The sequence below is a fragment of the Apteryx mantelli genome, unplaced genomic scaffold, assembly GCF_036417845.1.
Source record: "Apteryx mantelli isolate bAptMan1 unplaced genomic scaffold, bAptMan1.hap1 HAP1_SCAFFOLD_91, whole genome shotgun sequence".
Lineage (NCBI taxonomy): Eukaryota > Metazoa > Chordata > Aves > Apterygiformes > Apterygidae > Apteryx > Apteryx mantelli.
This window is the reverse complement of record NW_027118813.1, coordinates 432649-499592: the sequence shown is the minus strand read 5'-3', so window position 1 is coordinate 499592 and position 66944 is coordinate 432649.

The following is a 66944-nucleotide window of genomic DNA, read 5'->3' as shown; positions in this document are numbered from 1 at the left end:
CGAAGGCACGCAGCGCTTCCTTCGTTTGCGAGGCAGCGAAGAGATGGAGCGCTTTGCTTGTTGGCCAGGCAGCGAACAGGCGCTGTGCTTTGCTTTCTGCCACTCAGCGAATACACGCAGCGCTCTGCTTTGGCGAGGCACTGAACAGATGCAGCGTTTAGTTTGCGAGGCGGCCAAGAGGCGCGGCGCTTTGCATGCTGGCGAGGCGGCGAGCAGATCGAGTGGTTTGCTTTTTGGCGAGGCACTGAACAGATGCAGCGTTTAGTTTGCGAGGCGGCCAAGAGACGCGGCGCTTTGCATGCTGGCGAGGCGGCGAGCAGATCGAGTGGTTTGCTTGTTGGCGAGGCAGCGAAGAGATTCAACAGTCTCCTTGTTTGTGACACAGCCAACATGCACAGTGCTTGCTCCTTGTGCGAGGCAGCGAAGAGATGCAGCACTTTGCTTGTGCACCAGGTGGCGCAGTGGCATCGCGGATGGCTTTTTGGCGTGGAGGCGAAGCGAGGCAGCACTTTGCTAGTTGGCGAGGCAGCGAAGAGACGCAGCAGGCTGCTTGTTTGTGAGACAGCCAACATTCCCAGTGGTTAGCTCTTGTGCGAGGCAGCGAATGACCGCCGAGCAAATGGCTTTGTGCGTTCGCCGCCTCGCTGCCTAGCAAAGCGTCGTCTGCCTTGGGCGCCTAGCAAAGCTGCGCGTGCCGTCGCCGTCAGGCAAAGCGCCGTGTTCCTTGGGCGCCTAGCAAGGAACTGCCTGCGTTCGGCGCCTCGCCGCATCGCAGCCTAGCAAAGCGCTGCGTGCCTTCGGCGGCTGGCAAAGCCGTGCGTGCCTTCGCCGCCTCACACAGCGCGGCGTGCCTTCGCCGCCTGGCAGAGCAGCGCGTGCCTTCGCCGCCTCGCCGCCTGAGAAAGCGCTGCGTGCCTTCTCGCCCTCGCCGCCTAGCAAAGCGCCGTGTCCCTTCACCGCCTCGCCGCCTAGCAAAGCTCCGCGTGCCGTCGCCGCCTAGCAAAGCGCCGTGTTCCTTCGGCGCCTAGCAAAGCAGCGCGTGCCTTCGCCGCCTCGCCGCCTAAGAAAGCGCTGCGTCCCTTTCGCCCTCGCCGCCCAACAAAGCGCCCTGTCCCTTCACCGCCTCCCCAATCGCTTCGGCCCTTCGCCGCCTCGCCGCCCAGCAAAGCGCTGCTTGCCTTCGCCGCCTCACACACCGCTGCGTCCCTTCGCCGCCTCGCCGCTTAGCAAACGCCGTAGTAGCGCCGAAGGTACACGGCGCTTTTGTAGGCGCCCAAGGCACGTGGCGCTTTGCTAAGCACCGAGGCAGCGAAGGCACGCAGCGATCTGATCGTGGTGGACGGGCTAGGGCGCCTTGCTAGGCGGCGAGGCGGCGAAGGCACGCAGCGCTTTGCCAGGCGCCCAAGGACGCAGCGCTGTGCGAGGCGGCGAGGGCACGCAGTGCTTTGGCAGGCGCCGAAGGCACTCAGCGCTTTGCCAGGCGCCGAAGGCACGCAGCGCTGTGCGAGGCGGTGAGGGCACACAGCGCTGTGCTAGGCGGCGAGCCGACGTGGAGCTTTGCTAGGCAGCGAAGGCTGAGGACGCTTTGCTAGGCGCTTTGCTAGGCGGCGAAGGCACGAGGCGATTGGGGAGGCGGCGAAGGCACACGGCGCTTTGCTAGGCGGCGAGGGCGAGAAGGCACGCAGCGCTCTCTTAGGCGGCGAGGCAGCGAAGGCACGCGCTGCTTTGCTAGGCGCCGAAGGCACGCAGCGCTTCCTTCGTTTGCGAGGCAGCGAAGAGATGGAGCGCTTTGCTTGTTGGCCAGGCAGCGAACAGGCGCTGTGCTTTGCTTTCTGCCACTCAGCGAATACACGCAGCGCTCTGCTTTTTGGCGAGGCACTGAACAGATGCAGCGTTTAGTTTGCGAGGCGGCCAAGAGACGCGGCGCTTTGCATGCTGGCGAGGCGGCGAGCAGATCGAGTGCTTTGCTTGTTGGTGAGGCAGCGAAGAGATGCAGCGGTTTGCTTGTTGGCGAGGCAGCGAAGAGATTCAGCAGTCTCCTTGTTTGTGAGACAGCCAACATGCACAGTGCTTGCTCCTTGTGCGAGGCAGCGAAGAGATGCAGCACTTTGCTTGTGCACCAGGTGGCGCAGTGGCATGGCGGATGGCTTTTTGGCGTGGAGGCGAAGCGAGGCAGCACTTTGCTAGTTGGCGAGGCAGCGAAGAGACGCAGCAGGCTGCTTGTTTGTGAGACAGCCAACATGCCCAGTGGTTAGCTCTTGTGCGAGGCAGCGAATGACCGCCGAGCAAATGGCTTTGTGCGTTCGCCGCCTCGCTGCCTAGCAAAGCGTCGTCTGCCTTGGGCGCCTAGCAAAGCTGCGCGTGCCGTCGCCGTCAGGCAAAGCGCCGTGTTCCTTGGGCGCCTAGCAAGGAACTGCCTGCGTTCGGCGCCTCGCCGCATCGCAGCCTAGCAAAGCGCTGCGTGCCTTCGGCGGCTGGCAAAGCCGTGCGTGCCTTCGCCGCCTCACACACCGCGGCGTGCCTTCGCCGCCTGGCAGAGCAGCGCGTGCCTTCGCCGCCTCGCCGCCTGAGAAAGCGCTGCGTGCCTTCTCGCCCTCGCCGCCTAGCAAAGCGCCGTGTCCCTTCACCGCCTCGCCGCCTAGCAAAGCAGCGCGTGCCTTCGCCGCCTCGCCGCCTAAGAAAGCGCCGTGTGCCTTCACCGCCTTGCCGCCTAGCAAAGCTCCGCGTGCCGTCGCCGCCTAGCAAAGCGCCGTGTTCCTTCGGCGCCTAGCAAAGCAGCGCGTGCCGTCGACGCCTCGCCGCCTAAGAAAGCGCTGCGTGCCTTTTCGCCCTCGCCGCCCAACAAAGCGCCCTGTCCCTTCACCGCCTCCCCAATCGCTTCGGCCCTTCGCCGCCTCGCCGCCCAGCAAAGCGCTGCTTGCCTTCGCCGCCTCACACACCGCTGCGTCCCTTCGCCGCCTCGCCGCTTAGCAAACGCCGTAGTAGCGCCGAAGGCACACGGCGCTTTTGTAGACGCCCAAGGCACGTGGCGCTTTGCTAAGCAGCGAGGCAGCGAAGGCACGCAGCGATCTGATCGTGGTGGACGGGCTAGGGCGCCTTGCTAGGCGGCGAGGCGGCGAAGGCACGCAGCGCTTTGCCAGGCGCCCAAGGACGCAGCGCTGTGCGAGGCGGCGAGGGCACGCAGTGCTTTGGCAGGCGCCGAAGGCACTCAGCGCTTTGCCAGGCGCCCAAGGACGCAGCGCTGTGCGAGGCGGTGAGGGCACACAGCGCTGTGCTAGGCGGCGAGCCGACGTGGAGCTTTGCTAGGCAGCGAAGGCTGAGGACGCTTTGCTAGGCGCTTTGCTAGGCGGCGAAGGCACGAGGCGATTGGGGAGGCGGCGAAGGCACACGGCGCTTTGCTAGGCGGCGAGGGCGAGAAGGCACGCAGCGCTCTCTTAGGCGGCGAGGCAGCGAAGGCACGCGCTGCTTTGCTAGGCGCCGAAGGCACGCAGCGCTTCCTTCGTTTGCGAGGCAGCGAAGAGATGGAGCGGTTTGCTTGTTGGCCAGGCAGCGAACAGGCGCTGTGCTTTGCTTTCTGCCACTCAGCGAATACACGCAGCGCTCTGCTTTTTGGCGAGGCAGTGAACAGATGCAGCGTTTAGTTTGCGAGGCGGCCAAGAGACGCGGCGCTTTGCATGCTGGCGAGGCGGCGAGCAGATCGAGTGCTTTGCTTGTTGGTGAGGCAGCGAAGAGATGCAGCGGTTTGCTTGTTGGCGAGGCAGCGAAGAGATTCAGCAGTCTCCTTGTTTGTGACACAGCCAACATGCACAGTGCTTGCTCCTTGTGTGAGGCAGCGAAGAGATGCAGCACTTTGCTTGTGCACCAGGTGGCGCAGTGGCATGGCGGATGGCTTTTTGGCGTGGAGGCGAAGCGAGGCAGCACTTTGCTAGTTGGCGAGGCAGCGAAGAGACGCAGCAGGCTGCTTGTTTGTGAGACAGCCAACATGCCCAGTGGTTAGCTCTTGTGCGAGGCAGCGAATGACCGCCGAGCAAATGGCTTTGTGCGTTCGCCGCCTCGCTGCCTAGCAAAGCGTCGTCTGCCTTGGGCGCCTAGCAAAGCTGCGCGTGCCGTCGCCGTCAGGCAAAGCGCCGTGTTCCTTGGGCGCCTAGCAAGGAACTGCCTGCGTTGGGCGCCTCGCCGCATCGCAGCCTAGCAAAGCGCTGCGTGCCTTCGGCGGCTGGCAAAGCCGTGCGTGCCTTCGCCGCCTCACACACCGCGGCGTGCCTTCGCCGCCTGGCAGAGCAGCGCGTGCCTTCGCCGCCTCGCCGCCTGAGAAAGCGCTGCGTGCCTTCTCGCCCTCGCCGCCTAGCAAAGCGCCGTGTCCCTTCACCGCCTCGCCGCCTAGCAAAGCTGCGCGTGCCGTCGCCGCCTAGCAAAGCGCCGTGTTCCTTCGGCGCCTAGCAAAGCAGCGCGTGCCTTCGCCGCCTAAGAAAGCGCTGCGTCCCTTTCGCCCTCGCCGCCCAACAAAGCGCCCTGTCCCTTCACCGCCTCCCCAATCGCTTCGGCCCTTCGCCGCCTCGCCGCCCAGCAAAGCGCTGCTTGCCTTCGCCGCCTCACACACCGCTGCGTCCCTTCGCCGCCTCGCCGCTTAGCAAACGCCGTAGTAGCGCCGAAGGCACACGGCGCTTTTGTAGGCGCCCAAGGCACGTGGCGCTTTGCTAAGCAGCGAGGCAGCGAAGGCACGCAGCGATCTGATCGTGGTGGACGGGCTAGGGCGCCTTGCTAGGCGGCGAGGCGGCGAAGGCACGCAGCGCTTTGCCAGGCGCCCAAGGACGCAGCGCTGTGCGAGGCGGCGAGGGCACGCAGTGCTTTGCCAGGCGCCGAAGGCACTCAGCGCTTTGCCAGGCGCCGAAGGCACTCAGCGCTGTGCGAGGTGGCGAGGGCACGCAGTGCTTTGGCAGGCGCCGAAGGCACTCAGCCCTGTGCGAGGTGGCGAGGGCACGCAGTGCTTTGGCAGGCGCCGAAGGCACTCAGCGCTTTGCCAGGCGCCGAAGGCACGCAGCGCTGTGCGAGGCGGTGAGGGCACACAGCGCTGTGCTAGGCGGCGAGCCGACGTGGAGCTTTGCTAGGCAGCGAAGGCTGAGGACGCTTTGCTAGGCGCTTTGCTAGGCGGCGAAGGCACGAGGCGATTGGGGAGGCGGCGAAGGCACACGGCGCTTTGCTAGGCGGCGAGGGCGAGAAGGCACGCAGCGCTCTCTTAGGCGGCGAGGCAGCGAAGGCACGCGCTGCTTTGCTAGGCGCCGAAGGCACGCAGCGCTTCCTTCGTTTGCGAGGCAGCGAAGAGATGGAGCGGTTTGCTTGTTGGCCAGGCAGCGAACAGGCGCTGTGCTTTGCTTTCTGCCACTCAGCGAATACACGCAGCGCTCTGCTTTTTGGCGAGGCACTGAACAGATGCAGCGTTTAGTTTGCGAGGCGGCCAAGAGGCGCGGCGCTTTGCATGCTGGCGAGGCGGCGAGCAGATCGAGTGGTTTGCTTTTTGGCGAGGCACTGAACAGATGCAGCGTTTAGTTTGCGAGGCGGCCAAGAGGCGCGGCGCTTTGCATGCTGGCGAGGCGGCGAGCAGATCGAGTGGTTTGCTTTTTGGCGAGGCACTGAACAGATGCAGCGTTTAGTTTGCGAGGCGGCCAAGAGACGCGGCGCTTTGCATGCTGGCGAGGCGGCGAGCAGATCGAGTGCTTTGCTTGTTGGTGAGGCAGCGAAGAGATGCAGCGGTTTGCTTGTTGGCGAGGCAGCGAAGAGATTCAGCAGTCTCCTTGTTTGTGAGACAGCCAACATGCACAGTGCTTGCTCCTTGTGCGAGGCAGCGAAGAGATGCAGCACTTTGCTTGTGCACCAGGTGGCGCAGTGGCATCGCGGATGGCTTTTTGGCGTGGAGGCGAAGCGAGGCAGCACTTTGCTAGTTGGCGAGGCAGCGAAGAGACGCAGCAGGCTGCTTGTTTGTGAGACAGCCAACATGCCCAGTGGTTAGCTCTTGTGCGAGGCAGCGAATGACCGCCGAGCAAATGGCTTTGTGCGTTCGCCGCCTCGCTGCCTAGCAAAGCGTCGTCTGCCTTGGGCGCCTAGCAAAGCTGCGCGTGCCGTCGCCGTCAGGCAAAGCGCCGTGTTCCTTGGGCGCCTAGCAAGGAACTGCCTGCGTTCGGCGCCTCGCCGCATCGCAGCCTAGCAAAGCGCTGCGTGCCTTCGGCGGCTGGCAAAGCCGTGCGTGCCTTCGCCGCCTCACACACCGCGGCGTGCCTTCGCCGCCTCGCCGCCTGAGAAAGCGCTGCGTGCCTTCTCGCCCTCGCCGCCTAGCAAAGCGCCGTGTCCCTTCACCGCCTCGCCGCCTAGCAAAGCTGCGCGTGCCGTCGCCGCCTAGCAAAGCGCCGTGTTCCTTCGGCGCCTAGCAAAGCAGCGCGTGCCTTCGCCGCCTCGCCGCCTAAGAAAGCGCTGCGTCCCTTTCGCCCTCGCCGCCCAACAAAGCGCCCTGTCCCTTCACCGCCTCCCCAATCGCTTCGGCCCTTCGCCGCCTCGCCGCCCAGCAAAGCGCTGCTTGCCTTCGCCGCCTCACACACCGCTGCGTCCCTTCGCCGCCTCGCCGCTTAGCAAACGCCGTAGTAGCGCCGAAGGCACACGGCGCTTTTGTAGGCGCCCAAGGCACGTGGCGCTTTGCTAAGCAGCGAGGCAGCGAAGGCACGCAGCGATCTGATCGTGGTGGACGGGCTAGGGCGCCTTGCTAGGCGGCGAGGCGGCGAAGGCACGCAGCGCTTTGCCAGGCGCCCAAGGACGCAGCGCTGTGCGAGGCGGCGAGGGCACGCAGTGCTTTGCCAGGCGCCGAAGGCACTCAGCGCTTTGGCAGGCGCCGAAGGCACTCAGCGCTGTGCGAGGTGGCGAGGGCACGCAGTGCTTTGGCAGGCGCCGAAGGCACTCAGCGCTTTGCCAGGCGCCCAAGGACGCAGCGCTGTGCGAGGCGGTGAGGGCACACAGCGCTGTGCTAGGCGGCGAGCCGACGTGGAGCTTTGCTAGGCAGCGAAGGGTGAGGACGCTTTGCTAGGCGCTTTGCTAGGCGGCGAAGGCACGAGGCGATTGGGGAGGCGGCGAAGGCACACGGCGCTTTGCTAGGCGGCGAGGGCGAGAAGGCACGCAGCGCTCTCTTAGGCGGCGAGGCAGCGAAGGCACGCGCTGCTTTGCTAGGCGCCGAAGGCACGCAGCGCTTCCTTCGTTTGCGAGGCAGCGAAGAGATGGAGCGCTTTGCTTGTTGGCCAGGCAGCGAACAGGCGCTGTGCTTTGCTTTCTGCCACTCAGCGAATACACGCAGCGCTCTGCTTTTTGGCGAGGCACTGAACAGATGCAGCGTTTAGTTTGCGAGGCGGCCAAGAGACGCGGCGCTTTGCATGCTGGCGAGGCGGCGAGCAGATCGAGTGCTTTGCTTGTTGGTGAGGCAGCGAAGAGATGCAGCGGTTTGCTTGTTGGCGAGGCAGCGAAGAGATTCAGCAGTCTCCTTGTTTGTGACACAGCCAACATGCACAGTGCTTGCTCCTTGTGTGAGGCAGCGAAGAGATGCAGCACTTTGCTTGTGCACCAGGTGGCGCAGTGGCATGGCGGATGGCTTTTTGGCGTGGAGGCGAAGCGAGGCAGCACTTTGCTAGTTGGCGAGGCAGCGAAGAGACGCAGCAGGCTGCTTGTTTGTGAGACAGCCAACATGCCCAGTGGTTAGCTCTTGTGCGAGGCAGCGAATGACCGCCGAGCAAATGGCTTTGTGCGTTCGCCGCCTCGCTGCCTAGCAAAGCGTCGTCTGCCTTGGGCGCCTAGCAAAGCTGCGCGTGCCGTCGCCGTCAGGCAAAGCGCCGTGTTCCTTGGGCGCCTAGCAAGGAACTGCCTGCGTTCGGCGCCTCGCCGCATCGCAGCCTAGCAAAGCGCTGCGTGCCTTCGGCGGCTGGCAAAGCCGTGCGTGCCTTCGCCGCCTCACACACCGCGGCGTGCCTTCGCCGCCTGGCAGAGCAGCGCGTGCCTTCGCCGCCTCGCCGCCTGAGAAAGCGCTGCGTGCCTTCTCGCCCTCGCCGCCTAGCAAAGCGCCGTGTCCCTTCACCGCCTCGCCGCCTAGCAAAGCTGCGCGTGCCGTCGCCGCCTAGCAAAGCGCCGTGTTCCTTCGGCGCCTAGCAAAGCAGCGCGTGCCTTCGCCGCCTAAGAAAGCGCTGCGTCCCTTTCGCCCTCGCCGCCCAACAAAGCGCCCTGTCCCTTCACCGCCTCCCCAATCGCTTCGGCCCTTCGCCGCCTCGCCGCCCAGCAAAGCGCTGCTTGCCTTCGCCGCCTCACACACCGCTGCGTCCCTTCGCCGCCTCGCCGCTTAGCAAACGCCGTAGTAGCGCCGAAGGCACACGGCGCTTTTGTAGGCGCCCAAGGCACGTGGCGCTTTGCTAAGCAGCGAGGCAGCGAAGGCACGCAGCGATCTGATCGTGGTGGACGGGCTAGGGCGCCTTGCTAGGCGGCGAGGCGGCGAAGGCACGCAGCGCTTTGCCAGGCGCCCAAGGACGCAGCGCTGTGCGAGGCGGCGAGGGCACGCAGTGCTTTGCCAGGCGCCGAAGGCACTCAGCGCTTTGCCAGGCGCCGAAGGCACTCAGCGCTGTGCGAGGTGGCGAGGGCACGCAGTGCTTTGGCAGGCGCCGAAGGCACTCAGCGCTGTGCGAGGTGGCGAGGGCACGCAGTGCTTTGGCAGGCGCCGAAGGCACTCAGCGCTTTGCCAGGCGCCGAAGGCACGCAGCGCTGTGCGAGGCGGTGAGGGCACACAGCGCTGTGCTAGGCGGCGAGCCGACGTGGAGCTTTGCTAGGCAGCGAAGGCTGAGGACGCTTTGCTAGGCGCTTTGCTAGGCGGCGAAGGCACGAGGCGATTGGGGAGGCGGCGAAGGCACACGGCGCTTTGCTAGGCGGCGAGGGCGAGAAGGCACGCAGCGCTCTCTTAGGCGGCGAGGCAGCGAAGGCACGCGCTGCTTTGCTAGGCGCCGAAGGCACGCAGCGCTTCCTTCGTTTGCGAGGCAGCGAAGAGATGGAGCGGTTTGCTTGTTGGCCAGGCAGCGAACAGGCGCTGTGCTTTGCTTTCTGCCACTCAGCGAATACACGCAGCGCTCTGCTTTTTGGCGAGGCACTGAACAGATGCAGCGTTTAGTTTGCGAGGCGGCCAAGAGGCGCGGCGCTTTGCATGCTGGCGAGGCGGCGAGCAGATCGAGTGGTTTGCTTTTTGGCGAGGCACTGAACAGATGCAGCGTTTAGTTTGCGAGGCGGCCAAGAGGCGCGGCGCTTTGCATGCTGGCGAGGCGGCGAGCAGATCGAGTGGTTTGCTTTTTGGCGAGGCACTGAACAGATGCAGCGTTTAGTTTGCGAGGCGGCCAAGAGACGCGGCGCTTTGCATGCTGGCGAGGCGGCGAGCAGATCGAGTGCTTTGCTTGTTGGTGAGGCAGCGAAGAGATGCAGCGGTTTGCTTGTTGGCGAGGCAGCGAAGAGATTCAGCAGTCTCCTTGTTTGTGAGACAGCCAACATGCACAGTGCTTGCTCCTTGTGCGAGGCAGCGAAGAGATGCAGCACTTTGCTTGTGCACCAGGTGGCGCAGTGGCATCGCGGATGGCTTTTTGGCGTGGAGGCGAAGCGAGGCAGCACTTTGCTAGTTGGCGAGGCAGCGAAGAGACGCAGCAGGCTGCTTGTTTGTGAGACAGCCAACATGCCCAGTGGTTAGCTCTTGTGCGAGGCAGCGAATGACCGCCGAGCAAATGGCTTTGTGCGTTCGCCGCCTCGCTGCCTAGCAAAGCGTCGTCTGCCTTGGGCGCCTAGCAAAGCTGCGCGTGCCGTCGCCGTCAGGCAAAGCGCCGTGTTCCTTGGGCGCCTAGCAAGGAACTGCCTGCGTTCGGCGCCTCGCCGCATCGCAGCCTAGCAAAGCGCTGCGTGCCTTCGGCGGCTGGCAAAGCCGTGCGTGCCTTCGCCGCCTCACACACCGCGGCGTGCCTTCGCCGCCTGGCAGAGCAGCGCGTGCCTTCGCCGCCTCGCCGCCTGAGAAAGCGCTGCGTGCCTTCTCGCCCTCGCCGCCTAGCAAAGCGCCGTGTCCCTTCACCGCCTCGCCGCCTAGCAAAGCTGCGCGTGCCGTCGCCGCCTAGCAAAGCGCCGTGTTCCTTCGGCGCCTAGCAAAGCAGCGCGTGCCTTCGCCGCCTCGCCGCCTAAGAAAGCGCTGCGTCCCTTTCGCCCTCGCCGCCCAACAAAGCGCCCTGTCCCTTCACCGCCTCCCCAATCGCTTCGGCCCTTCGCCGCCTCGCCGCCCAGCAAAGCGCTGCTTGCCTTCGCCGCCTCACACACCGCTGCGTCCCTTCGCCGCCTCGCCGCTTAGCAAACGCCGTAGTAGCGCCGAAGGCACACGGCGCTTTTGTAGGCGCCCAAGGCACGTGGCGCTTTGCTAAGCAGCGAGGCAGCGAAGGCACGCAGCGATCTGATCGTGGTGGACGGGCTAGGGCGCCTTGCTAGGCGGCGAGGCGGCGAAGGCACGCAGCGCTTTGCCAGGCGCCCAAGGACGCAGCGCTGTGCGAGGCGGCGAGGGCACGCAGTGCTTTGCCAGGCGCCGAAGGCACTCAGCGCTTTGGCAGGCGCCGAAGGCACTCAGCGCTGTGCGAGGTGGCGAGGGCACGCAGTGCTTTGGCAGGCGCCGAAGGCACTCAGCGCTTTGCCAGGCGCCCAAGGACGCAGCGCTGTGCGAGGCGGTGAGGGCACACAGCGCTGTGCTAGGCGGCGAGCCGACGTGGAGCTTTGCTAGGCAGCGAAGGCTGAGGACGCTTTGCTAGGCGCTTTGCTAGGCGGCGAAGGCACGAGGCGATTGGGGAGGCGGCGAAGGCACACGGCGCTTTGCTAGGCGGCGAGGGCGAGAAGGCACGCAGCGCTCTCTTAGGCGGCGAGGCAGCGAAGGCACGCGCTGCTTTGCTAGGCGCCGAAGGCACGCAGCGCTTCCTTCGTTTGCGAGGCAGCGAAGAGATGGAGCGGTTTGCTTGTTGGCCAGGCAGCGAACAGGCGCTGTGCTTTGCTTTCTGCCACTCAGCGAATACACGCAGCGCTCTGCTTTTTGGCGAGGCACTGAACAGATGCAGCGTTTAGTTTGTGAGGCGGCCAAGAGACGCGGCGCTTTGCATGCTGGCGAGGCGGCGAGCAGATCGAGTGCTTTGCTTGTTGGTGAGGCAGCGAAGAGATGCAGCGGTTTGCTTGTTGGCGAGGCAGCGAAGAGATTCAGCAGTCTCCTTGTTTGTGACACAGCCAACATGCACAGTGCTTGCTCCTTGTGTGAGGCAGCGAAGAGATGCAGCACTTTGCTTGTGCACCAGGTGGCGCAGTGGCATCGCGGATGGCTTTTTGGCGTGGAGGCGAAGCGAGGCAGCACTTTGCTAGTTGGCGAGGCAGCGAAGAGACGCAGCAGGCTGCTTGTTTGTGAGACAGCCAACATGCCCAGTGGTTAGCTATTGTGCGAGGCAGCGAATGACCGCCGAGCAAATGGCTTTGTGCGTTCGCCGCCTCGCTGCCTAGCAAAGCGTCGTCTGCCTTGGGCGCCTAGCAAAGCTGCGCGTGCCGTCGCCGTCAGGCAAAGCGCCGTGTTCCTTGGGCGCCTAGCAAGGAACTGCCTGCGTTCGGCGCCTCGCCGCATCGCAGCCTAGCAAAGCGCTGCGTGCCTTCGGCGGCTGGCAAAGCCGTGCGTGCCTTCGCCGCCTCACACACCGCGGCGTGCCTTCGCCGCCTGGCAGAGCAGCGCGTGCCTTCGCCGCCTCGCCGCCTGAGAAAGCGCTGCGTGCCTTCTCGCCCTCGCCGCCTAGCAAAGCGCCGTGTCCCTTCACCGCCTCGCCGCCTAGCAAAGCTGCGCGTGCCGTCGCCGCCTAGCAAAGCGCCGTGTTCCTTCGGCGCCTAGCAAAGCAGCGCGTGCCTTCGCCGCCTCGCCGCCTAAGAAAGCGCTGCGTCCCTTTCGCCCTCGCCGCCCAACAAAGCGCCCTGTCCCTTCACCGCCTCCCCAATCGCTTCGGCCCTTCGCCGCCTCGCCGCCCAGCAAAGCGCTGCTTGCCTTCGCCGCCTCACACACCGCTGCGTCCCTTCGCCGCCTCGCCGCTTAGCAAACGCCGTAGTAGCGCCGAAGGCACACGGCGCTTTTGTAGGCGCCCAAGGCACGTGGCGCTTTGCTAAGCAGCGAGGCAGCGAAGGCACGCAGCGATCTGATCGTGGTGGACGGGCTAGGGCGCCTTGCTAGGCGGCGAGGCGGCGAAGGCACGCAGCGCTTTGCCAGGCGCCCAAGGACGCAGCGCTGTGCGAGGCGGCGAGGGCACGCAGTGCTTTGCCAGGCGCCGAAGGCACTCAGCGCTTTGGCAGGCGCCGAAGGCACTCAGCGCTGTGCGAGGTGGCGAGGGCACGCAGTGCTTTGGCAGGCGCCGAAGGCACTCAGCGCTTTGCCAGGCGCCCAAGGACGCAGCGCTGTGCGAGGCGGTGAGGGCACACAGCGCTGTGCTAGGTGGCGAGCCGACGTGGAGCTTTGCTAGGCAGCGAAGGGTGAGGACGCTTTGCTAGGCGCTTTGCTAGGCGGCGAAGGCACGAGGCGATTGGGGAGGCGGCGAAGGCACACGGCGCTTTGCTAGGCGGCGAGGGCGAGAAGGCACGCAGCGCTCTCTTAGGCAGCGAGGCAGCGAAGGCACGCGCTGCTTTGCTAGGCGCCGAAGGCACGCAGCGCTTCCTTCGTTTGCGAGGCAGCGAAGAGATGGAGCGCTTTGCTTGTTGGCCAGGCAGCGAACAGGCGCTGTGCTTTGCTTTCTGCCACTCAGCGAATACACGCAGCGCTCTGCTTTTTGGCGAGGCACTGAACAGATGCAGCGTTTAGTTTGCGAGGCGGCCAAGAGACGCGGCGCTTTGCATGCTGGCGAGGCGGCGAGCAGATCGAGTGGTTTGCTTGTTGGTGAGGCAGCGAAGAGATGCAGCGGTTTGCTTGTTGGCGAGGCAGCGAAGAGATTCAGCAGTCTCCTTGTTTGTGACACAGCCAACATGCACAGTGCTTGCTCCTTGTGTGAGGCAGCGAAGAGATGCAGCACTTTGCTTGTGCACCAGGTGGCGCAGTGGCATCGCGGATGGCTTTTTGGCGTGGAGGCGAAGCGAGGCAGCACTTTGCTAGTTGGCGAGGCAGCGAAGAGACGCAGCAGGCTGCTTGTTTGTGAGACAGCCAACATGCCCAGTGGTTAGCTATTGTGCGAGGCAGCGAATGACCGCCGAGCAAATGGCTTTGTGCGTTCGCCGCCTCGCTGCCTAGCAAAGCGTCGTCTGCCTTGGGCGCCTAGCAAAGCTGCGCGTGCCGTCGCCGTCAGGCAAAGCGCCGTGTTCCTTGGGCGCCTAGCAAGGAACTGCCTGCGTTGGGCGCCTCGCCGCATCGCAGCCTAGCAAAGCGCTGCGTGCCTTCGGCGGCTGGCAAAGCCGTGCGTGCCTTCGCCGCCTCACACACCGCGGCGTGCCTTCGCCGCCTGGCAGAGCAGCGCGTGCCTTCGCCGCCTCGCCGCCTGAGAAAGCGCTGCGTGCCTTCTCGCCCTCGCCGCCTAGCAAAGCGCCGTGTCCCTTCACCGCCTCGCCGCCTAGCAAAGCTGCGCGTGCCGTCGCCGCCTAGCAAAGCGCCGTGTTCCTTCGGCGCCTAGCAAAGCAGCGCGTGCCTTCGCCGCCTCGCCGCCTAAGAAAGCGCTGCGTCCCTTTCGCCCTCGCCGCCCAACAAAGCGCCCTGTCCCTTCACCGCCTCCCCAATCGCTTCGGCCCTTCGCCGCCTCGCCGCCCAGCAAAGCGCTGCTTGCCTTCGCCGCCTCACACACCGCTGCGTCCCTTCGCCGCCTCGCCGCTTAGCAAACGCCGTAGTAGCGCCGAAGGCACACGGCGCTTTTGTAGGCGCCCAAGGCACGTGGCGCTTTGCTAAGCAGCGAGGCAGCGAAGGCACGCAGCGATCTGATCGTGGTGGACGGGCTAGGGCGCCTTGCTAGGCGGCGAGGCGGCGAAGGCACGCAGCGCTTTGCCAGGCGCCCAAGGACGCAGCGCTGTGCGAGGCGGCGAGGGCACGCAGTGCTTTGCCAGGCGCCGAAGGCACTCAGCGCTTTGGCAGGCGCCGAAGGCACTCAGCGCTGTGCGAGGTGGCGAGGGCACGCAGCGCTTTGCCAGGCGCCGAAGGCACTCAGTGCTTTGGCAGGCGCCGAAGGCACTCAGCGCTGTGCGAGGTGGCGAGGGCACGCAGTGCTTTGGCAGGCGCCGAAGGCACTCAGCGCTTTGCCAGGCGCCGAAGGCACGCAGCGCTGTGCGAGGCGGTGAGGGCACACAGCGCTGTGCTAGGCGGCGAGCCGACGTGGAGCTTTGCTAGGCAGCGAAGGGTGAGGACGCTTTGCTAGGCGCTTTGCTAGGCGGCGAAGGCACGAGGCGATTGGGGAGGCGGCGAAGGCACACGGCGCTTTGCTAGGCGGCGAGGGCGAGAAGGCACGCAGCGCTCTCTTAGGCGGCGAGGCAGCGAAGGCACGCGCTGCTTTGCTAGGCGCCGAAGGCACGCAGCGCTTCCTTCGTTTGCGAGGCAGCGAAGAGATGGAGCGGTTTGCTTGTTGGCCAGGCAGCGAACAGGCGCTGTGCTTTGCTTTCTGCCACTCAGCGAATACACGCAGCGCTCTGCTTTTTGGCGAGGCACTGAACAGATGCAGCGTTTAGTTTGCGAGGCGGCCAAGAGACGCGGCGCTTTGCATGCTGGCGAGGCGGCGAGCAGATCGAGTGGTTTGCTTGTTGGTGAGGCAGCGAAGAGATGCAGCGGTTTGCTTGTTGGCGAGGCAGCGAAGAGATTCAGCAGTCTCCTTGTTTGTGAGACAGCCAACATGCACAGTGCTTGCTCCTTGTGCGAGGCAGCGAAGAGATGCAGCACTTTGCTTGTGCACCAGGTGGCGCAGTGGCATCGCGGATGGCTTTTTGGCGTGGAGGCGAAGCGAGGCAGCACTTTGCTAGTTGGCGAGGCAGCGAAGAGACGCAGCAGGCTGCTTGTTTGTGAGACAGCCAACATGCCCAGTGGTTAGCTCTTGTGCGAGGCAGCGAATGACCGCCGAGCAAATGGCTTTGTGCGTTCGCCGCCTCGCTGCCTAGCAAAGCGTCGTCTGCCTTGGGCGCCTAGCAAAGCTGCGCGTGCCGTCGCCGTCAGGCAAAGCGCCGTGTTCCTTGGGCGCCTAGCAAGGAACTGCCTGCGTTCGGCGCCTCGCCGCATCGCAGCCTAGCAAAGCGCTGCGTGCCTTCGGCGGCTGGCAAAGCCGTGCGTGCCTTCGCCGCCTCACACACCGCGGCGTGCCTTCGCCGCCTGGCAGAGCAGCGCGTGCCTTCGCCGCCTCGCCGCCTGAGAAAGCGCTGCGTGCCTTCTCGCCCTCGCCGCCTAGCAAAGCGCCGTGTCCCTTCACCGCCTCGCCGCCTAGCAAAGCTGCGCGTGCCGTCGCCGCCTAGCAAAGCGCCGTGTTCCTTCGGCGCCTAGCAAAGCAGCGCGTGCCTTCGCCGCCTCGCCGCCTAAGAAAGCGCTGCGTCCCTTTCGCCCTCGCCGCCCAACAAAGCGCCCTGTCCCTTCACCGCCTCCCCAATCGCTTCGGCCCTTCGCCGCCTCGCCGCCCAGCAAAGCGCTGCTTGCCTTCGCCGCCTCACACAGCGCTGCGTCCCTTCGCCGCCTCGCCGCTTAGCAAACGCCGTAGTAGCGCCGAAGGCACACGGCGCTTTTGTAGGCGCCCAAGGCACGTGGCGCTTTGCTAAGCAGCGAGGCAGCGAAGGCACGCAGCGATCTGATCGTGGTGGACGGGCTAGGGCGCCTTGCTAGGCGGCGAGGCGGCGAAGGCACGCAGCGCTTTGCCAGGCGCCCAAGGACGCAGCGCTGTGCGAGGCGGCGAGGGCACGCAGTGCTTTGCCAGGCGCCGAAGGCACTCAGCGCTTTGGCAGGCGCCGAAGGCACTCAGCGCTGTGCGAGGTGGCGAGGGCACGCAGTGCTTTGGCAGGCGCCGAAGGCACTCAGCGCTGTGCGAGGTGGCGAGGGCACGCAGTGCTTTGGCAGGCGCCGAAGGCACTCAGCGCTTTGCCAGGCGCCGAAGGCACGCAGCGCTGTGCGAGGCGGTGAGGGCACACAGCGCTGTGCTAGGCGGCGAGCCGACGTGGAGCTTTGCTAGGCAGCGAAGGGTGAGGACGCTTTGCTAGGCGCTTTGCTAGGCGGCGAAGGCACGAGGCGATTGGGGAGGCGGCGAAGGCACACGGCGCTTTGCTAGGCGGCGAGGGCGAGAAGGCACGCAGCGCTCTCTTAGGCGGCGAGGCAGCGAAGGCACGCGCTGCTTTGCTAGGCGCCGAAGGCACGCAGCGCTTCCTTCGTTTGCGAGGCAGCGAAGAGATGGAGCGCTTTGCTTGTTGGCCAGGCAGCGAACAGGCGCTGTGCTTTGCTTTCTGCCACTCAGCGAATACACGCAGCGCTCTGCTTTTTGGCGAGGCACTGAACAGATGCAGCGTTTAGTTTGCGAGGCGGCCAAGAGACGCGGCGCTTTGCATGCTGGCGAGGCGGCGAGCAGATCGAGTGGTTTGCTTGTTGGTGAGGCAGCGAAGAGATGCAGCGGTTTGCTTGTTGGCGAGGCAGCGAAGAGATTCAGCAGTCTCCTTGTTTGTGAGACAGCCAACATGCACAGTGCTTGCTCCTTGTGCGAGGCAGCGAAGAGATGCAGCACTTTGCTTGTGCACCAGGTGGCGCAGTGGCATCGCGGATGGCTTTTTGGCGTGGAGGCGAAGCGAGGCAGCACTTTGCTAGTTGGCGAGGCAGCGAAGAGACGCAGCAGGCTGCTTGTTTGTGAGACAGCCAACATGCCCAGTGGTTAGCTCTTGTGCGAGGCAGCGAATGACCGCCGAGCAAATGGCTTTGTGCGTTCGCCGCCTCGCTGCCTAGCAAAGCGTCGTCTGCCTTGGGCGCCTAGCAAAGCTGCGCGTGCCGTCGCCGTCAGGCAAAGCGCCGTGTTCCTTGGGCGCCTAGCAAGGAACTGCCTGCGTTCGGCGCCTCGCCGCATCGCAGCCTAGCAAAGCGCTGCGTGCCTTCGGCGGCTGGCAAAGCCGTGCGTGCCTTCGCCGCCTCACACACCGCGGCGTGCCTTCGCCGCCTGGCAGAGCAGCGCGTGCCTTCGCCGCCTCGCCGCCTGAGAAAGCGCTGCGTGCCTTCTCGCCCTCGCCGCCTAGCAAAGCGCCGTGTCCCTTCACCGCCTCGCCGCCTAGCAAAGCTGCGCGTGCCGTCGCCGCCTAGCAAAGCGCCGTGTTCCTTCGGCGCCTAGCAAAGCAGCGCGTGCCTCGCCGCCTAAGAAAGCGCTGCGTCCCTTTCGCCCTCGCCGCCCAACAAAGCGCCCTGTCCCTTCACCGCCTCCCCAATCGCTTCGGCCCTTCGCCGCCTCGCCGCCCAGCAAAGCGCTGCTTGCCTTCGCCGCCTCACACACCGCTGCGTCCCTTCGCCGCCTCGCCGCTTAGCAAACGCCGTAGTAGCGCCGAAGGCACACGGCGCTTTTGTAGGCGCCCAAGGCACGTGGCGCTTTGCTAAGCACCGAGGCAGCGAAGGCACGCAGCGATCTGATCGTGGTGGACGGGCTAGGGCGCCTTGCTAGGCGGCGAGGCGGAGAAGGCACGCAGCGCTTTGCCAGGCGCCCAAGGACGCAGCGCTGTGCGAGGCGGCGAGGGCACGCAGTGCTTTGCCAGGCGCCGAAGGCACTCAGCGCTTTGGCAGGCGCCGAAGGCACTCAGCGCTGTGCGAGGTGGCGAGGGCACGCAGTGCTTTGGCAGGCGCCGAAGGCACTCAGCGCTGTGCGAGGTGGCGAGGGCACGCAGTGCTTTGGCAGGCGCCGAAGGCACTCAGCGCTTTGCCAGGCGCCCAAGGACGCAGCGCTGTGCGAGGCGGTGAGGGCACACAGCGCTGTGCTAGGCGGCGAGCCGACGTGGAGCTTTGCTAGGCAGCGAAGGCTGAGGACGCTTTGCTAGGCGCTTTGCTAGGCGGCGAAGGCACGAGGCGATTGGGGAGGCGGCGAAGGCACACGGCGCTTTGCTAGGCGGCGAGGGCGAGAAGGCACGCAGCGCTCTCTTAGGCGGCGAGGCAGCGAAGGCACGCGCTGCTTTGCTAGGCGCCGAAGGCACGCAGCGCTTCCTTCGTTTGCGAGGCAGCGAAGAGATGGAGCGGTTTGCTTGTTGGCCAGGCAGCGAACAGGCGCTGTGCTTTGCTTTCTGCCACTCAGCGAATACACGCAGCGCTCTGCTTTTTGGCGAGGCACTGAACAGATGCAGCGTTTAGTTTGCGAGGCGGCCAAGAGACGCGGCGCTTTGCATGCTGGCGAGGCGGCGAGCAGATCGAGTGGTTTGCTTGTTGGTGAGGCAGCGAAGAGATGCAGCGGTTTGCTTGTTGGCGAGGCAGCGAAGAGATTCAGCAGTCTCCTTGTTTGTGAGACAGCCAACATGCACAGTCCTTGCTCCCTGTGCGAGGCAGCGAAGAGATGCAGCACTTTGCTTGTGCACCAGGTGGCGCAGTGGCATCGCGGATGGCTTTTTGGCGTGGAGGCGAAGCGAGGCAGCACTTTGCTAGTTGGCGAGGCAGCGAAGAGACGCAGCAGTCTGCTTGTTTGTGAGACAGCCAACATGCCCAGTGGTTAGCTCTTGTGCGAGGCAGCGAATGACCGCCGAGCAAATGGCTTTGTGCGTTCGCCGCCTCGCTGCCTAGCAAAGCGTCGTCTGCCTTGGGCGCCTAGCAAAGCTGCGCGTGCCGTCGCCGTCAGGCAAAGCGCCGTGTTCCTTGGGCGCCTAGCAAGGAACTGCCTGCGTTCGGCGCCTCGCCGCATCGCAGCCTAGCAAAGCGCTGCGTGCCTTCGGCGGCTGGCAAAGCCGTGCGTGCCTTCGCCGCCTCACACACCGCGGCGTGCCTTCGCCGCCTGGCAGAGCAGCGCGTGCCTTCGCCGCCTCGCCGCCTGAGAAAGCGCTGCGTGCCTTCTCGCCCTCGCCGCCTAGCAAAGCGCCGTGTCCCTTCACCGCCTCGCCGCCTAGCAAAGCTGCGCGTGCCGTCGCCGCCTAGCAAAGCGCCGTGTTCCTTCGGCGCCTAGCAAAGCAGCGCGTGCCTTCGCCGCCTAAGAAAGCGCTGCGTCCCTTTCGCCCTCGCCGCCCAACAAAGCGCCCTGTCCCTTCACCGCCTCCCCAATCGCTTCGGCCCTTCGCCGCCTCGCCGCCCAGCAAAGCGCTGCTTGCCTTCGCCGCCTCACACACCGCTGCGTCCCTTCGCCGCCTCGCCGCTTAGCAAACGCCGTAGTAGCGCCGAAGGCACACGGCGCTTTTGTAGGCGCCCAAGGCACGTGGCGCTTTGCTGAGCACCGAGGCAGCGAAGGCACGCAGCGATCTGATCGTGGTGGACGGGCTAGGGCGCCTTGCTAGGCGGCGAGGCGGCGAAGGCACGCAGCGCTTTGCCAGGCGCCCAAGGACGCAGCGCTGTGCGAGGCGGCGAGGGCACGCAGTGCTTTGCCAGGCGCCGAAGGCACTCAGCGCTTTGGCAGGCGCCGAAGGCACTCAGCGCTGTGCGAGGTGGCGAGGGCACGCAGTGCTTTGGCAGGCGCCGAAGGCACTCAGCGCTGTGCGAGGTGGCGAGGGCACGCAGTGCTTTGGCAGGCGCCGAAGGCACTCAGCGCTTTGCCAGGCGCCGAAGGCACGCAGCGCTGTGCGAGGCGGTGAGGGCACACAGCGCTGTGCTAGGCGGCGAGCCGACGTGGAGCTTTGCTAGGCAGCGAAGGCTGAGGACGCTTTGCTAGGCGCTTTGCTAGGCGGCGAAGGCACGAGGCGATTGGGGAGGCGGCGAAGGCACACGGCGCTTTGCTAGGCGGCGAGGGCGAGAAGGCACGCAGCGCTCTCTTAGGCGGCGAGGCAGCGAAGGCACGCGCTGCTTTGCTAGGCGCCGAAGGCACGCAGCGCTTCCTTCGTTTGCGAGGCAGCGAAGAGATGGAGCGGTTTGCTTGTTGGCCAGGCAGCGAACAGGCGCTGTGCTTTGCTTTCTGCCACTCAGCGAATACACGCAGCGCTCTGCTTTTTGGCGAGGCACTGAACAGATGCAGCGTTTAGTTTGCGAGGCGGCCAAGAGACGCGGCGCTTTGCATGCTGGCGAGGCGGCGAGCAGATCGAGTGGTTTGCTTGTTGGTGAGGCAGCGAAGAGATGCAGCGGTTTGCTTGTTGGCGAGGCAGCGAAGAGATTCAGCAGTCTCCTTGTTTGTGAGACAGCCAACATGCACAGTGCTTGCTCCTTGTGCGAGGCAGCGAAGAGATGCAGCACTTTGCTTGTGCACCAGGTGGCGCAGTGGCATCGCGGATGGCTTTTTGGCGTGGAGGCGAAGCGAGGCAGCACTTTGCTAGTTGGCGAGGCAGCGAAGAGACGCAGCAGGCTGCTTGTTTGTGAGACAGCCAACATGCCCAGTGGTTAGCTATTGTGCGAGGCAGCGAATGACCGCAGAGCAAATGGCTTTGTGCGTTCGCCGCCTCGCTGCCTAGCAAAGCGTCGTCTGCCTTGGGCGCCTAGCAAAGCTGCACGTGCCGTCGCCGTCAGGCAAAGCGCCGTGTTCCTTGGGCGCCTAGCAAGGAACTGCCTGCGTTGGGCGCCTCGCCGCATCGCAGCCTAGCAAAGCGCTGCGTGCCTTCGGCGGCTGGCAAAGCCGTGCGTGCCTTCGCCGCCTCACACACCGCGGCGTGCCTTCGCCCCCTGGCAGAGCAGCGCGTGCCTTCGCCGCCTCGCCGCCTGAGAAAGCGCTGCGTGCCTTCTCGCCCTCGCCGCCTAGCAAAGCGCCGTGTCCCTTCACCGCCTCGCCGCCTAGCAAAGCTGCGCGTGCCGTCGCCGCCTAGCAAAGCGCCGTGTTCCTTCGGCGCCTAGCAAAGCAGCGCGTGCCTTCGCCGCCTCGCCGCCTAAGAAAGCGCTGCGTCCCTTTCGCCCTCGCCGCCCAACAAAGCGCCCTGTCCCTTCACCGCCTCCCCAATCGCTTCGGCCCTTCGCCGCCTCGCCGCCCAGCAAAGCGCTGCTTGCCTTCGCCACCTCACACACCGCTGCGTCCCTTCGCCGCCTCGCCGCTTAGCAAACGCCGTAGTAGCGCCGAAGGCACACGGCGCTTTTGTAGGCGCCGAAGGCACGTGGCGCTTTGCTAAGCACCGAGGCAGCGAAGGCACGCAGCGATCTGATCGTGGTGGACGGGCTAGGGCGCCTTGCTAGGCGGCGAGGCGGCGAAGGCACGCAGCGCTTTGCCAGGCGCCCAAGGACGCAGCGCTGTGCGAGGCGGCGAGGGCACGCAGTGCTTTGCCAGGCGCCGAAGGCACTCAGCGCTTTGCCACTCGCCGAAGGCACGCAGCGCTGTGCGAGGTGGCGAGGGCACGCAGTGCTTTGGCAGGCGCCGAAGGCACTCAGCGCTTTGCCAGGCGCCCAAGGATGCAGCACTGTGCGAGGTGGCGAGGGCACGCAGTGCTTTGCTAGGCGGCGAGCCGACGTGGAGCTTTGCTAGGCAGCGAAGGCTGAGGACGCTTTGCTAGGCGCTTTGCTAGGCGGCGAAGGCACGAGGCGATTGGGGAGGCGGCGAAGGCACACGGCGCTTTGCTAGGCGGCGAGGGCGAGAAGGCACGCAGCGCTCTCTTAGGCGGCGAGGCAGCGAAGGCACGCGCTGCTTTGCTAGGCGCCGAAGGCACGCAGCGCTTCCTTCGTTTGCGAGGCAGCGAAGAGATGGAGCGGTTTGCTTGTTGGCCAGGCAGCGAACAGGCGCTGTGCTTTGCTTTCTGCCACTCAGCGAATACACGCAGCGCTCTGCTTTTTGGCGAGGCACTGAACAGATGCAGCGTTTAGTTTGCGAGGCGGCCAAGAGACGCGGCGCTTTGCATGCTGGCGAGGCGGCGAGCAGATCGAGTGGTTTGCTTGTTGGCGAGGCAGCGAAGAGATGCAGCAGTCTCCTTGTTTGTGAGACAGCCAACATGCACAGTGCTTGCTCCTTGTGCGAGGCAGCGAAGAGATGCAGCACTTTGCTTGTGCACCAGGTGGCGCAGTGGCATCGCGGATGGCTTTTTGGCGTAGAGGCGAAGCGAGGCAGCACTTTGCTAGTTGGCGAGGCAGCGAAGAGACGCAGCAGTCTGCTTGTTTGTGAGACAGCCAACATGCCCAGTGGTTAGCTCTTGTGCGAGGCAGCGAATGACCGCAGAGCAAATGGCTTTGTGCGTTCGCCGCCTCGCTGCCTAGCAAAGCGTCGTCTGCCTTGGGCGCCTAGCAAAGCTGCGCGTGCCGTCGCCGTCAGGCAAAGCGCCGTGTTCCTTGGGCGCCTAGCAAGGAACTGCCTGCGTTGGGCGCCTCGCCGCATCGCAGCCTAGCAAAGCGCTGCGTGCCTTCGGCGGCTGGCAAAGCCGTGCGTGCCTTCGCCGCCTCACACACCGCGGCGTGCCTTCGCCGCCTCGCCGCCTGAGAAAGCGCTGCGTGCCTTCTCGCCCTCGCCGCCTAGCAAAGCGCCGTGTCCCTTCACCGCCTCGCCGCCTAGCAAAGCTGCGCGTGCCGTCGCCGCCTAGCAAAGCGCCGTGTTCCTTCGGCGCCTAGAAAAGCTGCGCGTGCCGTCGCCGCCTAGCAAAGCGCCGTGTTCCTTCGGCGCCTAGCAAAGCAGCGCGTGCCTTCGCCGCCTAAGAAAGCGCTGCGTCCCTTTCGCCCTCGCCGCCCAACAAAGCGCCCTGTCCCTTCACCGCCTCCCCAATCGCTTCGGCCCTTCGCCGCCTCGCCGCCCAGCAAAGCGCTGCTTGCCTTCGCCGCCTCACACACCGCTGCGTCCCTTCGCCGCCTCGCCGCTTAGCAAACGCCGTAGTAGCGCCGAAGGCACACGGCGCTTTTGTAGGCGCCCAAGGCACGTGGCGCTTTGCTAAGCAGCGAGGCAGCGAAGGCACGCAGCGATCTGATCGTGGTGGACGGGCTAGGGCGCCTTGCTAGGCGGCGAGGCGGCGAAGGCACGCAGCGCTTTGCCAGGCGCCCAAGGACGCAGCGCTGTGCGAGGCGGCGAGGGCACGCAGTGCTTTGCCAGGCGCCGAAGGCACTCAGCGCTTTGCCACTCGCCGAAGGCACGCAGCGCTGTGCGAGGTGGCGAGGGCACGCAGTGCTTTGGCAGGCGCCGAAGGCACTCAGCGCTGTGCGAGGTGGCGAGGGCACTCAGCGCATTGCCAGGCGCCGAAGGCACTCAGCGCTTTGCCAGGCGCCGAAGGCACGCAGCGCTGTGCGAGGCGGTGAGGGCACACAGCGGTGTGCTAGGCGGCGAGCCGACGTGGAGCTTTGCTAGGCAGCGAAGGCTGAGGACGCTTTGCTAGGCGCTTTGCTAGGCGGCGAAGGCACGAGGCGATTGGGGAGGCGGCGAAGGCACACGGCGCTTTGCTAGGCGGCGAGGGCGAGAAGGCACGCAGCGCTCTCTTAGGCGGCGAGGCAGCGAAGGCACGCGCTGCTTTGCTAGGCGCCGAAGGCACGCAGCGCTTCCTTCGTTTGCGAGGCAGCGAAGAGATGGAGCGGTTTGCTTGTTGGCCAGGCAGCGAACAGGCGCTGTGCTTTGCTTTCTGCCACTCAGCGAATACACGCAGCGCTCTGCTTTTTGGCGAGGCACTGAACAGATGCAGCGTTTAGTTTGCGAGGCGGCCAAGAGACGCGGCGCTTTGCATGCTGGCGAGGCGGCGAGCAGATCGAGTGGTTTGCTTGTTGGCGAGGCAGCGAAGAGATGCAGCAGTCTCCTTGTTTGTGAGACAGCCAACATGCACAGTGCTTGCTCCTTGTGCGAGGCAGCGAAGAGATGCAGCACTTTGCTTGTGCACCAGGTGGCGCAGTGGCATCGCGGATGGCTTTTTGGCGTAGAGGCGAAGCGAGGCAGCACTTTGCTAGTTGGCGAGGCAGCGAAGAGACGCAGCAGTCTGCTTGTTTGTGAGACAGCCAACATGCCCAGTGGTTAGCTCTTGTGCGAGGCAGCGAATGACCGCAGAGCAAATGGCTTTGTGCGTTCGCCGCCTCGCTGCCTAGCAAAGCGTCGTCTGCCTTGGGCGCCTAGCAAAGCTGCGCGTGCCGTCGCCGTCAGGCAAAGCGCCGTGTTCCTTGGGCGCCTAGCAAGGAACTGCCTGCGTTGGGCGCCTCGCCGCATCGCAGCCTAGCAAAGCGCTGCGTGCCTTCGGCGGCTGGCAAAGCCGTGCGTGCCTTCGCCGCCTCACACACCGCGGCGTGCCTTCGCCGCCTCGCCGCCTGAGAAAGCGCTGCGTGCCTTCTCGCCCTCGCCGCCTAGCAAAGCGTCGTGTCCCTTCACCGCCTCGCCGCCTAGCAAAGCTGCGCGTGCCGTCGCCGCCTAGCAAAGCGCCGTGTTCCTTCGGCGCCTAGAAAAGCTGCGCGTGCCGTCGCCGCCTAGCAAAGCGCCGTGTTCCTTCGGCGCCTAGCAAAGCAGCGCGTGCCTTCGCCGCCTCGCCGCCTAAGAAAGCGCTGCGTCCCTTTCGCCCTCGCCGCCCAACAAAGCGCCCTGTCCCTTCACCGCCTCCCCAATCGCTTCGGCCCTTCGCCGCCTCGCCGCCCAGCAAAGCGCTGCTTGCCTTCGCCGCCTCACACACCGCTGCGTCCCTTCGCCGCCTCGCCGCTTAGCAAACGCCGTAGTAGCGCCGAAGGCACACGGCGCTTTTGTAGGCGCCCAAGGCACGTGGCGCTTTGCTAAGCAGCGAGGCAGCGAAGGCACGCAGCGATCTGATCGTGGTGGACGGGCTAGGGCGCCTTGCTAGGCGGCGAGGCGGCGAAGGCACGCAGCGCTTTGCCAGGCGCCCAAGGACGCAGCGCTGTGCGAGGCGGCGAGGGCTCGCAGTGCTTTGCCAGGCGCCGAAGGCACTCAGCGCTTTGCCACTCGCCGAAGGCACGCAGCGCTGTGCGAGGTGGCGAGGGCACGCAGTGCTTTGCCAGGCGCCGAAGGCACTCAGCGCTTTGGCAGGCGCCGAAGGCACTCAGCGCTGTGCGAGGTGGCGAGGGCACGCAGTGCTTTGGCAGGCGCCGAAGGCACTCAGCGCTGTGCGAGGTGGCGAGGGCACGCAGTGCTTTGGCAGGCGCCGAAGGCACTCAGCGCTTTGCCAGGCGCCCAAGGACGCAGCGCTGTGCGAGGCGGTGAGGGCACACAGCGCTGTGCTAGGCGGCGAGCCGACGTGGAGCTTTGCTAGGCAGCGAAGGCTGAGGACGCTTTGCTAGGCGCTTTGCTAGGCGGCGAAGGCACGAGGCGATTGGGGAGGCGGCGAAGGCACACGGCGCTTTGCTAGGCGGCGAGGGCGAGAAGGCACGCAGCGCTCTCTTAGGCGGCGAGGCAGCGAAGGCACGCGCTGCTTTGCTAGGCGCCGAAGGCACGCAGCGCTTCCTTCGTTTGCGAGGCAGCGAAGAGATGGAGCGGTTTGCTTGTTGGCCAGGCAGCGAGCAGGCGCTGTGCTTTGCTTTCTGCCACTCAGCGAATACACGCAGCGCTCTGCTTTTTGGCGAGGCACTGAACAGATGCAGCGTTTAGTTTGCGAGGCGGCCAAGAGACGCGGCGCTTTGCATGCTGGCGAGGCGGCGAGCAGATCGAGTGGTTTGCTTGTTGGTGAGGCAGCGAAGAGATGCAGCGGTTTGCTTGTTGGCGAGGCAGCGAAGAGATTCAGCAGTCTCCTTGTTTGTGACACAGCCAACATGCACAGTGCTTGCTCCTTGTGCGAGGCAGCGAAGAGATGCAGCACTTTGCTTGTGCACCAGGTGGCGCAGTGGCATCGCGGATGGCTTTTTGGCGTGGAGGCGAAGCGAGGCAGCACTTTGCTAGTTGGCGAGGCAGCGAAGAGACGCAGCAGTCTGCTTGTTTGTGAGACAGCCAACATGCCCAGTGGTTAGCTCTTGTGCGAGGCAGCGAATGACCGCCGAGCAAATGGCTTTGTGCGTTCGCCGCCTCGCTGCCTAGCAAAGCGTCGTCTGCCTTGGGCGCCTAGCAAAGCTGCGCGTGCCGTCGCCGTCAGGCAAAGCGCCGTGTTCCTTGGGCGCCTAGCAAGGAACTGCCTGCGTTCGGCGCCTCGCCGCATCGCAGCCTAGCAAAGCGCTGCGTGCCTTCGGCAGCTGGCAAAGCCGTGCGTGCCTTCGCCGCCTCACACACCGCGGCGTGCCTTCGCCGCCTGGCAGAGCAGCGCGTGCCTTCGCCGCCTCGCCGCCTGAGAATTCGCTGCGTGCCTTCTCGCCCTCGCCGCCTAGCAAAGCGCCGTGTCCCTTCACCGCCTCGCCGCCTAGCAAAGCTGCGCGTGCCTTCGCCGCCTCGCCGCCTAAGAAAGCGCTGCGTCCCTTTCGCCCTCGCCGCCCAACAAAGCGCCCTGTCCCTTCACCGCCTCCCCAATCGCTTCGGCCCTTCGCCGCCTCGCCGCCCAGCAAAGCGCTGCTTGCCTTCGCCGCCTCACACACCGCTGCGTCCCTTCGCCGCCTCGCCGCTTAGCAAACGCCGTAGTAGCGCCGAAGGCACACGGCGCTTTTGTAGGCGCCCAAGGCACGTGGCGCTTTGCTGAGCACCGAGGCAGCGAAGGCACGCAGCGATCTGATCGTGGTGGACGGGCTAGGGCGCCTTGCTAGGCGGCGAGGCGGCGAAGGCACGCAGCGCTTTGCCAGGCGCCCAAGGACGCAGCGCTGTGCGAGGCGGCGAGGGCACGCAGTGCTTTGCCAGGCGCCGAAGGCACTCAGCGCTTTGGCAGGCGCCGAAGGCACTCAGCGCTGTGCGAGGTGGCGAGGGCACGCAGTGCTTTGGCAGGCGCCGAAGGCACTCAGCGCTGTGCGAGGTGGCGAGGGCACGCAGTGCTTTGGCAGGCGCCGAAGGCACTCAGCGCTTTGCCAGGCGCCGAAGGCACGCAGCGCTGTGCGAGGCGGTGAGGGCACACAGCGCTGTGCTAGGCGGCGAGCCGACGTGGAGCTTTGCTAGGCAGCGAAGGGTGAGGACGCTTTGCTAGGCGCTTTGCTAGGCGGCGAAGGCACGAGGCGATTGGGGAGGCGGCGAAGGCACACGGCGCTTTGCTAGGCGGCGAGGGCGAGAAGGCACGCAGCGCTCTCTTAGGCGGCGAGGCAGCGAAGGCACGCGCTGCTTTGCTAGGCGCCGAAGGCACGCAGCGCTTCCTTCGTTTGCGAGGCAGCGAAGAGATGGAGCGGTTTGCTTGTTGGCCAGGCAGCGAACAGGCGCTGTGCTTTGCTTTCTGCCACTCAGCGAATACACGCAGCGCTCTGCTTTTTGGCGAGGCACTGAACAGATGCAGCGTTTAGTTTGCGAGGCGGCCAAGAGACGCGGCGCTTTGCATGCTGGCGAGGCGGCGAGCAGATCGAGTGGTTTGCTTGTTGGTGAGGCAGCGAAGAGATGCAGCGGTTTGCTTGTTGGCGAGGCAGCGAAGAGATTCAGCAGTCTCCTTGTTTGTGAGACAGCCAACATGCACAGTGCTTGCTCCTTGTGCGAGGCAGCGAAGAGATGCAGCACTTTGCTTGTGCACCAGGTGGCGCAGTGGCATCGCGGATGGCTTTTTGGCGTGGAGGCGAAGCGAGGCAGCACTTTGCTAGTTGGCGAGGCAGCGAAGAGACGCAGCAGGCTGCTTGTTTGTGAGACAGCCAACATGCCCAGTGGTTAGCTATTGTGCGAGGCAGCGAATGACCGCAGAGCAAATGGCTTTGTGCGTTCGCCGCCTCGCTGCCTAGCAAAGCGTCGTCTGCCTTGGGCGCCTAGCAAAGCTGCACGTGCCGTCGCCGTCAGGCAAAGCGCCGTGTTCCTTGGGCGCCTAGCAAGGAACTGCCTGCGTTGGGCGCCTCGCCGCATCGCAGCCTAGCAAAGCGCTGCGTGCCTTCGGCGGCTGGCAAAGCCGTGCGTGCCTTCGCCGCCTCACACACCGCGGCGTGCCTTCGCCCCCTGGCAGAGCAGCGCGTGCCTTCGCCGCCTCGCCGCCTGAGAAAGCGCTGCGTGCCTTCTCGCCCTCGCCGCCTAGCAAAGCGCCGTGTCCCTTCACCGCCTCGCCGCCTAGCAAAGCTGCGCGTGCCGTCGCCGCCTAGCAAAGCGCCGTGTTCCTTCGGCGCCTAGCAAAGCAGCGCGTGCCTTCGCCGCCTCGCCGCCTAAGAAAGCGCTGCGTCCCTTTCGCCCTCGCCGCCCAACAAAGCGCCCTGTCCCTTCACCGCCTCCCCAATCGCTTCGGCCCTTCGCCGCCTCGCCGCCCAGCAAAGCGCTGCTTGCCTTCGCCACCTCACACACCGCTGCGTCCCTTCGCCGCCTCGCCGCTTAGCAAACGCCGTAGTAGCGCCGAAGGCACACGGCGCTTTTGTAGGCGCCGAAGGCACGTGGCGCTTTGCTAAGCAGCGAGGCAGCGAAGGCACGCAGCGATCTGATCGTGGTGGACGGGCTAGGGCGCCTTGCTAGGCGGCGAGGCGGCGAAGGCACGCAGCGCTTTGCCAGGCGCCCAAGGACGCAGCGCTGTGCGAGGCGGCGAGGGCACGCAGTGCTTTGCCAGGCGCCGAAGGCACTCAGCGCTTTGGCAGGCGCCGAAGGCACTCAGCGCTGTGCGAGGTGGCGAGGGCACGCAGTGCTTTGGCAGGCGCCGAAGGCACTCAGCGCTTTGCCAGGCGCCCAAGGATGCAGCACTGTGCGAGGTGGCGAGGGCACGCAGTGCTTTGCTAGGCGGCGAGCCGACGTGGAGCTTTGCTAGGCAGCGAAGGCTGAGGACGCTTTGCTAGGCGCTTTGCTAGGCGGCGAAGGCACGAGGCGATTGGGGAGGCGGCGAAGGCACACGGCGCTTTGCTAGGCGGCGAGGGCGAGAAGGCACGCAGCGCTCTCTTAGGCGGCGAGGCAGCGAAGGCACGCGCTGCTTTGCTAGGCGCCGAAGGCACGCAGCGCTTCCTTCGTTTGCGAGGCAGCGAAGAGATGGAGCGGTTTGCTTGTTGGCCAGGCAGCGAACAGGCGCTGTGCTTTGCTTTCTGCCACTCAGCGAATACACGCAGCGCTCTGCTTTTTGGCGAGGCACTGAACAGATGCAGCGTTTAGTTTGCGAGGCGGCCAAGAGACGCGGCGCTTTGCATGCTGGCGAGGCGGCGAGCAGATCGAGTGGTTTGCTTGTTGGCGAGGCAGCGAAGAGATGCAGCAGTCTCCTTGTTTGTGAGACAGCCAACATGCACAGTGCTTGCTCCTTGTGCGAGGCAGCGAAGAGATGCAGCACTTTGCTTGTTCACCAGGTGGCGCAGTGGCATCGCGGATGGCTTTTTGGCGTGGAGGCGAAGCGAGGCAGCACTTTGCTAGTTGGCGAGGCAGCGAAGAGACGCAGCAGTCTGCTTGTTTGTGAGACAGCCAACATGCCCAGTGGTTAGCTCTTGTGCGAGGCAGCGAATGACCGCAGAGCAAATGGCTTTGTGCGTTCGCCGCCTCGCTGCCTAGCAAAGCGTCGTCTGCCTTGGGCGCCTAGCAAAGCTGCGCGTGCCGTCGCCGTCAGGCAAAGCGCCGTGTTCCTTGGGCGCCTAGCAAGGAACTGCCTGCGTTGGGCGCCTCGCCGCATCGCAGCCTAGCAAAGCGCTGCGTGCCTTCGGCGGCTGGCAAAGCCGTGCGTGCCTTCGCCGCCTCACACACCGCGGCGTGCCTTCGCCGCCTGGCAGAGCAGCGCGTGCCTTCGCCGCCTCGCCGCCTGAGAAAGCGCTGCGTGCCTTCTCGCCCTCGCCGCCTAGCAAAGCGCCGTGTCCCTTCACCGCCTCGCCGCCTAGCAAAGCTGCGCGTGCCGTCGCCGCCTAGCAAAGCGCCGTGTTCCTTCGGCGCCTAGCAAAGCAGCGCGTGCCTTCGCCGCCTCGCCGCCTAAGAAAGCGCTGCGTCCCTTTCGCCCTCGCCGCCCAACAAAGCGCCCTGTCCCTTCACCGCCTCCCCAATCGCTTCGGCCCTTCGCCGCCTCGCCGCCCAGCAAAGCGCTGCTTGCCTTCGCCACCTCACACACCGCTGCGTCCCTTCGCCGCCTCGCCGCTTAGCAAACGCCGTAGTAGCGCCGAAGGCACACGGCGCTTTTGTAGGCGCCGAAGGCACGTGGCGCTTTGCTAAGCACCGAGGCAGCGAAGGCACGCAGCGATCTGATCGTGGTGGACGGGCTAGGGCGCCTTGCTAGGCGGCGAGGCGGCGAAGGCACGCAGCGCTTTGCCAGGCGCCCAAGGACGCAGCGCTGTGCGAGGCGGCGAGGGCACGCAGTGCTTTGCTAGGCGGCGAGCCGACGTGGAGCTTTGCTAGGCAGCGAAGGCTGAGGACGCTTTGCTAGGCGCTTTGCTAGGCGGCGAAGGCACGAGGCGATTGGGGAGGCGGCGAAGGCACACGGCGCTTTGCTAGGCGGCGAGGGCGAGAAGGCACGCAGCGCTCTCTTAGGCGGCGAGGCAGCGAAGGCACGCGCTGCTTTGCTAGGCGCCGAAGGCACGCAGCGCTTCCTTCGTTTGCGAGGCAGCGAAGAGATGGAGCGGTTTGCTTGTTGGCCAGGCAGCGAACAGGCGCTGTGCTTTGCTTTCTGCCACTCAGCGAATACACGCAGCGCTCTGCTTTTTGGCGAGGCACTGAACAGATGCAGCGTTTAGTTTGCGAGGCGGCCAAGAGACGCGGCGCTTTGCATGCTGGCGAGGCGGCGAGCAGATCGAGTGGTTTGCTTGTTGGCGAGGCAGCGAAGAGATGCAGCAGTCTCCTTGTTTGTGAGACAGCCAACATGCACAGTGCTTGCTCCTTGTGCGAGGCAGCGAAGAGATGCAGCACTTTGCTTGTGCACCAGGTGGCGCAGTGGCATCGCGGATGGCTTTTTGGCGTAGAGGCGAAGCGAGGCAGCACTTTGCTAGTTGGCGAGGCAGCGAAGAGACGCAGCAGTCTGCTTGTTTGTGAGACAGCCAACATGCCCAGTGGTTAGCTCTTGTGCGAGGCAGCGAATGACCGCAGAGCAAATGGCTTTGTGCGTTCGCCGCCTCGCTGCCTAGCAAAGCGTCGTCTGCCTTGGGCGCCTAGCAAAGCTGCGCGTGCCGTCGCCGTCAGGCAAAGCGCCGTGTTCCTTGGGCGCCTAGCAAGGAACTGCCTGCGTTGGGCGCCTCGCCGCATCGCAGCCTAGCAAAGCGCTGCGTGCCTTCGGCGGCTGGCAAAGCCGTGCGTGCCTTCGCCGCCTCACACACCGCGGCGTGCCTTCGCCGCCTCGCCGCCTGAGAAAGCGCTGCGTGCCTTCTCGCCCTCGCCGCCTAGCAAAGCGCCGTGTCCCTTCACCGCCTCGCCGCCTAGCAAAGCTGCGCGTGCCGTCGCCGCCTAGCAAAGCGCCGTGTTCCTTCGGCGCCTAGAAAAGCTGCGCGTGCCGTCGCCGCCTAGCAAAGCGCCGTGTTCCTTCGGCGCCTAGCAAAGCAGCGCGTGCCTTCGCCGCCTAAGAAAGCGCTGCGTCCCTTTCGCCCTCGCCGCCCAACAAAGCGCCCTGTCCCTTCACCGCCTCCCCAATCGCTTCGGCCCTTCGCCGCCTCGCCGCCCAGCAAAGCGCTGCTTGCCTTCGCCGCCTCACACACCGCTGCGTCCCTTCGCCGCCTCGCCGCTTAGCAAACGCCGTAGTAGCGCCGAAGGCACACGGCGCTTTTGTAGGCGCCCAAGGCACGTGGCGCTTTGCTGAGCACCGAGGCAGCGAAGGCACGCAGCGATCTGATCGTGGTGGACGGGCTAGGGCGCCTTGCTAGGCGGCGAGGCGGCGAAGGCACGCAGCGCTTTGCCAGGCGCCCAAGGACGCAGCGCTGTGCGAGGCGGCGAGGGCACGCAGTGCTTTGCCAGGCGCCGAAGGCACTCAGCGCTTTGGCAGGCGCCGAAGGCACTCAGCGCTGTGCGAGGTGGCGAGGGCACGCAGTGCTTTGGCAGGCGCCGAAGGCACTCAGCGCTGTGCGAGGTGGCGAGGGCACGCAGTGCTTTGGCAGGCGCCGAAGGCACTCAGCGCTTTGCCAGGCGCCGAAGGCACGCAGCGCTGTGCGAGGCGGTGAGGGCACACAGCGCTGTGCTAGGCGGCGAGCCGACGTGGAGCTTTGCTAGGCAGCGAAGGGTGAGGACGCTTTGCTAGGCGCTTTGCTAGGCGGCGAAGGCACGAGGCGATTGGGGAGGCGGCGAAGGCACACGGCGCTTTGCTAGGCGGCGAGGGCGAGAAGGCACGCAGCGCTCTCTTAGGCGGCGAGGCAGCGAAGGCACGCGCTGCTTTGCTAGGCGCCGAAGGCACGCAGCGCTTCCTTCGTTTGCGAGGCAGCGAAGAGATGGAGCGGTTTGCTTGTTGGCCAGGCAGCGAACAGGCGCTGTGCTTTGCTTTCTGCCACTCAGCGAATACACGCAGCGCTCTGCTTTTTGGCGAGGCACTGAACAGATGCAGCGTTTAGTTTGCGAGGCGGCCAAGAGACGCGGCGCTTTGCATGCTGGCGAGGCGGCGAGCAGATCGAGTGGTTTGCTTGTTGGCGAGGCAGCGAAGAGATGCAGCAGTCTCCTTGTTTGTGAGACAGCCAACATGCACAGTGCTTGCTCCTTGTGCGAGGCAGCGAAGAGATGCAGCACTTTGCTTGTGCACCAGGTGGCGCAGTGGCATCGCGGATGGCTTTTTGGCGTAGAGGCGAAGCGAGGCAGCACTTTGCTAGTTGGCGAGGCAGCGAAGAGACGCAGCAGTCTGCTTGTTTGTGAGACAGCCAACATGCCCAGTGGTTAGCTCTTGTGCGAGGCAGCGAATGACCGCAGAGCAAATGGCTTTGTGCGTTCGCCGCCTCGCTGCCTAGCAAAGCGTCGTCTGCCTTGGGCGCCTAGCAAAGCTGCGCGTGCCGTCGCCGTCAGGCAAAGCGCCGTGTTCCTTGGGCGCCTAGCAAGGAACTGCCTGCGTTGGGCGCCTCGCCGCATCGCAGCCTAGCAAAGCGCTGCGTGCCTTCGGCGGCTGGCAAAGCCGTGCGTGCCTTCGCCGCCTCACACACCGCGGCGTGCCTTCGCCGCCTCGCCGCCTGAGAAAGCGCTGCGTGCCTTCTCGCCCTCGCCGCCTAGCAAAGCGTCGTGTCCCTTCACCGCCTCGCCGCCTAGCAAAGCTGCGCGTGCCGTCGCCGCCTAGCAAAGCGCCGTGTTCCTTCGGCGCCTAGAAAAGCTGCGCGTGCCGTCGCCGCCTAGCAAAGCGCCGTGTTCCTTCGGCGCCTAGCAAAGCAGCGCGTGCCTTCGCCGCCTCGCCGCCTAAGAAAGCGCTGCGTCCCTTTCGCCCTCGCCGCCCAACAAAGCGCCCTGTCCCTTCACCGCCTCCCCAATCGCTTCGGCCCTTCGCCGCCTCGCCGCCCAGCAAAGCGCTGCTTGCCTTCGCCGCCTCACACACCGCTGCGTCCCTTCGCCGCCTCGCCGCTTAGCAAACGCCGTAGTAGCGCCGAAGGCACACGGCGCTTTTGTAGGCGCCCAAGGCACGTGGCGCTTTGCTAAGCAGCGAGGCAGCGAAGGCACGCAGCGATCTGATGGTGGTGGACGGGCTAGGGCGCCTTGCTAGGCGGCGAGGCGGCGAAGGCACGCAGCGCTTTGCCAGGCGCCCAAGGACGCAGCGCTGTGCGAGGCGGCGAGGGCTCGCAGTGCTTTGCCAGGCGCCGAAGGCACTCAGCGCTTTGCCACTCGCCGAAGGCACGCAGCGCTGTGCGAGGTGGCGAGGGCACGCAGTGCTTTGCCAGGCGCCGAAGGCACTCAGCGCTTTGGCAGGCGCCGAAGGCACTCAGCGCTGTGCGAGGTGGCGAGGGCACGCAGTGCTTTGGCAGGCGCCGAAGGCACTCAGCGCTGTGCGAGGTGGCGAGGGCACGCAGTGCTTTGGCAGGCGCCGAAGGCACTCAGCGCTTTGCCAGGCGCCCAAGGACGCAGCGCTGTGCGAGGCGGTGAGGGCACACAGCGCTGTGCTAGGCGGCGAGCCGACGTGGAGCTTTGCTAGGCAGCGAAGGCTGAGGACGCTTTGCTAGGCGCTTTGCTAGGCGGCGAAGGCACGAGGCGATTGGGGAGGCGGCGAAGGCACACGGCGCTTTGCTAGGCGGCGAGGGCGAGAAGGCACGCAGCGCTCTCTTAGGCGGCGAGGCAGCGAAGGCACGCGCTGCTTTGCTAGGCGCCGAAGGCACGCAGCGCTTCCTTCGTTTGCGAGGCAGCGAAGAGATGGAGCGGTTTGCTTGTTGGCCAGGCAGCGAGCAGGCGCTGTGCTTTGCTTTCTGCCACTCAGCGAATACACGCAGCGCTCTGCTTTTTGGCGAGGCACTGAACAGATGCAGCGTTTAGTTTGCGAGGCGGCCAAGAGACGCGGCGCTTTGCATGCTGGCGAGGCGGCGAGCAGATCGAGTGGTTTGCTTGTTGGTGAGGCAGCGAAGAGATGCAGCGGTTTGCTTGTTGGCGAGGCAGCGAAGAGATTCAGCAGTCTCCTTGTTTGTGACACAGCCAACATGCACAGTGCTTGCTCCTTGTGCGAGGCAGCGAAGAGATGCAGCACTTTGCTTGTGCACCAGGTGGCGCAGTGGCATCGCGGATGGCTTTTTGGCGTGGAGGCGAAGCGAGGCAGCACTTTGCTAGTTGGCGAGGCAGCGAAGAGACGCAGCAGTCTGCTTGTTTGTGAGACAGCCAACATGCCCAGTGGTTAGCTCTTGTGCGAGGCAGCGAATGACCGCCGAGCAAATGGCTTTGTGCGTTCGCCGCCTCGCTGCCTAGCAAAGCGTCGTCTGCCTTGGGCGCCTAGCAAAGCTGCGCGTGCCGTCGCCGTCAGGCAAAGCGCCGTGTTCCTTGGGCGCCTAGCAAGGAACTGCCTGCGTTCGGCGCCTCGCCGCATCGCAGCCTAGCAAAGCGCTGCGTGCCTTCGGCGGCTGGCAAAGCCGTGCGTGCCTTCGCCGCCTCACACACCGCGGCGTGCCTTCGCCGCCTGGCAGAGCAGCGCGTGCCTTCGCCGCCTCGCCGCCTGAGAATTCGCTGCGTGCCTTCTCGCCCTCGCCGCCTAGCAAAGCGCCGTGTCCCTTCACCGCCTCGCCGCCTAGCAAAGCTGCGCGTGCCTTCGCCGCCTCGCCGCCTAAGAAAGCGCTGCGTCCCTTTCGCCCTCGCCGCCCAACAAAGCGCCCTGTCCCTTCACCGCCTCCCCAATCGCTTCGGCCCTTCGCCGCCTCGCCGCCCAGCAAAGCGCTGCTTGCCTTCGCCACCTCACACACCGCTGCGTCCCTTCGCCGCCTCGCCGCTTAGCAAACGCCGTAGTAGCGCCGAAGGCACACGGCGCTTTTGTAGGCGCCGAAGGCACGTGGCGCTTTGCTAAGCAGCGAGGCAGCGAAGGCACGCAGCGATCTGATCGTGGTGGACGGGCTAGGGCGCCTTGCTAGGCGGCGAGGCGGCGAAGGCACGCAGCGCTTTGCCAGGCGCCCAAGGACGCAGCGCTGTGCGAGGCGGCGAGGGCACGCAGTGCTTTGCCAGGCGCCGAAGGCACTCAGCGCTTTGGCAGGCGCCGAAGGCACTCAGCGCTGTGCGAGGTGGCGAGGGCACGCAGTGCTTTGGCAGGCGCCGAAGGCACTCAGCGCTTTGCCAGGCGCCCAAGGATGCAGCACTGTGCGAGGTGGCGAGGGCACGCAGTGCTTTGCTAGGCGGCGAGCCGACGTGGAGCTTTGCTAGGCAGCGAAGGCTGAGGACGCTTTGCTAGGCGCTTTGCTAGGCGGCGAAGGCACGAGGCGATTGGGGAGGCGGCGAAGGCACACGGCGCTTTGCTAGGCGGCGAGGGCGAGAAGGCACGCAGCGCTCTCTTAGGCGGCGAGGCAGCGAAGGCACGCGCTGCTTTGCTAGGCGCCGAAGGCACGCAGCGCTTCCTTCGTTTGCGAGGCAGCGAAGAGATGGAGCGGTTTGCTTGTTGGCCAGGCAGCGAACAGGCGCTGTGCTTTGCTTTCTGCCACTCAGCGAATACACGCAGCGCTCTGCTTTTTGGCGAGGCACTGAACAGATGCAGCGTTTAGTTTGCGAGGCGGCCAAGAGACGCGGCGCTTTGCATGCTGGCGAGGCGGCGAGCAGATCGAGTGGTTTGCTTGTTGGTGAGGCAGCGAAGAGATGCAGCGGTTTGCTTGTTGGCGAGGCAGCGAAGAGATTCAGCAGTCTCCTTGTTTGTGAGACAGCCAACATGCACAGTGCTTGCTCCTTGTGCGAGGCAGCGAAGAGATGCAGCACTTTGCTTGTGCACCAGGTGGCGCAGTGGCATCGCGGATGGCTTTTTGGCGTGGAGGCGAAGCGAGGCAGCACTTTGCTAGTTGGCGAGGCAGCGAAGAGACGCAGCAGGCTGCTTGTTTGTGAGACAGCCAACATGCCCAGTGGTTAGCTATTGTGCGAGGCAGCGAATGACCGCAGAGCAAATGGCTTTGTGCGTTCGCCGCCTCGCTGCCTAGCAAAGCGTCGTCTGCCTTGGGCGCCTAGCAAAGCTGCACGTGCCGTCGCCGTCAGGCAAAGCGCCGTGTTCCTTGGGCGCCTAGCAAGGAACTGCCTGCGTTGGGCGCCTCGCCGCATCGCAGCCTAGCAAAGCGCTGCGTGCCTTCGGCGGCTGGCAAAGCCGTGCGTGCCTTCGCCGCCTCACACACCGCGGCGTGCCTTCGCCCCCTGGCAGAGCAGCGCGTGCCTTCGCCGCCTCGCCGCCTGAGAAAGCGCTGCGTGCCTTCTCGCCCTCGCCGCCTAGCAAAGCGCCGTGTCCCTTCACCGCCTCGCCGCCTAGCAAAGCTGCGCGTGCCGTCGCCGCCTAGCAAAGCGCCGTGTTCCTTCGGCGCCTAGCAAAGCAGCGCGTGCCTTCGCCGCCTCGCCGCCTAAGAAAGCGCTGCGTCCCTTTCGCCCTCGCCGCCCAACAAAGCGCCCTGTCCCTTCACCGCCTCCCCAATCGCTTCGGCCCTTCGCCGCCTCGCCGCCCAGCAAAGCGCTGCTTGCCTTCGCCACCTCACACACCGCTGCGTCCCTTCGCCGCCTCGCCGCTTAGCAAACGCCGTAGTAGCGCCGAAGGCACACGGCGCTTTTGTAGGCGCCGAAGGCACGTGGCGCTTTGCTAAGCAGCGAGGCAGCGAAGGCACGCAGCGATCTGATCGTGGTGGACGGGCTAGGGCGCCTTGCTAGGCGGCGAGGCGGCGAAGGCACGCAGCGCTTTGCCAGGCGCCCAAGGACGCAGCGCTGTGCGAGGCGGCGAGGGCACGCAGTGCTTTGCCAGGCGCCGAAGGCACTCAGCGCTTTGGCAGGCGCCGAAGGCACTCAGCGCTGTGCGAGGTGGCGAGGGCACGCAGTGCTTTGGCAGGCGCCGAAGGCACTCAGCGCTTTGCCAGGCGCCCAAGGATGCAGCACTGTGCGAGGTGGCGAGGGCACGCAGTGCTTTGCTAGGCGGCGAGCCGACGTGGAGCTTTGCTAGGCAGCGAAGGCTGAGGACGCTTTGCTAGGCGCTTTGCTAGGCGGCGAAGGCACGAGGCGATTGGGGAGGCGGCGAAGGCACACGGCGCTTTGCTAGGCGGCGAGGGCGAGAAGGCACGCAGCGCTCTCTTAGGCGGCGAGGCAGCGAAGGCACGCGCTGCTTTGCTAGGCGCCGAAGGCACGCAGCGCTTCCTTCGTTTGCGAGGCAGCGAAGAGATGGAGCGGTTTGCTTGTTGGCCAGGCAGCGAACAGGCGCTGTGCTTTGCTTTCTGCCACTCAGCGAATACACGCAGCGCTCTGCTTTTTGGCGAGGCACTGAACAGATGCAGCGTTTAGTTTGCGAGGCGGCCAAGAGACGCGGCGCTTTGCATGCTGGCGAGGCGGCGAGCAGATCGAGTGGTTTGCTTGTTGGCGAGGCAGCGAAGAGATGCAGCAGTCTCCTTGTTTGTGAGACAGCCAACATGCACAGTGCTTGCTCCTTGTGCGAGGCAGCGAAGAGATGCAGCACTTTGCTTGTTCACCAGGTGGCGCAGTGGCATCGCGGATGGCTTTTTGGCGTGGAGGCGAAGCGAGGCAGCACTTTGCTAGTTGGCGAGGCAGCGAAGAGACGCAGCAGTCTGCTTGTTTGTGAGACAGCCAACATGCCCAGTGGTTAGCTCTTGTGCGAGGCAGCGAATGACCGCAGAGCAAATGGCTTTGTGCGTTCGCCGCCTCGCTGCCTAGCAAAGCGTCGTCTGCCTTGGGCGCCTAGCAAAGCTGCGCGTGCCGTCGCCGTCAGGCAAAGCGCCGTGTTCCTTGGGCGCCTAGCAAGGAACTGCCTGCGTTGGGCGCCTCGCCGCATCGCAGCCTAGCAAAGCGCTGCGTGCCTTCGGCGGCTGGCAAAGCCGTGCGTGCCTTCGCCGCCTCACACACCGCGGCGTGCCTTCGCCGCCTGGCAGAGCAGCGCGTGCCTTCGCCGCCTCGCCGCCTGAGAAAGCGCTGCGTGCCTTCTCGCCCTCGCCGCCTAGCAAAGCGCCGTGTCCCTTCACCGCCTCGCCGCCTAGCAAAGCTGCGCGTGCCGTCGCCGCCTAGCAAAGCGCCGTGTTCCTTCGGCGCCTAGCAAAGCAGCGCGTGCCTTCGCCGCCTCGCCGCCTAAGAAAGCGCTGCGTCCCTTTCGCCCTCGCCGCCCAACAAAGCGCCCTGTCCCTTCACCGCCTCCCCAATCGCTTCGGCCCTTCGCCGCCTCGCCGCCCAGCAAAGCGCTGCTTGCCTTCGCCACCTCACACACCGCTGCGTCCCTTCGCCGCCTCGCCGCTTAGCAAACGCCGTAGTAGCGCCGAAGGCACACGGCGCTTTTGTAGGCGCCGAAGGCACGTGGCGCTTTGCTAAGCACCGAGGCAGCGAAGGCACGCAGCGATCTGATCGTGGTGGACGGGCTAGGGCGCCTTGCTAGGCGGCGAGGCGGCGAAGGCACGCAGCGCTTTGCCAGGCGCCCAAGGACGCAGCGCTGTGCGAGGCGGCGAGGGCACGCAGTGCTTTGCTAGGCGGCGAGCCGACGTGGAGCTTTGCTAGGCAGCGAAGGCTGAGGACGCTTTGCTAGGCGCTTTGCTAGGCGGCGAAGGCACGAGGCGATTGGGGAGGCGGCGAAGGCACACGGCGCTTTGCTAGGCGGCGAGGGCGAGAAGGCACGCAGCGCTCTCTTAGGCGGCGAGGCAGCGAAGGCACGCGCTGCTTTGCTAGGCGCCGAAGGCACGCAGCGCTTCCTTCGTTTGCGAGGCAGCGAAGAGATGGAGCGGTTTGCTTGTTGGCCAGGCAGCGAACAGGCGCTGTGCTTTGCTTTCTGCCACTCAGCGAATACACGCAGCGCTCTGCTTTTTGGCGAGGCACTGAACAGATGCAGCGTTTAGTTTGCGAGGCGGCCAAGAGACGCGGCGCTTTGCATGCTGGCGAGGCGGCGAGCAGATCGAGTGGTTTGCTTGTTGGCGAGGCAGCGAAGAGATGCAGCAGTCTCCTTGTTTGTGAGACAGCCAACATGCACAGTGCTTGCTCCTTGTGCGAGGCAGCGAAGAGATGCAGCACTTTGCTTGTGCACCAGGTGGCGCAGTGGCATCGCGGATGGCTTTTTGGCGTAGAGGCGAAGCGAGGCAGCACTTTGCTAGTTGGCGAGGCAGCGAAGAGACGCAGCAGTCTGCTTGTTTGTGAGACAGCCAACATGCCCAGTGGTTAGCTCTTGTGCGAGGCAGCGAATGACCGCAGAGCAAATGGCTTTGTGCGTTCGCCGCCTCGCTGCCTAGCAAAGCGTCGTCTGCCTTGGGCGCCTAGCAAAGCTGCGCGTGCCGTCGCCGTCAGGCAAAGCGCCGTGTTCCTTGGGCGCCTAGCAAGGAACTGCCTGCGTTGGGCGCCTCGCCGCATCGCAGCCTAGCAAAGCGCTGCGTGCCTTCGGCGGCTGGCAAAGCCGTGCGTGCCTTCGCCGCCTCACACACCGCGGCGTGCCTTCGCCGCCTCGCCGCCTGAGAAAGCGCTGCGTGCCTTCTCGCCCTCGCCGCCTAGCAAAGCGCCGTGTCCCTTCACCGCCTCGCCGCCTAGCAAAGCTGCGCGTGCCGTCGCCGCCTAGCAAAGCGCCGTGTTCCTTCGGCGCCTAGAAAAGCTGCGCGTGCCGTCGCCGCCTAGCAAAGCGCCGTGTTCCTTCGGCGCCTAGCAAAGCAGCGCGTGCCTTCGCCGCCTAAGAAAGCGCTGCGTCCCTTTCGCCCTCGCCGCCCAACAAAGCGCCCTGTCCCTTCACCGCCTCCCCAATCGCTTCGGCCCTTCGCCGCCTCGCCGCCCAGCAAAGCGCTGCTTGCCTTCGCCGCCTCACACACCGCTGCGTCCCTTCGCCGCCTCGCCGCTTAGCAAACGCCGTAGTAGCGCCGAAGGCACACGGCGCTTTTGTAGGCGCCCAAGGCACGTGGCGCTTTGCTAAGCACCGAGGCAGCGAAGGCACGCAGCGATCTGATCGTGGTGGACGGGCTAGGGCGCCTTGCTAGGCGGCGAGGCGGCGAAGGCACGCAGCGCTTTGCCAGGCGCCCAAGGACGCAGCGCTGTGCGAGGCGGCGAGGGCACGCAGTGCTTTGCCAGGCGCCGAAGGCACTCAGCGCTTTGGCAGGCGCCGAAGGCACTCAGCGCTGTGCGAGGTGGCGAGGGCACGCAGTGCTTTGGCAGGCGCCGAAGGCACTCAGCGCTTTGCCAGGCGCCCAAGGATGCAGCACTGTGCGAGGTGGCGAGGGCACGCAGTGCTTTGCTAGGCGGCGAGCCGACGTGGAGCTTTGCTAGGCAGCGAAGGCTGAGGACGCTTTGCTAGGCGCTTTGCTAGGCGGCGAAGGCACGAGGCGATTGGGGAGGCGGCGAAGGCACACGGCGCTTTGCTAGGCGGCGAGGGCGAGAAGGCACGCAGCGCTCTCTTAGGCGGCGAGGCAGCGAAGGCACGCGCTGCTTTGCTAGGCGCCGAAGGCACGCAGCGCTTCCTTCGTTTGCGAGGCAGCGAAGAGATGGAGCGCTTTGCTTGTTGGCCAGGCAGCGAACAGGCGCTGTGCTTTGCTTTCTGCCACTCAGCGAATACACGCAGCGCTCTGCTTTTTGGCGAGGCACTGAACAGATGCAGCGTTTAGTTTGCGAGGCGGCCAAGAGACGCGGCGCTTTGCATGCTGGCGAGGCGGCGAGCAGATCGAGTGGTTTGCTTGTTGGCGAGGCAGCGAAGAGATGCAGCAGTCTCCTTGTTTGTGAGACAGCCAACATGCACAGTGCTTGCTCCTTGTGCGAGGCAGCGAAGAGATGCAGCACTTTGCTTGTGCACCAGGTGGCGCAGTGGCATCGCGGATGGCTTTTTGGCGTGGAGGCGAAGCGAGGCAGCACTTTGCTAGTTGGCGAGGCAGCGAAGAGACGCAGCAGGCTGCTTGTTTGTGAGACAGCCAACATGCCCAGTGGTTAGCTATTGTGCGAGGCAGCGAATGACCGCAGAGCAAATGGCTTTGTGCGTTCGCCGCCTCGCTGCCTAGCAAAGCGTCGTCTGCCTTGGGCGCCTAGCAAAGCTGCACGTGCCGTCGCCGTCAGGCAAAGCGCCGTGTTCCTTGGGCGCCTAGCAAGGAACTGCCTGCGTTGGGCGCCTCGCCGCATCGCAGCCTAGCAAAGCGCTGCGTGCCTTCGGCGGCTGGCAAAGCCGTGCGTGCCTTCGCCGCCTCACACACCGCGGCGTGCCTTCGCCGCCTGGCAGAGCAGCGCGTGCCTTCGCCGCCTCGCCGCCTGAGAAAGCGCTGCGTGCCTTCTCGCCCTCGCCGCCTAGCAAAGCGCCGTGTCCCTTCACCGCCTCGCCGCCTAGCAAAGCTGCGCGTGCCGTCGCCGCCTAGCAAAGCGCCGTGTTCCTTCGGCGCCTAGCAAAGCAGCGCGTGCCTTCGCCGCCTCGCCGCCTAAGAAAGCGCTGCGTCCCTTTCGCCCTCGCCGCCCAACAAAGCGCCCTGTCCCTTCACCGCCTCCCCAATCGCTTCGGCCCTTCGCCGCCTCGCCGCCCAGCAAAGCGCTGCTTGCCTTCGCCACCTCACACACCGCTGCGTCCCTTCGCCGCCTCGCCGCTTAGCAAACGCCGTAGTAGCGCCGAAGGCACACGGCGCTTTTGTAGGCGCCGAAGGCACGTGGCGCTTTGCTAAGCAGCGAGGCAGCGAAGGCACGCAGCGATCTGATCGTGGTGGACGGGCTAGGGCGCCTTGCTAGGCGGCGAGGCGGCGAAGGCACGCAGCGCTTTGCCAGGCGCCCAAGGACGCAGCGCTGTGCGAGGCGGCGAGGGCACGCAGTGCTTTGCCAGGCGCCGAAGGCACTCAGCGCTTTGCCACTCGCCGAAGGCACGCAGCGCTGTGCGAGGTGGCGAGGGCACGCAGTGCTTTGGCAGGCGCCGAAGGCACTCAGCGCTTTGCCAGGCGCCCAAGGATGCAGCGCTGTGCGAGGTGGCGAGGGCACGCAGTGCTTTGCTAGGCGGCGAGCCGACGTGGAGCTTTGCTAGGCAGCGAAGGCTGAGGACGCTTTGCTAGGCGCTTTGCTAGGCGGCGAAGGCACGAGGCGATTGGGGAGGCGGCGAAGGCACACGGCGCTTTGCTAGGCGGCGAGGGCGAGAAGGCACGCAGCGCTCTCTTAGGCGGCGAGGCAGCGAAGGCACGCGCTGCTTTGCTAGGCGCCGAAGGCACGCAGCGCTTCCTTCGTTTGCGAGGCAGCGAAGAGATGGAGCGGTTTGCTTGTTGGCCAGGCAGCGAACAGGCGCTGTGCTTTGCTTTCTGCCACTCAGCGAATACACGCAGCGCTCTGCTTTTTGGCGAGGCACTGAACAGATGCAGCGTTTAGTTTGCGAGGCGGCCAAGAGACGCGGCGCTTTGCATGCTGGCGAGGCGGCGAGCAGATCGAGTGGTTTGCTTGTTGGCGAGGCAGCGAAGAGATGCAGCAGTCTCCTTGTTTGTGAGACAGCCAACATGCACAGTGCTTGCTCCTTGTGCGAGGCAGCGAAGAGATGCAGCACTTTGCTTGTGCACCAGGTGGCGCAGTGGCATCGCGGATGGCTTTTTGGCGTAGAGGCGAAGCGAGGCAGCACTTTGCTAGTTGGCGAGGCAGCGAAGAGACGCAGCAGTCTGCTTGTTTGTGAGACAGCCAACATGCCCAGTGGTTAGCTCTTGTGCGAGGCAGCGAATGACCGCAGAGCAAATGGCTTTGTGCGTTCGCCGCCTCGCTGCCTAGCAAAGCGTCGTCTGCCTTGGGCGCCTAGCAAAGCTGCGCGTGCCGTCGCCGTCAGGCAAAGCGCCGTGTTCCTTGGGCGCCTAGCAAGGAACTGCCTGCGTTGGGCGCCTCGCCGCATCGCAGCCTAGCAAAGCGCTGCGTGCCTTCGGCGGCTGGCAAAGCCGTGCGTGCCTTCGCCGCCTCACACACCGCGGCGTGCCTTCGCCGCCTCGCCGCCTGAGAAAGCGCTGCGTGCCTTCTCGCCCTCGCCGCCTAGCAAAGCGCCGTGTCCCTTCACCGCCTCGCCGCCTAGCAAAGCTGCGCGTGCCGTCGCCGCCTAGCAAAGCGCCGTGTTCCTTCGGCGCCTAGAAAAGCTGCGCGTGCCGTCGCCGCCTAGCAAAGCGCCGTGTTCCTTCGGCGCCTAGCAAAGCAGCGCGTGCCTTCGCCGCCTAAGAAAGCGCTGCGTCCCTTTCGCCCTCGCCGCCCAACAAAGCGCCCTGTCCCTTCACCGCCTCCCCAATCGCTTCGGCCCTTCGCCGCCTCGCCGCCCAGCAAAGCGCTGCTTGCCTTCGCCGCCTCACACACCGCTGCGTCCCTTCGCCGCCTCGCCGCTTAGCAAACGCCGTAGTAGCGCCGAAGGCACACGGCGCTTTTGTAGGCGCCCAAGGCACGTGGCGCTTTGCTAAGCAGCGAGGCAGCGAAGGCACGCAGCGATCTGATCGTGGTGGACGGGCTAGGGCGCCTTGCTAGGCGGCGAGGCGGCGAAGGCACGCAGCGCTTTGCCAGGCGCCCAAGGACGCAGCGCTGTGCGAGGCGGCGAGGGCACGCAGTGCTTTGCCAGGCGCCGAAGGCACTCAGCGCTTTGCCACTCGCCGAAGGCACGCAGCGCTGTGCGAGGTGGCGAGGGCACGCAGTGCTTTGGCAGGCGCCGAAGGCACTCAGCGCTGTGCGAGGTGGCGAGGGCACTCAGCGCATTGCCAGGCGCCGAAGGCACTCAGCGCTTTGCCAGGCGCCGAAGGCACGCAGCGCTGTGCGAGGCGGTGAGGGCACACAGCGGTGTGCTAGGCGGCGAGCCGACGTGGAGCTTTGCTAGGCAGCGAAGGCTGAGGACGCTTTGCTAGGCGCTTTGCTAGGCGGCGAAGGCACGAGGCGATTGGGGAGGCGGCGAAGGCACACGGCGCTTTGCTAGGCGGCGAGGGCGAGAAGGCACGCAGCGCTCTCTTAGGCGGCGAGGCAGCGAAGGCACGCGCTGCTTTGCTAGGCGCCGAAGGCACGCAGCGCTTCCTTCGTTTGCGAGGCAGCGAAGAGATGGAGCGGTTTGCTTGTTGGCCAGGCAGCGAACAGGCGCTGTGCTTTGCTTTCTGCCACTCAGCGAATACACGCAGCGCTCTGCTTTTTGGCGAGGCACTGAACAGATGCAGCGTTTAGTTTGCGAGGCGGCCAAGAGACGCGGCGCTTTGCATGCTGGCGAGGCGGCGAGCAGATCGAGTGGTTTGCTTGTTGGCGAGGCAGCGAAGAGATGCAGCAGTCTCCTTGTTTGTGAGACAGCCAACATGCACAGTGCTTGCTCCTTGTGCGAGGCAGCGAAGAGATGCAGCACTTTGCTTGTTCACCAGGTGGCGCAGTGGCATCGCGGATGGCTTTTTGGCGTGGAGGCGAAGCGAGGCAGCACTTTGCTAGTTGGCGAGGCAGCGAAGAGACGCAGCAGTCTGCTTGTTTGTGAGACAGCCAACATGCCCAGTGGTTAGCTCTTGTGCGAGGCAGCGAATGACCGCAGAGCAAATGGCTTTGTGCGTTCGCCGCCTCGCTGCCTAGCAAAGCGTCGTCTGCCTTGGGCGCCTAGCAAAGCTGCGCGTGCCGTCGCCGTCAGGCAAAGCGCCGTGTTCCTTGGGCGCCTAGCAAGGAACTGCCTGCGTTGGGCGCCTCGCCGCATCGCAGCCTAGCAAAGCGCTGCGTGCCTTCGGCGGCTGGCAAAGCCGTGCGTGCCTTCGCCGCCTCACACACCGCGGCGTGCCTTCGCCGCCTCGCCGCCTGAGAAAGCGCTGCGTGCCTTCTCGCCCTCGCCGCCTAGCAAAGCGTCGTGTCCCTTCACCGCCTCGCCGCCTAGCAAAGCTGCGCGTGCCGTCGCCGCCTAGCAAAGCGCCGTGTTCCTTCGGCGCCTAGAAAAGCTGCGCGTGCCGTCGCCGCCTAGCAAAGCGCCGTGTTCCTTCGGCGCCTAGCAAAGCAGCGCGTGCCTTCGCCGCCTAAGAAAGCGCTGCGTCCCTTTCGCCCTCGCCGCCCAACAAAGCGCCCTGTCCCTTCACCGCCTCCCCAATCGCTTCGGCCCTTCGCCGCCTCGCCGCCCAGCAAAGCGCTGCTTGCCTTCGCCGCCTCACACACCGCTGCGTCCCTTCGCCGCCTCGCCGCTTAGCAAACGCCGTAGTAGCGCCGAAGGCACACGGCGCTTTTGTAGGCGCCCAAGGCACGTGGCGCTTTGCTAAGCAGCGAGGCAGCGAAGGCACGCAGCGATCTGATCGTGGTGGACGGGCTAGGGCGCCTTGCTAGGCGGCGAGGCGGCGAAGGCACGCAGCGCTTTGCCAGGCGCCCAAGGACGCAGCGCTGTGCGAGGCGGCGAGGGCTCGCAGTGCTTTGCCAGGCGCCGAAGGCACTCAGCGCTTTGCCACTCGCCGAAGGCACGCAGCGCTGTGCGAGGTGGCGAGGGCACGCAGTGCTTTGGCAGGCGCCGAAGGCACTCAGCGCTTTGGCAGGCGCCGAAGGCACTCAGCGCTGTGCGAGGTGGCGAGGGCACGCAGTGCTTTGGCAGGCGCCGAAGGCACTCAGCGCTGTGCGAGGTGGCGAGGGCACGCAGTGCTTTGGCAGGCGCCGAAGGCACTCAGCGCTTTGCCAGGCGCCCAAGGACGCAGCGCTGTGCGAGGCGGTGAGGGCACACAGCGCTGTGCTAGGCGGCGAGCCGACGTGGAGCTTTGCTAGGCAGCGAAGGGTGAGGACGCTTTGCTAGGCGCTTTGCTAGGCGGCGAAGGCACGAGGCGATTGGGGAGGCGGCGAAGGCACACGGCGCTTTGCTAGGCGGCGAGGGCGAGAAGGCACGCAGCGCTCTCTTAGGCGGCGAGGCAGCGAAGGCACGCGCTGCTTTGCTAGGCGCCGAAGGCACGCAGCGCTTCCTTCGTTTGCGAGGCAGCGAAGAGATGGAGCGGTTTGCTTGTTGGCCAGGCAGCGAGCAGGCGCTGTGCTTTGCTTTCTGCCACTCAGCGAATACACGCAGCGCTCTGCTTTTTGGCGAGGCACTGAACAGATGCAGCGTTTAGTTTGCGAGGCGGCCAAGAGACGCGGCGCTTTGCATGCTGGCGAGGCGGCGAGCAGATCGAGTGGTTTGCTTGTTGGTGAGGCAGCGAAGAGATGCAGCGGTTTGCTTGTTGGCGAGGCAGCGAAGAGATTCAGCAGTCTCCTTGTTTGTGAGACAGCCAACATGCACAGTGCTTGCTCCTTGTGCGAGGCAGCGAAGAGATGCAGCACTTTGCTTGTGCACCAGGTGGCGCAGTGGCATCGCGGATGGCTTTTTGGCGTGGAGGCGAAGCGAGGCAGCACTTTGCTAGTTGGCGAGGCAGCGAAGAGACGCAGCAGTCTGCTTGTTTGTGAGACAGCCAACATGCCCAGTGGTTAGCTCTTGTGCGAGGCAGCGAATGACCGCCGAGCAAATGGCTTTGTGCGTTCGCCGCCTCGCTGCCTAGCAAAGCATCGTCTGCCTTGGGCGCCTAGCAAAGCTGCGCGTGCCGTCGCCGTCAGGCAAAGCGCCGTGTTCCTTGGGCGCCTAGCAAGGAACTGCCTGCGTTCGGCGCCTCGCCGCATCGCAGCCTAGCAAAGCGCTGCGTGCCTTCGGCGGCTGGCAAAGCCGTGCGTGCCTTCGCCGCCTCACACACCGCGGCGTGCCTTCGCCGCCTGGCAGAGCAGCGCGTGCCTTCGCCGCCTCGCCGCCTGAGAATTCGCTGCGTGCCTTCTCGCCCTCGCCGCCTAGCAAAGCGCCGTGTCCCTTCACCGCCTCGCCGCCTAGCAAAGCTGCGCGTGCCTTCGCCGCCTCGCCGCCTAAGAAAGCGCTGCGTCCCTTTCGCCCTCGCCGCCCAACAAAGCGCCCTGTCCCTTCACCGCCTCCCCAATCGCTTCGGCCCTTCGCCGCCTCGCCGCCCAGCAAAGCGCTGCTTGCCTTCGCCGCCTCACACACCGCTGCGTCCCTTCGCCGCCTCGCCGCTTAGCAAACGCCGTAGTAGCGCCGAAGGCACACGGCGCTTTTGTAGGCGCCCAAGGCACGTGGCGCTTTGCTAAGCAGCGAGGCAGCGAAGGCACGCAGCGATCTGATCGTGGTGGACGGGCTAGGGCGCCTTGCTAGGCGGCGAGGCGGCGAAGGCACGCAGCGCTTTGCCAGGCGCCCAAGGACGCAGCGCTGTGCGAGGCGGCGAGGGCACGCAGTGCTTTGCCAGGCGCCGAAGGCACTCAGCGCTTTGGCAGGCGCCGAAGGCACTCAGCGCTGTGCGAGGTGGCGAGGGCACGCAGTGCTTTGGCAGGCGCCGAAGGCACTCAGCGCTTTGCCAGGCGCCCAAGGACGCAGCGCTGTGCGAGGCGGTGAGGGCACACAGCGCTGTGCTAGGCGGCGAGCCGACGTGGAGCTTTGCTAGGCAGCGAAGGGTGAGGACGCTTTGCTAGGCGCTTTGCTAGGCGGCGAAGGCACGAGGCGATTGGGGAGGCGGCGAAGGCACACGGCGCTTTGCTAGGCGGCGAGGGCGAGAAGGCACGCAGCGCTCTCTTAGGCGGCGAGGCAGCGAAGGCACGCGCTGCTTTGCTAGGCGCCGAAGGCACGCAGCGCTTCCTTCCTTTGCGAGGCAGCGAAGAGATGGAGCGCTTTGCTTGTTGGCCAGGCAGCGAACAGGCGCTGTGCTTTGCTTTCTGCCACTCAGCGAATACACGCAGCGCTCTGCTTTTTGGCGAGGCACTGAACAGATGCAGCGTTTAGTTTGCGAGGCGGCCAAGAGACGCGGCGCTTTGCATGCTGGCGAGGCGGCGAGCAGATCGAGTGCTTTGCTTGTTGGTGAGGCAGCGAAGAGATGCAGCGGTTTGCTTGTTGGCGAGGCAGCGAAGAGATTCAGCAGTCTCCTTGTTTGTGACACAGCCAACATGCACAGTGCTTGCTCCTTGTGTGAGGCAGCGAAGAGATGCAGCACTTTGCTTGTGCACCAGGTGGCGCAGTGGCATCGCGGATGGCTTTTTGGCGTGGAGGCGAAGCGAGGCAGCACTTTGCTAGTTGGCGAGGCAGCGAAGAGACGCAGCAGGCTGCTTGTTTGTGAGACAGCCAACATGCCCAGTGGTTAGCTATTGTGCGAGGCAGCGAATGACCGCCGAGCAAATGGCTTTGTGCGTTCGCCGCCTCGCTGCCTAGCAAAGCGTCGTCTGCCTTGGGCGCCTAGCAAAGCTGCGCGTGCTGTCGCCGTCAGGCAAAGCGCCGTGTTCCTTGGGCGCCTAGCAAGGAACTGCCTGCGTTCGGCGCCTCGCCGCATCGCAGCCTAGCAAAGCGCTGCGTGCCTTCGGCGGCTGGCAAAGCCGTGCGTGCCTTCGCCGCCTCACACACCGCGGCGTGCCTTCGCCGCCTGGCAGAGCAGCGCGTGCCTTCGCCGCCTCGCCGCCTGAGAAAGCGCTGCGTGCCTTCTCGCCCTCGCCGCCTAGCAAAGCGCCGTGTCCCTTCACCGCCTCGCCGCCTAGCAAAGCTGCGCGTGCCGTCGCCGCCTAGCAAAGCGCCGTGTTCCTTCGGCGCCTAGCAAAGCAGCGCGTGCCTTCGCCGCCTCGCCGCCTAAGAAAGCGCTGCGTCCCTTTCGCCCTCGCCGCCCAACAAAGCGCCCTGTCCCTTCACCGCCTCCCCAATCGCTTCGGCCCTTCGCCGCCTCGCCGCCCAGCAAAGCGCTGCTTGCCTTCGCCGCCTCACACACCGCTGCGTCCCTTCGCCGCCTCGCCGCTTAGCAAACGCCGTAGTAGCGCCGAAGGCACACGGCGCTTTTGTAGGCGCCCAAGGCACGTGGCGCTTTGCTAAGCAGCGAGGCAGCGAAGGCACGCAGCGATCTGATCGTGGTGGACAGGCTAGGGCGCCTTGCTAGGCGGCGAGGCGGCGAAGGCACGCAGCGCTTTGCCAGGCGCCCAAGGACGCAGCGCTGTGCGAGGCGGCGAGGGCACGCAGTGCTTTGCCAGGCGCCGAAGGCACTCAGCGCTTTGCCACTCGCCGAAGGCACGCAGCGCTGTGCGAGGTGGCGAGGGCACGCAGTGCTTTGGCAGGCGCCGAAGGCACTCAGCGCTGTGCGAGGTGGCGAGGGCACTCAGCGCATTGCCAGGCGCCGAAGGCACTCAGCGCTTTGCCAGGCGCCGAAGGCACGCAGCGCTGTGCGAGGCGGTGAGGGCACACAGCGGTGTGCTAGGCGGCGAGCCGACGTGGAGCTTTGCTAGGCAGCGAAGGCTGAGGACGCTTTGCTAGGCGCTTTGCTAGGCGGCGAAGGCACGAGGCGATTGGGGAGGCGGCGAAGGCACACGGCGCTTTGCTAGGCGGCGAGGGCGAGAAGGCACGCAGCGCTCTCTTAGGCGGCGAGGCAGCGAAGGCACGCGCTGCTTTGCTAGGCGCCGAAGGCACGCAGCGCTTCCTTCGTTTGCGAGGCAGCGAAGAGATGGAGCGCTTTGCTTGTTGGCCAGGCAGCGAACAGGCGCTGTGCTTTGCTTTCTGCCACTCAGCGAATACACGCAGCGCTCTGCTTTTTGGCGAGGCACTGAACAGATGCAGCGTTTAGTTTGCGAGGCGGCCAAGACACGCGGCGCTTTGCATGCTGGCGAGGCGGCGAGCAGATCGAGTGCTTTGCTTGTTGGTGAGGCAGCGAAGAGATGCAGCGGTTTGCTTGTTGGCGAGGCAGCGAAGAGATTCAGCAGTCTCCTTGTTTGTGACACAGCCAACATGCACAGTGCTTGCTCCTTGTGCGAGGCAGCGAAGAGATGCAGCACTTTGCTTGTGCACCAGGTGGCGCAGTGGCATCGCGGATGGCTTTTTGGCGTGGAGGCGAAGCGAGGCAGCACTTTGCTAGTTGGCGAGGCAGCGAAGAGACGCAGCAGGCTGCTTGTTTGTGAGACAGCCAACATGCCCAGTGGTTAGCTCTTGTGCGAGGCAGCGAATGACCGCCGAGCAAATGGCTTTGTGCGTTCGCCGCCTCGCTGCCTAGCAAAGCGTCGTCTGCCTTGGGCGCCTAGCAAAGCTGCGCGTGCCGTCGCCGTCAGGCAAAGCGCCGTGTTCCTTGGGCGCCTAGCAAGGAACTGCCTGCGTTCGGCGCCTCGCCGCATCGCAGCCTAGCAAAGCGCTGCGTGCCTTCGGCGGCTGGCAAAGCCGTGCGTGCCTTCGCCGCCTCACACACCGCGGCGTGCCTTCGCCGCCTGGCAGAGCAGCGCGTGCCTTCGCCGCCTCGCCGCCTGAGAAAGCGCTGCGTGCCTTCTCGCCCTCGCCGCCTAGCAAAGCGCCGTGTCCCTTCACCGCCTCGCCGCCTAGCAAAGCTGCGCGTGCCGTCGCCGCCTAGCAAAGCGCCGTGTTCCTTCGGCGCCTAGCAAATCAGCGCGTGCCTTCGCCGCCTAAGAAAGCGCTGCGTCCCTTTCGCCCTCGCCGCCCAACAAAGCGCCCTGTCCCTTCACCGCCTCCCCAATCGCTTCGGCCCTTCGCCGCCTCGCCGCCCAGCAAAGCGCTGCTTGCCTTCGCCGCCTCACACAGCGCTGCGTCCCTTCGCCGCCTCGCCGCTTAGCAAACGCCGTAGTAGCGCCGAAGGCACACGGCGCTTTTGTAGGCGCCCAAGGCACGTGGCGCTTTGCTAAGCAGCGAGGCAGCGAAGGCACGCAGCGATCTGATCGTGGTGGACGGGCTAGGGCGCCTTGCTAGGCGGCGAGGCGGCGAAGGCACGCAGCGCTTTGCCAGGCGCCCAAGGACGCAGCGCTGTGCGAGGCGGCGAGGGCACGCAGTGCTTTGCCAGGCGCCGAAGGCACTCAGCGCTTTGGCAGGCGCCGAAGGCACTCAGCGCTGTGCGAGGTGGCGAGGGCACGCAGTGCTTTGGCAGGCGCCGAAGGCACTCAGCGCTGTGCGAGGTGGCGAGGGCACGCAGTGCTTTGGCAGGCGCCGAAGGCACTCAGCGCTTTGCCAGGCGCCCAAGGATGCAGCGCTGTGCGAGGTGGCGAGGGCACGCAGTGCTTTGCTAGGCGGTGAGGGCACAGAGTGCTTTGCTAGGCGGCGAGCCGACGTGGAGCTTTGCTAGGCAGCGAAGGCTGAGGACGCTTTGCTAGGCGCTTTGCTAGGCGGCGAAGGCACGAGGCGATTGGGGAGGCGGCGAAGGCACACGGCGCTTTGCTAGGCGGCGAGGGCGAGAAGGCACGCAGCGCTCTCTTAGGCGGCGAGGCAGCGAAGGCACGCGCTGCTTTGCTAGGCGCCGAAGGCACGCAGCGCTTCCTTCGTTTGCGAGGCAGCGAAGAGATGGAGCGGTTTGCTTGTTGGCCAGGCAGCGAACAGGCGCTGTGCTTTGCTTTCTGCCACTCAGCGAATACACGCAGCGCTCTGCTTTTTGGCGAGGCACTGAACAGATGCAGCGTTTAGTTTGCGAGGCGGCCAAGAGACGCGGCGCTTTGCATGCTGGCGAGGCGGCGAGCAGATCGAGTGGTTTGCTTGTTGGCGAGGCAGCGAAGAGATGCAGCAGTCTCCTTGTTTGTGAGACAGCCAACATGCACAGTGCTTGCTCCTTGTGTGAGGCAGCGAAGAGATGCAGCACTTTGCTTGTGCACCAGGTGGCGCAGTGGCATCGCGGATGGCTTTTTGGCGTAGAGGCGAAGCGAGGCAGCACTTTGCTAGTTGGCGAGGCAGCGAAGAGACGCAGCAGTCTGCTTGTTTGTGAGACAGCCAACATGCCCAGTGGTTAGCTCTTGTGCGAGGCAGCGAATGACCGCAGAGCAAATGGCTTTGTGCGTTCGCCGCCTCGCTGCCTAGCAAAGCGTCGTCTGCCTTGGGCGCCTAGCAAAGCTGCGCGTGCCGTCGCCGTCAGGCAAAGCGCCGTGTTCCTTGGGCGCCTAGCAAGGAACTGCCTGCGTTGGGCGCCTCGCCGCATCGCAGCCTAGCAAAGCGCTGCGTGCCTTCGGCGGCTGGCAAAGCCGTGCGTGCCTTCGCCGCCTCACACACCGCGGCGTGCCTTCGCCGCCTCGCCGCCTGAGAAAGCGCTGCGTGCCTTCTCGCCCTCGCCGCCTAGCAAAGCGCCGTGTCCCTTCACCGCCTCGCCGCCTAGCAAAGCTGCGCGTGCCGTCGCCGCCTAGCAAAGCGCCGTGTTCCTTCGGCGCCTAGAAAAGCTGCGCGTGCCGTCGCCGCCTAGCAAAGCGCCGTGTTCCTTCGCCGCCTAGCAAAGCAGCGCGTGCCTTCGCCGCCTAAGAAAGCGCTGCGTCCCTTTCGCCCTCGCCGCCCAACAAAGCGCCCTGTCCCTTCACCGCCTCCCCAATCGCTTCGGCCCTTCGCCGCCTCGCCGCCCAGCAAAGCGCTGCTTGCCTTCGCCGCCTCACACACCGCTGCGTCCCTTCGCCGCCTCGCCGCTTAGCAAACGCCGTAGTAGCGCCGAAGGCACACGGCGCTTTTGTAGGCGCCCAAGGCACGTGGCGCTTTGCTAAGCAGCGAGGCAGCGAAGGCACGCAGCGATCTGATCGTGGTGGACGGGCTAGGGCGCCTTGCTAGGCGGCGAGGCGGCGAAGGCACGCAGCGCTTTGCCAGGCGCCCAAGGACGCAGCGCTGTGCGAGGCGGCGAGGGCTCGCAGTGCTTTGCCAGGCGCCGAAGGCACTCAGCGCTTTGCCACTCGCCGAAGGCACGCAGCGCTGTGCGAGGTGGCGAGGGCACGCAGTGCTTTGGCAGGCGCCGAAGGCACTCAGCGCTTTGGCAGGCGCCGAAGGCACTCAGCGCTGTGCGAGGTGGCGAGGGCACGCAGTGCTTTGGCAGGCGCCGAAGGCACTCAGCGCTGTGCGAGGTGGCGAGGGCACGCAGTGCTTTGGCAGGCGCCGAAGGCACTCAGCGCTTTGCCAGGCGCCGAAGGACGCAGCGCTGTGCGAGGCGGTGAGGGCACACAGCGCTGTGCTAGGCGGCGAGCCGACGTGGAGCTTTGCTAGGCAGCGAAGGGTGAGGACGCTTTGCTAGGCGCTTTGCTAGGCGGCGAAGGCACGAGGCGATTGGGGAGGCGGCGAAGGCACACGGCGCTTTGCTAGGCGGCGAGGGCGAGAAGGCACGCAGCGCTCTCTTAGGCGGCGAGGCAGCGAAGGCACGCGCTGCTTTGCTAGGCGCCGAAGGCACGCAGCGCTTCCTTCCTTTGCGAGGCAGCGAAGAGATGGAGCGCTTTGCTTGTTGGCCAGGCAGCGAGCAGGCGCTGTGCTTTGCTTTCTGCCACTCAGCGAATACACGCAGCGCTCTGCTTTTTGGCGAGGCACTGAACAGATGCAGCGTTTAGTTTGCGAGGCGGCCAAGAGACGCGGCGCTTTGCATGCTGGCGAGGCGGCGAGCAGATCGAGTGCTTTGCTTGTTGGTGAGGCAGCGAAGAGATGCAGCGGTTTGCTTGTTGGCGAGGCAGCGAAGAGATTCAGCAGTCTCCTTGTTTGTGACACAGCCAACATGCACAGTGCTTGCTCCTTGTGTGAGGCAGCGAAGAGATGCAGCACTTTGCTTGTGCACCAGGTGGCGCAGTGGCATCGCGGATGGCTTTTTGGCGTGGAGGCGAAGCGAGGCAGCACTTTGCTAGTTGGCGAGGCAGCGAAGAGACGCAGCAGGCTGCTTGTTTGTGAGACAGCCAACATGCCCAGTGGTTAGCTATTGTGCGAGGCAGCGAATGACCGCCGAGCAAATGGCTTTGTGCGTTCGCCGCCTCGCTGCCTAGCAAAGCGTCGTCTGCCTTGGGCGCCTAGCAAAGCTGCGCGTGCCGTCGCCGTCAGGCAAAGCGCCGTGTTCCTTGGGCGCCTAGCAAGGAACTGCCTGCGTTCGGCGCCTCGCCGCATCGCAGCCTAGCAAAGCGCTGCGTGCCTTCGGCGGCTGGCAAAGCCGTGCGTGCCTTCGCCGCCTCACACACCGCGGCGTGCCTTCGCCGCCTGGCAGAGCAGCGCGTGCCTTCGCCGCCTCGCCGCCTGAGAAAGCGCTGCGTGCCTTCTCGCCCTCGCCGCCTAGCAAAGCGCCGTGTCCCTTCACCGCCTCGCCGCCTAGCAAAGCTGCGCGTGCCGTCGCCGCCTAGCAAAGCGCCGTGTTCCTTCGGCGCCTAGCAAAGCAGCGCGTGCCTTCGCCGCCTCGCCGCCTAAGAAAGCGCTGCGTCCCTTTCGCCCTCGCCGCCCAACAAAGCGCCCTGTCCCTTCACCGCCTCCCCAATCGCTTCGGCCCTTCGCCGCCTCGCCGCCCAGCAAAGCGCTGCTTGCCTTCGCCGCCTCACACAGCGCTGCGTCCCTTCGCCGCCTCGCCGCTTAGCAAACGCCGTAGTAGCGCCGAAGGCACACGGCGCTTTTGTAGGCGCCCAAGGCACGTGGCGCTTTGCTAAGCAGCGAGGCAGCGAAGGCACGCAGCGATCTGATCGTGGTGGACGGGCTAGGGCGCCTTGCTAGGCGGCGAGGCGGCGAAGGCACGCAGCGCTTTGCCAGGCGCCCAAGGACGCAGCGCTGTGCGAGGCGGCGAGGGCACGCAGTGCTTTGCCAGGCGCCGAAGGCACTCAGCGCTTTGGCAGGCGCCGAAGGCACTCAGCGCTGTGCGAGGTGGCGAGGGCACGCAGTGCTTTGGCAGGCGCCGAAGGCACTCAGCGCTTTGCCAGGCGCCCAAGGATGCAGCGCTGTGCGAGGTGGCGAGGGCACGCAGTGCTTTGCTAGGCGGTGAGGGCACAGAGTGCTTTGCTAGGCGGCGAGCCGACGTGGAGCTTTGCTAGGCAGCGAAGGCTGAGGACGCTTTGCTAGGCGCTTTGCTAGGCGGCGAAGGCACGAGGCGATTGGGGAGGCGGCGAAGGCACACGGCGCTTTGCTAGGCGGCGAGGGCGAGAAGGCACGCAGCGCTCTCTTAGGCGGCGAGGCAGCGAAGGCACGCGCTGCTTTGCTAGGCGCCGAAGGCACGCAGCGCTTCCTTCGTTTGCGAGGCAGCGAAGAGATGGAGCGGTTTGCTTGTTGGCCAGGCAGCGAACAGGCGCTGTGCTTTGCTTTCTGCCACTCAGCGAATACACGCAGCGCTCTGCTTTTTGGCGAGGCACTGAACAGATGCAGCGTTTAGTTTGCGAGGCGGCCAAGAGACGCGGCGCTTTGCATGCTGGCGAGGCGGCGAGCAGATCGAGTGGTTTGCTTGTTGGCGAGGCAGCGAAGAGATGCAGCAGTCTCCTTGTTTGTGAGACAGCCAACATGCACAGTGCTTGCTCCTTGTGTGAGGCAGCGAAGAGATGCAGCACTTTGCTTGTGCACCAGGTGGCGCAGTGGCATCGCGGATGGCTTTTTGGCGTAGAGGCGAAGCGAGGCAGCACTTTGCTAGTTGGCGAGGCAGCGAAGAGACGCAGCAGTCTGCTTGTTTGTGAGACAGCCAACATGCCCAGTGGTTAGCTCTTGTGCGAGGCAGCGAATGACCGCAGAGCAAATGGCTTTGTGCGTTCGCCGCCTCGCTGCCTAGCAAAGCGTCGTCTGCCTTGGGCGCCTAGCAAAGCTGCGCGTGCCGTCGCCGTCAGGCAAAGCGCCGTGTTCCTTGGGCGCCTAGCAAGGAACTGCCTGCGTTGGGCGCCTCGCCGCATCGCAGCCTAGCAAAGCGCTGCGTGCCTTCGGCGGCTGGCAAAGCCGTGCGTGCCTTCGCCGCCTCACACACCGCGGCGTGCCTTCGCCGCCTCGCCGCCTGAGAAAGCGCTGCGTGCCTTCTCGCCCTCGCCGCCTAGCAAAGCGCCGTGTCCCTTCACCGCCTCGCCGCCTAGCAAAGCTGCGCGTGCCGTCGCCGCCTAGCAAAGCGCCGTGTTCCTTCGGCGCCTAGAAAAGCTGCGCGTGCCGTCGCCGCCTAGCAAAGCGCCGTGTTCCTTCGGCGCCTAGCAAAGCAGCGCGTGCCTTCGCCGCCTAAGAAAGCGCTGCGTCCCTTTCGCCCTCGCCGCCCAACAAAGCGCCCTGTCCCTTCACCGCCTCCCCAATCGCTTCGGCCCTTCGCCGCCTCGCCGCCCAGCAAAGCGCTGCTTGCCTTCGCCGCCTCACACACCGCTGCGTCCCTTCGCCGCCTCGCCGCTTAGCAAACGCCGTAGTAGCGCCGAAGGCACACGGCGCTTTTGTAGGCGCCCAAGGCACGTGGCGCTTTGCTAAGCAGCGAGGCAGCGAAGGCACGCAGCGATCTGATCGTGGTGGACGGGCTAGGGCGCCTTGCTAGGCGGCGAGGCGGCGAAGGCACGCAGCGCTTTGCCAGGCGCCCAAGGACGCAGCGCTGTGCGAGGCGGCGAGGGCTCGCAGTGCTTTGCCAGGCGCCGAAGGCACTCAGCGCTTTGCCACTCGCCGAAGGCACGCAGCGCTGTGCGAGGTGGCGAGGGCACGCAGTGCTTTGGCAGGCGCCGAAGGCACTCAGCGCTTTGGCAGGCGCCGAAGGCACTCAGCGCTGTGCGAGGTGGCGAGGGCACGCAGTGCTTTGGCAGGCGCCGAAGGCACTCAGCGCTGTGCGAGGTGGCGAGGGCACGCAGTGCTTTGGCAGGCGCCGAAGGCACTCAGCGCTTTGCCAGGCGCCGAAGGACGCAGCGCTGTGCGAGGCGGTGAGGGCACACAGCGCTGTGCTAGGCGGCGAGCCGACGTGGAGCTTTGCTAGGCAGCGAAGGGTGAGGACGCTTTGCTAGGCGCTTTGCTAGGCGGCGAAGGCACGAGGCGATTGGGGAGGCGGCGAAGGCACACGGCGCTTTGCTAGGCGGCGAGGGCGAGAAGGCACGCAGCGCTCTCTTAGGCGGCGAGGCAGCGAAGGCACGCGCTGCTTTGCTAGGCGCCGAAGGCACGCAGCGCTTCCTTCCTTTGCGAGGCAGCGAAGAGATGGAGCGCTTTGCTTGTTGGCCAGGCAGCGAACAGGCGCTGTGCTTTGCTTTCTGCCACTCAGCGAATACACGCAGCGCTCTGCTTTTTGGCGAGGCACTGAACAGATGCAGCGTTTAGTTTGCGAGGCGGCCAAGAGACGCGGCGCTTTGCATGCTGGCGAGGCGGCGAGCAGATCGAGTGCTTTGCTTGTTGGTGAGGCAGCGAAGAGATGCAGCGGTTTGCTTGTTGGCGAGGCAGCGAAGAGATTCAGCAGTCTCCTTGTTTGTGACACAGCCAACATGCACAGTGCTTGCTCCTTGTGTGAGGCAGCGAAGAGATGCAGCACTTTGCTTGTGCACCAGGTGGCGCAGTGGCATCGCGGATGGCTTTTTGGCGTGGAGGCGAAGCGAGGCAGCACTTTGCTAGTTGGCGAGGCAGCGAAGAGACGCAGCAGGCTGCTTGTTTGTGAGACAGCCAACATGCCCAGTGGTTAGCTATTGTGCGAGGCAGCGAATGACCGCCGAGCAAATGGCTTTGTGCGTTCGCCGCCTCGCTGCCTAGCAAAGCGTCGTCTGCCTTGGGCGCCTAGCAAAGCTGCGCGTGCCGTCGCCGTCAGGCAAAGCGCCGTGTTCCTTGGGCGCCTAGCAAGGAACTGCCTGCGTTCGGCGCCTCGCCGCATCGCAGCCTAGCAAAGCGCTGCGTGCCTTCGGCGGCTGGCAAAGCCGTGCGTGCCTTCGCCGCCTCACACACCGCGGCGTGCCTTCGCCGCCTGGCAGAGCAGCGCGTGCCTTCGCCGCCTCGCCGCCTGAGAAAGCGCTGCGTGCCTTCTCGCCCTCGCCGCCTAGCAAAGCGCCGTGTCCCTTCACCGCCTCGCCGCCTAGCAAAGCTGCGCGTGCCGTCGCCGCCTAGCAAAGCGCCGTGTTCCTTCGGCGCCTAGCAAAGCAGCGCGTGCCTTCGCCGCCTCGCCGCCTAAGAAAGCGCTGCGTCCCTTTCGCCCTCGCCGCCCAACAAAGCGCCCTGTCCCTTCACCGCCTCCCCAATCGCTTCGGCCCTTCGCCGCCTCGCCGCCCAGCAAAGCGCTGCTTGCCTTCGCCGCCTCACACACCGCTGCGTCCCTTCGCCGCCTCGCCGCTTAGCAAACGCCGTAGTAGCGCCGAAGGCACACGGCGCTTTTGTAGGCGCCCAAGGCACGTGGCGCTTTGCTAAGCAGCGAGGCAGCGAAGGCACGCAGCGATCTGATCGTGGTGGACGGGCTAGGGCGCCTTGCTAGGCGGCGAGGCGGCGAAGGCACGCAGCGCTTTGCCAGGCGCCCAAGGACGCAGCGCTGTGCGAGGCGGCGAGGGCACGCAGTGCTTTGCCAGGCGCCGAAGGCACTCAGCGCTTTGGCAGGCGCCGAAGGCACTCAGCGCTGTGCGAGGTGGCGAGGGCACGCAGTGCTTTGGCAGGCGCCGAAGGCACTCAGCGCTTTGCCAGGCGCCGAAGGCACGCAGCGCTGTGCGAGGCGGTGAGGGCACACAGCGCTGTGCTAGGCGGCGAGCCGACGTGGAGCTTTGCTAGGCAGCGAAGGGTGAGGACGCTTTGCTAGGCGCTTTGCTAGGCGGCGAAGGCACGAGGCGATTGGGGAGGCGGCGAAGGCACACGGCGCTTTGCTAGGCGGCGAGGGCGAGAAGGCACGCAGCGCTCTCTTAGGCGGCGAGGCAGCGAAGGCACGCGCTGCTTTGCTAGGCGCCGAAGGCACGCAGCGCTTCCTTCGTTTGCGAGGCAGCGAAGAGATGGAGCGGTTTGCTTGTTGGCCAGGCAGCGAACAGGCGCTGTGCTTTGCTTTCTGCCACTCAGCGAATACACGCAGCGCTCTGCTTTTTGGCGAGGCACTGAACAGATGCAGCGTTTAGTTTGCGAGGCGGCGAAGAGACGCGGCGCTTTGCATGCTGGCGAGGCGGCGAGCAGATCGAGTGCTTTGCTTGTTGGTGAGGCAGCGAAGAGATGCAGCGGTTTGCTTGTTGGCGAGGCAGCGAAGAGATTCAGCAGTCTCCTTGTTTGTGAGACAGCCAACATGCACAGTGCTTGCTCCTTGTGCGAGGCAGCGAAGAGATGCAGCACTTTGCTTGTGCACCAGGTGGCGCAGTGGCATCGCGGATGGCTTTTTGGCGTGGAGGCGAAGCGAGGCAGCACTTTGCTAGTTGGCGAGGCAGCGAAGAGACGCAGCAGGCTGCTTGTTTGTGAGACAGCCAACATGCCCAGTGGTTAGCTCTTGTGCGAGGCAGCGAATGACCGCCGAGCAAATGGCTTTGTGCGTTCGCCGCCTCGCTGCCTAGCAAAGCGTCGTCTGCCTTGGGCGCCTAGCAAAGCTGCGCGTGCCGTCGCCGTCAGGCAAAGCGCCGTGTTCCTTGGGCGCCTAGCAAGGAACTGCCTGCGTTCGGCGCCTCGCCGCATCGCAGCCTAGCAAAGCGCTGCGTGCCTTCGGCGGCTGGCAAAGCCGTGCGTGCCTTCGCCGCCTCACACACCGCGGCGTGCCTTCGCCGCCTGGCAGAGCAGCGCGTGCCTTCGCCGCCTCGCCGCCTGAGAAAGCGCTGCGTGCCTTCTCGCCCTCGCCGCCTAGCAAAGCGCCGTGTCCCTTCACCGCCTCGCCGCCTAGCAAAGCTGCGCGTGCCGTCGCCGCCTAGCAAAGCGCCGTGTTCCTTCGGCGCCTAGCAAAGCAGCGCGTGCCTTCGCCGCCTAAGAAAGCGCTGCGTCCCTTTCGCCCTCGCCGCCCAACAAAGCGCCCTGTCCCTTCACCGCCTCCCCAATCGCTTCGGCCCTTCGCCGCCTCGCCGCCCAGCAAAGCGCTGCTTGCCTTCGCCGCCTCACACACCGCTGCGTCCCTTCGCCGCCTCGCCGCTTAGCAAACGCCGTAGTAGCGCCGAAGGCACACGGCGCTTTTGTAGGCGCCCAAGGCACGTGGCGCTTTGCTAAGCAGCGAGGCAGCGAAGGCACGCAGCGATCTGATCGTGGTGGACGGGCTAGGGCGCCTTGCTAGGCGGCGAGGCGGCGAAGGCACGCAGCGCTTTGCCAGGCGCCCAAGGACGCAGCGCTGTGCGAGGCGGCGAGGGCACGCAGTGCTTTGCCAGGCGCCGAAGGCACTCAGCGCTTTGGCAGGCGCCGAAGGCACTCAGCGCTGTGCGAGGTGGCGAGGGCACGCAGTGCTTTGGCAGGCGCCGAAGGCACTCAGCGCTGTGCGAGGTGGCGAGGGCACGCAGTGCTTTGGCAGGCGCCGAAGGCACTCAGCGCTTTACCAGGCGCCGAAGGCACGCAGCGCTGTGCGAGGCGGTGAGGGCACACAGCGGTGTGCTAGGCGGCGAGCCGACGTGGAGCTTTGCTAGGCAGCGAAGGGTGAGGACGCTTTGCTAGGCGCTTTGCTAGGCGGCGAAGGCACGAGGCGATTGGGGAGGCGGCGAAGGCACACGGCGCTTTGCTAGGCGGCGAGGGCGAGAAGGCACGCAGCGCTCTCTTAGGCGGCGAGGCAGCGAAGGCACGCGCTGCTTTGCTAGGCGCCGAAGGCACGCAGCGCTTCCTTCGTTTGCGAGGCAGCGAAGAGATGGAGCGGTTTGCTTGTTGGCCAGGCAGCGAACAGGCGCTGTGCTTTGCTTTCTGCCACTCAGCGAATACACGCAGCGCTCTGCTTTTTGGCGAGGCACTGAACAGATGCAGCGTTTAGTTTGCGAGGCGGCCAAGAGACGCGGCGCTTTGCATGCTGGCGAGGCGGCGAGCAGATCGAGTGGTTTGCTTGTTGGCGAGGCAGCGAAGAGATGCAGCAGTCTCCTTGTTTGTGAGACAGCCAACATGCACAGTGGTTGCTCCTTGTGCGAGGCAGCGAAGAGATGCAGCACTTTGCTTGTGCACCAGGTGGCGCAGTGGCATCGCGGATGGCTTTTTGGCGTAGAGGCGAAGCGAGGCAGCACTTTGCTAGTTGGCGAGGCAGCGAAGAGACGCAGCAGTCTGCTTGTTTGTGAGACAGCCAACATGCCCAGTGGTTAGCTCTTGTGCGAGGCAGCGAATGACCGCAGAGCAAATGGCTTTGTGCGTTCGCCGCCTCGCTGCCTAGCAAAGCGTCGTCTGCCTTGGGCGCCTAGCAAAGCTGCGCGTGCCGTCGCCGTCAGGCAAAGCGCCGTGTTCCTTGGGCGCCTAGCAAGGAACTGCCTGCGTTGGGCGCCTCGCCGCATCGCAGCCTAGCAAAGCGCTGCGTGCCTTCGGCGGCTGGCAAAGCCGTGCGTGCCTTCGCCGCCTCACACACCGCGGCGTGCCTTCGCCGCCTCGCCGCCTGAGAAAGCGCTGCGTGCCTTCTCGCCCTCGCCGCCTAGCAAAGCGCCGTGTCCCTTCACCGCCTCGCCGCCTAGCAAAGCTGCGCGTGCCGTCGCCGCCTAGCAAAGCGCCGTGTTCCTTCGGCGCCTAGAAAAGCTGCGCGTGCCGTCGCCGCCTAGCAAAGCGCCGTGTTCCTTCGGCGCCTAGCAAAGCAGCGCGTGCCTTCGCCGCCTAAGAAAGCGCTGCGTCCCTTTCGCCCTCGCCGCCCAACAAAGCGCCCTGTCCCTTCACCGCCTCCCCAATCGCTTCGGCCCTTCGCCGCCTCGCCGCCCAGCAAAGCGCTGCTTGCCTTCGCCGCCTCACACACCGCTGCGTCCCTTCGCCGCCTCGCCGCTTAGCAAACGCCGTAGTAGCGCCGAAGGCACACGGCGCTTTTGTAGGCGCCGAAGGCACGTGGCGCTTTGCTAAGCAGCGAGGCAGCGAAGGCACGCAGCGATCTGATCGTGGTGGACGGGCTAGGGCGCCTTGCTAGGCGGCGAGGCGGCGAAGGCACGCAGCGCTTTGCCAGGCGCCCAAGGACGCAGCGCTGTGCGAGGCGGCGAGGGCTCGCAGTGCTTTGCCAGGCGCCGAAGGCACTCAGCGCTTTGCCACTCGCCGAAGGCACGCAGCGCTGTGCGAGGTGGCGAGGGCACGCAGTGCTTTGGCAGGCGCCGAAGGCACTCAGCGCTTTGGCAGGCGCCGAAGGCACTCAGCGCTGTGCGAGGTGGCGAGGGCACGCAGTGCTTTGGCAGGCGCCGAAGGCACTCAGCGCTGTGCGAGGTGGCGAGGGCACGCAGTGCTTTGGCAGGCGCCGAAGGCACTCAGCGCTTTGCCAGGCGCCGAAGGCACGCAGCGCTGTGCGAGGCGGTGAGGGCACACAGCGCTGTGCTAGGCGGCGAGCCGACGTGGAGCTTTGCTAGGCAGCGAAGGGTGAGGACGCTTTGCTAGGCGCTTTGCTAGGCGGCGAAGGCACGAGGCGATTGGGGAGGCGGCGAAGGCACACGGCGCTTTGCTAGGCGGCGAGGGCGAGAAGGCACGCAGCGCTCTCTTAGGCGGCGAGGCAGCGAAGGCACGCGCTGCTTTGCTAGGCGCCGAAGGCACGCAGCGCTTCCTTCGTTTGCGAGGCAGCGAAGAGATGGAGCGGTTTGCTTGTTGGCCAGGCAGCGAACAGGCGCTGTGCTTTGCTTTCTGCCACTCAGCGAATACACGCAGCGCTCTGCTTTTTGGCGAGGCACTGAACAGATGCAGCGTTTAGTTTGCGAGGCGGCCAAGAGACGCGGCGCTTTGCATGCTGGCGAGGCGGCGAGCAGATCGAGTGGTTTGCTTGTTGGTGAGGCAGCGAAGAGATGCAGCGGTTTGCTTGTTGGCGAGGCAGCGAAGAGATTCAGCAGTCTCCTTGTTTGTGAGACAGCCAACATGCACAGTGCTTGCTCCTTGTGCGAGGCAGCGAAGAGATGCAGCACTTTGCTTGTGCACCAGGTGGCGCAGTGGCATCGCGGATGGCTTTTTGGCGTGGAGGCGAAGCGAGGCAGCACTTTGCTAGTTGGCGAGGCAGCGAAGAGACGCAGCAGTCTGCTTGTTTGTGAGACAGCCAACATGCCCAGTGGTTAGCTCTTGTGCGAGGCAGCGAATGACCGCCGAGCAAATGGCTTTGTGCGTTCGCCGCCTCGCTGCCTAGCAAAGCGTCGTCTGCCTTGGGCGCCTAGCAAAGCTGCGCGTGCCGTCGCCGTCAGGCAAAGCGCCGTGTTCCTTGGGCGCCTAGCAAGGAACTGCCTGCGTTGGGCGCCTCGCCGCATCGCAGCCTAGCAAAGCGCTGCGTGCCTTCGGCGGCTGGCAAAGCCGTGCGTGCCTTCGCCGCCTCACACACCGCGGCGTGCCTTCGCCGCCTGGCAGAGCAGCGCGTGCCTTCGCCGCCTCGCCGCCTGAGAATTCGCTGCGTGCCTTCTCGCCCTCGCCGCCTAGCAAAGCGCCGTGTCCCTTCACCGCCTCGCCGCCTAGCAAAGCTGCGCGTGCCGTCGCCGCCTAGCAAAGCGCCGTGTTCCTTCGGCGCCTAGCAAAGCAGCGCGTGCCTTCGCCGCCTCGCCGCCTAAGAAAGCGCTGCGTCCCTTTCGCCCTCGCCGCCCAACAAAGCGCCCTGTCCCTTCACCGCCTCCCCAATCGCTTCGGCCCTTCGCCGCCTCGCCGCCCAGCAAAGCGCTGCTTGCCTTCGCCGCCTCACACAGCGCTGCGTCCCTTCGCCGCCTCGCCGCTTAGCAAACGCCGTAGTAGCGCCGAAGGCACACGGCGCTTTTGTAGGCGCCCAAGGCACGTGGCGCTTTGCTAAGCAGCGAGGCAGCGAAGGCACGCAGCGATCTGATCGTGGTGGACGGGCTAGGGCGCCTTGCTAGGCGGCGAGGCGGCGAAGGCACGCAGCGCTTTGCCAGGCGCCCAAGGACGCAGCGCTGTGCGAGGCGGCGAGGGCACGCAGTGCTTTGCCAGGCGCCGAAGGCACTCAGCGCTTTGGCAGGCGCCGAAGGCACTCAGCGCTGTGCGAGGTGGCGAGGGCACGCAGTGCTTTGGCAGGCGCCGAAGGCACTCAGCGCTTTGCCAGGCGCCGAAGGCACGCAGCGCTGTGCGAGGCGGTGAGGGCACACAGCGCTGTGCTAGGCGGCGAGCCGACGTGGAGCTTTGCTAGGCAGCGAAGGGTGAGGACGCTTTGCTAGGCGCTTTGCTAGGCGGCGAAGGCACGAGGCGATTGGGGAGGCGGCGAAGGCACACGGCGCTTTGCTAGGCGGCGAGGGCGAGAAGGCACGCAGCGCTCTCTTAGGCGGCGAGGCAGCGAAGGCACGCGCTGCTTTGCTAGGCGCCGAAGGCACGCAGCGCTTCCTTCGTTTGCGAGGCAGCGAAGAGATGGAGCGGTTTGCTTGTTGGCCAGGCAGCGAACAGGCGCTGTGCTTTGCTTTCTGCCACTCAGCGAATACACGCAGCGCTCTGCTTTTTGGCGAGGCACTGAACAGATGCAGCGTTTAGTTTGCGAGGCGGCCAAGAGACGCGGCGCTTTGCATGCTGGCGAGGCGGCGAGCAGATCGAGTGGTTTGCTTGTTGGCGAGGCAGCGAAGAGATGCAGCGGTTTGCTTGTTGGCGAGGCAGCGAAGAGATTCAGCAGTCTCCTTGTTTGTGAGACAGCCAACATGCACAGTGGTTGCTCCTTGTGCGAGGCAGCGAAGAGATGCAGCACTTTGCTTGTGCACCAGGTGGCGCAGTGGCATCGCGGATGGCTTTTTGGCGTGGAGGCGAAGCGAGGCAGCACTTTGCTAGTTGGCGAGGCAGCGAAGAGACGCAGCAGGCTGCTTGTTTGTGAGACAGCCAACATGCCCAGTGGTTAGCTCTTGTGCGAGGCAGCGAATGACCGCAGAGCAAATGGCTTTGTGCGTTCGCCGCCTCGCTGCCTAGCAAAGCGTCGTCTGCCTTGGGCGCCTAGCAAAGCTGCGCGTGCCGTCGCCGTCAGGCAAAGCGCCGTGTTCCTTGGGCGCCTAGCAAGGAACTGCCTGCGTTCGGCGCCTCGCCGCATCGCAGCCTAGCAAAGCGCTGCGTGCCTTCGGCGGCTGGCAAAGCCGTGCGTGCCTTCGCCGCCTCACACACCGCGGCGTGCCTTCGCCGCCTGGCAGAGCAGCGCGTGCCTTCGCCGCCTCGCCGCCTGAGAAAGCGCTGCGTGCCTTCTCGCCCTCGCCGCCTAGCAAAGCGCCGTGTCCCTTCACCGCCTCGCCGCCTAGCAAAGCTGCGCGTGCCGTCGCCGCCTAGCAAAGCGCCGTGTTCCTTCGGCGCCTAGCAAAGCAGCGCGTGCCTTCGCCGCCTAAGAAAGCGCTGCGTCCCTTTCGCCCTCGCCGCCCAACAAAGCGCCCTGTCCCTTCACCGCCTCCCCAATCGCTTCGGCCCTTCGCCGCCTCGCCGCCCAGCAAAGCGCTGCTTGCCTTCGCCGCCTCACACAGCGCTGCGTCCCTTCGCCGCCTCGCCGCTTAGCAAACGCCGTAGTAGCGCCGAAGGCACACGGCGCTTTTGTAGGCGCCCAAGGCACGTGGCGCTTTGCTAAGCAGCGAGGCAGCGAAGGCACGCAGCGATCTGATCGTGGTGGACGGGCTAGGGCGCCTTGCTAGGCGGCGAGGCGGCGAAGGCACGCAGCGCTTTGCCAGGCGCCCAAGGACGCAGCGCTGTGCGAGGCGGCGAGGGCACGCAGTGCTTTGCCAGGCGCCGAAGGCACTCAGCGCTTTGGCAGGCGCCGAAGGCACTCAGCGCTGTGCGAGGTGGCGAGGGCACGCAGTGCTTTGGCAGGCGCCGAAGGCACTCAGCGCTGTGCGAGGTGGCGAGGGCACGCAGTGCTTTGGCAGGCGCCGAAGGCACTCAGCGCTTTACCAGGCGCCGAAGGCACGCAGCGCTGTGCGAGGCGGTGAGGGCACACAGCGGTGTGCTAGGCGGCGAGCCGACGTGGAGCTTTGCTAGGCAGCGAAGGGTGAGGACGCTTTGCTAGGCGCTTTGCTAGGCGGCGAAGGCACGAGGCGATTGGGGAGGCGGCGAAGGCACACGGCGCTTTGCTAGGCGGCGAGGGCGAGAAGGCACGCAGCGCTCTCTTAGGCGGCGAGGCAGCGAAGGCACGCGCTGCTTTGCTAGGCGCCGAAGGCACGCAGCGCTTCCTTCCTTTGCGAGGCAGCGAAGAGATGGAGCGGTTTGCTTGTTGGCCAGGCAGCGAACAGGCGCTGTGCTTTGCTTTCTGCCACTCAGCGAATACACGCAGCGCTCTGCTTTTTGGCGAGGCACTGAACAGATGCAGCGTTTAGTTTGCGAGGCGGCCAAGAGACGCGGCGCTTTGCATGCTGGCGAGGCGGCGAGCAGATCGAGTGGTTTGCTTGTTGGCGAGGCAGCGAAGAGATGCAGCAGTCTCCTTGTTTGTGAGACAGCCAACATGCACAGTGCTTGCTCCTTGTGCGAGGCAGCGAAGAGATGCAGCACTTTGCTTGTGCACCAGGTGGCGCAGTGGCATCGCGGATGGCTTTTTGGCGTAGAGGCGAAGCGAGGCAGCACTTTGCTAGTTGGCGAGGCAGCGAAGAGACGCAGCAGTCTGCTTGTTTGTGAGACAGCCAACATGCCCAGTGGTTAGCTCTTGTGCGAGGCAGCGAATGACCGCAGAGCAAATGGCTTTGTGCGTTCGCCGCCTCGCTGCCTAGCAAAGCGTCGTCTGCCTTGGGCGCCTAGCAAAGCTGCGCGTGCCGTCGCCGTCAGGCAAAGCGCCGTGTTCCTTGGGCGCCTAGCAAGGAACTGCCTGCGTTGGGCGCCTCGCCGCATCGCAGCCTAGCAAAGCGCTGCGTGCCTTCGGCGGCTGGCAAAGCCGTGCGTGCCTTCGCCGCCTCACACACCGCGGCGTGCCTTCGCCGCCTCGCCGCCTGAGAAAGCGCTGCGTGCCTTCTCGCCCTCGCCGCCTAGCAAAG